This window comes from Pseudocercospora fijiensis (genome assembly GCF_000340215.1).
Source record: "Pseudocercospora fijiensis CIRAD86 unplaced genomic scaffold MYCFIscaffold_7, whole genome shotgun sequence".
Classification (NCBI taxonomy): domain Eukaryota; kingdom Fungi; phylum Ascomycota; class Dothideomycetes; order Mycosphaerellales; family Mycosphaerellaceae; genus Pseudocercospora; species Pseudocercospora fijiensis.
Window position 1 is genome coordinate 4,054,304 of NW_006921538.1, and position 71,868 is coordinate 4,126,171.

The 71,868-nt window shown below is 44.9% G+C and overlaps 7 protein-coding genes across 7 annotated transcripts; all 7 read right to left on the reverse strand.

The window, feature by feature from the left end:
* Positions 1-23,831: 23,831 nt before the first annotated feature.
* Positions 23,832-25,333, reverse strand: MYCFIDRAFT_141145 (glycoside hydrolase family 76 protein; the record flags this gene model as incomplete). The annotated part of the gene is made up of 4 exons (XM_007931290.1): positions 23,832-24,172; positions 24,238-24,314; positions 24,366-25,197; positions 25,246-25,333. The coding sequence occupies 4 exons, from the start codon at positions 25,331-25,333 to the stop codon at positions 23,832-23,834; spliced, it is 1,338 nt and encodes a 445-aa protein (XP_007929481.1).
* Positions 25,334-25,991: 658 nt separating this feature from the next.
* MYCFIDRAFT_198780 (uncharacterized protein) lies at positions 25,992-26,876 on the reverse strand (the record flags this gene model as incomplete). Its single annotated transcript, XM_007931291.1, has 1 exon — positions 25,992-26,876. The coding sequence occupies one exon, from the start codon at positions 26,874-26,876 to the stop codon at positions 25,992-25,994; it is 885 nt and encodes a 294-aa protein (XP_007929482.1).
* A 1,241-nt stretch (positions 26,877-28,117) lies between these two features.
* MYCFIDRAFT_212083 (uncharacterized protein) lies at positions 28,118-28,888 on the reverse strand (the record flags this gene model as incomplete). The annotated part of the gene is made up of 1 exon (XM_007931292.1): positions 28,118-28,888. A coding segment is annotated over exon 1 (381 nt), but the record flags the coding sequence as incomplete, so codon positions are not given.
* A 3,378-nt stretch (positions 28,889-32,266) lies between these two features.
* MYCFIDRAFT_15855 (uncharacterized protein) lies at positions 32,267-32,974 on the reverse strand (the record flags this gene model as incomplete). The annotated part of the gene is made up of 1 exon (XM_007930549.1): positions 32,267-32,974. A coding segment is annotated over one exon (708 nt), but the record flags the coding sequence as incomplete, so codon positions are not given.
* Positions 32,975-34,633: 1,659 nt separating this feature from the next.
* On the reverse strand, positions 34,634-36,283 carry MYCFIDRAFT_141573 (uncharacterized protein; the record flags this gene model as incomplete). The annotated part of the gene is made up of 1 exon (XM_007931293.1): positions 34,634-36,283. One exon carries the CDS (start codon positions 36,281-36,283, stop codon positions 34,634-34,636), a length of 1,650 nt encoding a protein of 549 aa, XP_007929484.1.
* Positions 36,284-37,610: 1,327 nt separating this feature from the next.
* Positions 37,611-38,778, reverse strand: MYCFIDRAFT_212084 (uncharacterized protein). Its single transcript, XM_007931294.1, has 2 exons — positions 38,474-38,778; positions 37,611-38,401 (listed from the first exon to the last, which is right to left on the reverse strand). Exons 1-2 carry the CDS (start codon positions 38,752-38,754, stop codon positions 38,251-38,253), a joined length of 432 nt encoding a protein of 143 aa, XP_007929485.1. The 5' UTR covers positions 38,755-38,778; the 3' UTR covers positions 37,611-38,250.
* A 137-nt stretch (positions 38,779-38,915) lies between these two features.
* On the reverse strand, positions 38,916-39,587 carry MYCFIDRAFT_89398 (uncharacterized protein; the record flags this gene model as incomplete). Its single annotated transcript, XM_007931295.1, has 3 exons — positions 38,916-39,253; positions 39,309-39,422; positions 39,477-39,587. 3 exons carry the CDS (start codon positions 39,585-39,587, stop codon positions 39,002-39,004), a joined length of 477 nt encoding a protein of 158 aa, XP_007929486.1. The 3' UTR covers positions 38,916-39,001.
* Positions 39,588-71,868: the final 32,281 nt, after the last annotated feature.

A 71,868-nucleotide genomic window follows, 5' to 3' on the forward strand; every position in this document is an offset into this window, starting at 1 on the left:
GCGACTCGGCGGAACTCGTCTAGGAATACGATCGCCTCTACCTATAGCAAGTACGATAGCAAGCGTTACGTTAGCAACCGGTACGTTAGCAAGCGCTATAATAGTAGGCACCGATAGCGCCGTCCCTAAGCGCGCCGCAGTTAATAGTAGGAGAACTGTAGGCTCGGCCTTCTCGGAGGCCTAGCTTACGCAACTCCTAAAGAACGGCTATATAGAAGGTTAACTAAGTAGCACTATACGCAATAATAGGAATCTCTATCGCGGCACATTACGTTATAGCACTATTATCTATAATTAAATCGCACCCTACTTTACTTTATTTTAAAACGTACCCTACTTTACCTTATTTTAATATAAAAATAGTTTACTTTATTGTCCTCCCCTATTGTCGCCCTAGAGCGCGCGCCGACGCGCCCTATTGTTATTATTAGCGTATAACGCGTCCTATTATCGGACGGGCCGCACCGTATATATAAACGGCGCGGCGTAAGCGAGGTAAAGTTTACGTTATAACAAGCGTAGAACGCCCTAGCAACGCCGTAAATTCTTAGTTGCTACGTATACGCAATATACTAAATTCTCTCCGCTTATTTATTAGTATTACTAACATCCTTACTAAGCATACGCCGCCTTAACGACTAGCCCCAACAATACTATCTATTCCTAAAATAGAGCGTACCGAGCGCTACCGTCCGCTAGCGGGCGAGCGCGGCCCTCTTATATAATAGCAATATACCTATAAGGAAGACGAGCTCTTAGAGCTAAGCTAGTAGTAGGTACTATAGCGTCGCAAGGTTAGCGGTCTGCTATTCGCCTTAGCACTACTACAAATCGAGCACTACGAAGACTATACTAGTACGCCTAAATACATCGCTTAGGTAAGCCTTAACAAAATCCCTTACGATAAGGTTCCGGCGGAGTTATACCGCGAGCTCGACCGACCGCTATTAGAAAACATTAGCAACTTCGTTAACGCTATAGTATAGGTACGAATCTATCGTACGCTACTACTACGCCTACTATTACGCGGAAGAACTTTACGGGTAAACCCTATTACCTTCGAGGACTTCTTCCTAAAGCACTACGGCTCCGATAGGGCATATATTATACGTATTCGTTTAATCGACCTCTCCGAACTTACCTACCTGCCCCTACCGCTACTCGACCCCGAAGCTAATCTATAGGACCGTAATACCTCGCGCTATATCGCTATCTTATTATAGTAGGGCGCTAGCGTTAACGGCTACGAAAGGGGTAACTACGCTAGCTAGGCTACGTTTTTCGATCTACTATAGTTCTATTAGTTTCTAGACGACAAGCTAGACGTCGTTTAGGACGGCTAGCGATACCGCGTTATTGTCCCCGATCCCTAGTACGCTAAATTGTTCTACGATCTAATAGAGATCCCGGACTAGGTCCGTAACTATAATATCTACTACGCGATCCGGACGCTCGCTAAACTCGACCTTACTCTAACGTCTTATAAGGAGAACAGTATGCCCTTCGTAGTACCCTATACTTAGACCGCGTTTCAACTTATAAGCGCCTTAGTTAGCTACGGCTTCGTAAAGAACGCCCTAGATAAGCTATACGAGATCCTTACCGGTATACTAGGCTAGGACGAGACCGAGCTAAACCTTATATCCGTATACGTATAGATTGTATAGATCGCAGTACGTACGGTAGATAGACTAGAAGACGAAACGCTAGAGTAGGCCGACGAGCGCCTTAATTAGACTACAAACTACTATAACTTACTAGACTAGTTCGAGGAGGAATAGAACGTTACTATAGAAGCGATAGTCTAGTAGTAGATAGCCGCGATATACGTAAAGGTATAAGAAAAGATTATTACACTCGAGCCCGTCGACCTAGTTACGTTCGATAGCACTAAATTACTAGACGCCTACCCTAAGCAACTTGCCGCCTCCGCGCGATTTTAGACGGAATACCGCTACTAGAAGGAGCGTACCCTAACTTTAGTATACGGCCCTACTAAGATCGTAGAGATAATCAAGCCTAATACCTAGTAGATAGATTACCGCAATAATTAAGGACAGGTATAGGGCGACAAGGACCTTCCTTAGCGTCTCGGAGAAGCCGCAAATTAGTACTAATATACCTCGGACGCCGTAGTAGCACGCGACGCTACCGCGCTTAACGCCGATACTAGCGCCGTAGAGTTAGCTACTAAGCGCCCTAAAGGAAAGGCGGCCCTACGCCCTAAGGGATTACCTATACTCTAGAGATATAAGAAGGAGCTTAAGGACCCTAACGACGCGACGTATTAGGATACTGTTATAGTAGAAGAGCAGGAACTAAGAAAAGTAATCGTAGGTAAAGAGTAGGACGTAGAAAAGATAGACGTCGATAGCGAGAACGTAGTAGAGAAAGAAGAGTAGGAACTAGGAAAAGTAATCGTAGGTAAAAAGCAGGACGTAGAGAAGACGGACGTCGATAGCGAGAACGTAACGGAGAAGGAGTAGTACGAAGTCTAGAAAGACAAGGCTATAGGAAAGGATATTACTATAGGTAACGCTAGAACTAAAGACGATAAGGGCCCCGCTCCTCTAGATAATAAAGGCAAGGACGAACTTTAGGATAAGGCTATAGACGCTATCCTTATCCGCGCTAACGCCCTAATAACCGTACGCTAGGTCGTAGACGCCGTTTAGTTAGCCTTCCCGAACCTCTACGCTACTAAGAGCGTAGAAGATACCGAAGAATTCTTTAACGCCGACAGTACCGACGTCGACTTAGATCCGGACTTAATCCGCTTTTCGACTCTAATCTATAAATAAGACGCTAACGGCGTATACGTCTATAAGCTTAGCGCCTCTAGCCGTAAGGCTATACTCTCGCGTAATATAGAGCCCGCCTTTAGTACTATATACGGATGCGATATTACTATATACCTAGTAGAGAGCTCTACTACTAGGGGCTCTTCTCGAGATAAGGTAGCACCTCCGTAGCAATACCCTACTAAGTAATAGAAAGACAAGGCGTAGCCGACTATACTAGGCAAGGTAAAGCAACGCGGATAGGGCGAGTAGAACGGCTCTAACGAGTAGAATAGCTTAGATAGAGACGATAACGATAATAACCTACCCGAGCCTCGTCGTAAGCGCCTCTCTTTAGTATCCCTAGACATTAGTAAGGAGGTACGCGATATAGTTACGGCTTTAGGCGCGCGTTAGCGCGCGGCAAGCTACGCCTTTACGGCGGCCGTAGTAGCAATTATTAACGCCGTACGTAAGGACGACTTAGCCGTAGACCGCCTTATTTAGGTTAACGATACGGTACGCTAGACCTATACCGTCTTAAACCCGGTACGAGAACTTAGCTTTACGAGACGTACGTATAAGGAGGACACTACGTAATAGCGATATAAGAACTTCCTAGTAGAGTATACCGATTCTCTAATAGGCTCCGACCTGCGTAGCGCGCTCGTAGCGATGTTTTATCGTATATAGACTATAAATAAGGGCAATATAGAGGAGGGCACTTCCCTACCTTTCCTCGGATAGAACGCTACGCCGTAGCTATTACGCGAGGCAACGCCCGACGTAGGACCTAGAGACGCTAGCCTATCTTACCGACAAGAGGACGACGAGATTCTAGAAGAGGTACCTATAGACGTCGACGCTTAGGAAGAGGCCCCTACGCGAGTTATAAATATCGAAATCCCGATCCTATTGTTAGCTACGACAGCTACGCTAACGAGCGTATAAATCGCTACCCCGATAAGCGTACGTACGCCGATAGATAAGAAGGTTCGTCGAGGCGCCGCTAATATAGACGAGGATACCTACCTATAGCGCTCCGGAATGCTATACGCCGACGTCGAGCAATAGCTTAAGTCTAGCTACTAGGCCGATACTACGGTACTAATCTATAACGTATTAGGCTTTATTACGATCGATTATATACCGCCTATAGGTACGCGACTCTTAGACGTTAAACTCGGCAATATATTTCAAATAATCGACGACGCTATAATTACCTTAAAGGAGCTCGGCACCTAGTATACCTACTTAGTAGAGGCGTACGGCTTCCCGCGTACTAAACGTAAGCTAATCGGCCCTCTATACCTATACTATACGGCAAGCACTAACGGTAAGCACAAGATCGCCTTAATCTATAGCCGATATATCCTTATAGGTAGTATAGTCTTCTAGCGTAAGGCAGCGCACTAAGTCTAGCTTACCTCTATCGACAATGCCCTAGATTAGGCGATAATCTCGTAGGTCCTAATAGACATCCCCGGCGAGACGGAGCCGCTAATAGCTACGCGCGACTAGTAGAAGCGATAGAAGAAATACCGCGAGGACCTAGTATACCTACTCTACGGCAAGTAGCTAAAGACTATTACGGCCGGTTAGCTAACCTTTAAGGAAGACTAGGTAGAGTAGCCGACGGAGATTAATATCGTCGCGGTGCCGGACTACGTCCTAGAGAATATAAAAGCAGCCCTTAATCGTAAGGCAGCCGCCGGCATTATAGACGTAGCCCTCGACTACTTCCTTCGTACTACGTACCTCTAACTATAAATAGGCCGTATACTACGAAAGGATCGAGACTAGACGCTAAGATCGGCCTATAAGAAGGATACGACGCTACGCCTAAACGATATCCTATACGACTACGATAAGGAAGACAACTACCTAATCTCCCTCTATCGAGGACTAGGACTAAAAGGCATCGCTAGTATTAGCTAGTAACCGGGCCTACACACCTAGGCTAAGTTTTGAGCCTATATAAGAGGCCTCCTTCTATATTGTAGATAGAGCACTAACCTCGTATAGCACATTGTTTATATTACACTTCTATAATGCCTATATTGCAGGGCTCTAGTTATTAGCCTAAGCAACCGTCTTGTTATCCTATTATGCTAAACATAGCTGCCTATATTGCTATAAGTTATATTACCCTCGGTAGCCTATACTATTACTGCTAGTAGTAGTAGTGTTAGTTTCCGTCCTTTATTAGAGCCGAAGGTAGGGCTATCTCTTTATATCTAACAGGTTTAGGTGTGTTAAAGGTAGTCTCTAGGCACGAATAGCTATAACCGAAGCGAGGGCACGATAAGAGCCTACGATATAGACGATATAGAAGTATCTCGAGGGGCTATTACGACAAGTAGAGAAACCTCTTAACGAGGGCATCGCTTTAACCCGAAAAGCTGCAAACTCTTAGGACTATTATAGCTTAGGGCCTAGTCTATAGCTATAGCTAGCTTCTAAGGACTCGGCTTCGGGTCGAAGACCTATTTAGCACCGCTTGCTCGAGATAAGCTACTACCCGCCTAAGGAGGAGATAGATTAATTACCTATCGGCCTTGCTTAGTTTGCTAAGACTATTAATTGATAGTAAATACGGATTGCAGGCCGGATAGCCGGGGAGTCCCCTATTAATCGGATAGGGCTTTCCTAGATCCGTAGCCTCGCTTAGACAGTGCTTAGTCTTCTACTAGGAAAAGAAGGCTACCGCCCCCCCCCCGCCTAGCTAAAGGAGATACGAGCTAGTTTCTAGGATCTAGGTATAAACAGAGATTGCAGTCTCTCTCTCCGAGCGGCTTTTGTCCGAAATTTACTAAACTAAGCTCCTAGAGGTAGTTAAGCGACCCCTAGGAGGCCAAATCCTAATGCTACCCCGGGAGTAATACTAGGAGAAACAGCCTAATATACTACTCTCTCGTATAGCAACATTACAACAAACTAAACAAACTAAAGACACTAAAAAAAAAACACATTTATATAGCATTCTATTTCAACTTTATATAGCATTCTATTTTAACTATTTTATAATAATCGGATAAGCTCTAGCTCTAGCAAAAACGAGCATTAAGAATTAGCGGAATCTTTTAAATCCGAAAACGCCCCTAATCCTATTAACGAAGAAATCAGGCGGCGACTAGTTAATATAAGCGAACCTCCTACGCCCTCTACGCTAGAGGCGCTCTATACTGTCCTTATAAAGATAATAGAGAAGCAAACTAAGCTTCTCCGTTAGAGCAAGCGTCGCCCGCTAGAACTAGGGAGTAGTACAAATCCCTTATTCGAAGGGTGGAACGCTATAGCATATATTAAGCGCTTTAAGGAAGGCTTAGTTAATTACGAGCTCGATAGAGAATCCGACTAGTACAAGATTCGGTCCTTTACGAGGACTACCTCCTCTAAGCTTTACCGAACCCTTAAAACCCTAGTTAGCTACCTAGAAAAGGACGACAAGTCTAATGCCAACTAGGAGACCTTTAAGATAGCCTTTATAAGGGAGTATCGGGAGCGCGATAGCCGTCGCATTAAAGGCAGTCGTACGTAGCTCGAGTCCCTCTACTTAGTAAGGCGCACTAAGGATAACGACCTAAAGGGGTATGTCCGCGAGTTTATCGAGTTAGCGGATAGCATCGAATAGAGTAACCTCGAAAACTCTTAGAGAACGAGGCTGCTCCTCTAAGGGTTGCCGTAGCCTATAGCTTAGCGTATCTTCCGTCGCTATAAGCTTAGCGAGGCCGATCCTAAGAGCTTTAGGAAGTACAAAGAGGTCCTAGTGTATATTAAGGCCGATATTAATAGCATAGCCGATATAAGGAAGTTTATCTACAGCGAAGACCGGAATAACCTAGCGTAGGTTAGGAAAGAGGCCTTAGTAAGCAAGGGACCTAAGTTCCTTCCTAAATCGCAAAGTAGTCCTAAGACCGTAACTCCTACGGTTACTAAGCACTCTTAGGATGTCGCGGACTTAGCTAAATCCCTAGCCTAGCTAAACCTAAATGCGAAAGTATTATAGCGAGTTAGGGAGGTTATTAATGCTACTATACTAGGCGATGTACTACTAGTCTACTAGGTTTTAGATCCCAACTACCCTAAGGCCCCTTTAGTAGATATCTACGCTATACGGAAGATCTATTCTAACTTAGATAGCAAGTGCTAGATGTGTAGCGGGTTCAAACATATCCAATCGTCCTACCCTATCTAGAAAGAGCTTCTTAAAAGGAAGCTTATTATGCAAGTAAATAGCCGATTCTACTATATAGACACCGGCGATAAGATTGATTTCGAATAGGATCGGAGAGCCCCGAAGCTGCCTTAGCTAAAGACCCTTCTAGAAAAGAAGTATAGCGGCAAGATCGAGTTTAAGGATACTAGGAATAGTACCCTCGCCGCTATTGCTAAACGAGAAACTTAGAAGGTTAGGGCAAAACAGGTTAAGGAGCGAAGTAGTAACGGTACTACCGAGCCCGTTAAAGTTAACTTTGTTTCTTAGGACCCGGACGTAGTTACTAATGTTTACGCGGTTACTAAGAATAGTGTAGACGTCTACGCTGCTATACGGTCTTAGACCTAGTCCTAAACTAAGGGCAAGAGCCCTTAGAACCCTACTCGCCCTAGTGCGGCAGCCCCTACTAGGGTACTAAAGAACAAGGCGGCCGATAAGGCTAAGCAACAGCGAGAGTTAACCGCTAAAACTAAGACTCTCTAGACAGCTATAGACCGTGCTACCCGATCTAGTACCGCACCTAGTACCGTACCTAGTACCCTACCTATAGAAAGCCTAGTCGTCCTAGAGACTCTAGAGGTCGACATAGAGGATATTGCTACCGACATTAGTAGTACCCTAGGTCTAGCTAACCTACCGGCCTATAAGCGAAAGTCATCCGATCTAAAGAGCTTTCGCTTTAATAGGTATATAAAAAAGTATAGTACTAGCCTAGCTAACTCCTTAGATACAAAGGCAAACGCTCTCTTCTAGGCTTTATAGTTCCTAGACCTTAAGTCTAATGTGTCTATAGGAGAGCTGCTAGCCTACGGCTTACCTACTAACCTGTTCTAGAGCCGAATCCCTAACGATACTACCTTTATAAAAGACCTCGCTACCCTCCGAAGAAAATAGGGACGAGAAGACTACATTAATGTCTCCTCCCTATAGTTCCTTCCTAAATTTTCTTTAGGTGCCTAAGAGTTAGTAGAAGGCGAATCGGTAACCTACGAGAACTAAGAGACTATCGATAATACTAACGAAGAGGGAGTTAAGGAGATAGGCCGAGGGGATAGTAATAATCCCGACCCTACTCTAGTTTTAGTTTCTATTAAGGCTGTCCGATTTACTAGCTAACAAATCGGTCGAGTAGGACCTCCTCGACCTAAAGAACTTTACTCTATCCCTAATAATATAGACCTTTCCGCAGTTACCCGTTCCTTCGCCGTCGTTCCCGCTATCTATATTTAGGTTACTATCGGGAGCTATAGTTAATAGATGCTAGCAATGCTTAATAATAGTTCGGAGTTACTTATTATAAGTAAGCGTTAGGCTAAACAACTTAGGCTACTAATAAACAGAGACATTTCCCTCGGTATATAGGGAGTAAATAGGGAGGTTGCGCTAGTAGGTGCTTACTACAATATTATAGTAGACGCCTTCGGTATATGCTTTTCCTTTACCTTCTAGATTGCCGCCGATCTAAACACGCCAATTATTCTAGGTCGACTATAGTCTCGTATAACCCGAGGTGTCTAGCGTAACTGCGACGATAGCTCCTAGGAGGGAACTATTGCTAACTAGAAGGGTAACCGAGTCGTATTTACTAGTTATATTAGCAACACTAGCTGCAAGTCCTACGAGGATATCCTTGCTACTTCTAAACGGTCTTCGGGAAACGCTACGGCGCGGTTGTAAGACCGGCAATCTGCGCTATAAGTTAGTGTAGCTTTAATAGGTTATATCTAGAAGTGCGCCGCTCCGTACGTTAAGGCAAGTTTCTAGGTTCTATACTAAGAAGACGAATGCTCGAAGCGACCGCGAGTATAATATAACGACTACCTAGCGCGCAAGTTAAGGTAATAATGCTATCGTAAGTATTATTACCGGAGGCGGGTCTACCCGAACTAACTAATTAGGACGCGAGTCTAATGCTACCCCGGGGGTGTTATTACGAATCTAACGTTTTCGCCGGCGTTATAAATTAGGACTACTAGCTATATACCTATCGACTTAAGGAGACTTCTAAAGAAGTTTACGCGCTGTTTTATTGCGCTAATCTCTAGGCCTAGCGACAAAGAGAGAGAGCTCGGGTTCGATAATCGATTAGTATATACACCCTATACAAAAGGGTAGCCGACAAGATTAAGCCTATAAAAGGCAGCGTATACATTACCGATAGGTCTAATCCTAGCGGGAATCCTAACTAGCGATAAAAGTATCTTAGTTAGGAAGCAACATTGCTACCTAGGGATAGTCCGTACGATTAAAGATATATTACTAAGAAGTTCTCTACTATTCCTAGGGGTTTAAGGCTAATACCGGAGAGGCTTGCGAAAATCAAACCTAGTATAGAGCTTTCGGATCTTGAACTTGACCTACTATATAAGCTTCTATATAATCGCGAAGCGGTGTTAGTATATAATTTTACTTACCTAGGCAGAATCAACCCGGAGGTTGCCCCTCCGTAGAAGATCCGAATAATCGAATATAAGCCTTAGGCCTATCTAGGTTTTAAGCTAAACCTAAGCCTACGAGGTATAGTTAAGGATATAATACGGCAGCGCGTAAAGGCCGGTATACTAGAGCCTTCCTATGCCTCGTATCGCAATCTATACTTCCTAGTTTAAAAGAAGATAGCTCCTAGGGAACTAAAGAAGTACCGTCTAATTAACGCTATATAAAAGTTTAACGCAGTTACGATTAGAGATGCTAACCTGCCTCCGGAGACTAATAGGTTCTCGGAAGCCTTTACTAACTATATTATAGCCTTACTAGTTAACGTTTTCTCGGGCTACGACTAGATTCCTCTTTACCCTAATAGCCGCGACCTTACTAGTTTCGAGATACCTCTTAGGCTATATAGACAAACTACCCTTCCCTAAGGGGTAACCAACTCCGTAGCCTAGTTCGTTCGCATTATAAACTAAGTCCTCGCGGCCTATATCTCCTATATAGCGATGCCTTTCCTAGACGACATCGGCATTAAGGGCCCTAAAACTAGGTACGATAATAAAGAAGTAGAGCCTAGTATCCGTAGGTTCTTTCTCGAGTATATCTAGAACCTCGATAGCGTCCTCTACGACCTAGAGCGAGCTAATCTAACGGTATATAGGGAAAAGCTTTAGCTCCTATACAAACGAATAAACATTGTCGGGTTTGTAACCGATAAAAACGGCCGCTATCCTAATAATGTACGGGTCCTAAAGATAGTGTCCTAGCCGGATCCTACCTATTAGAAGGATGTCCGAACCTAGCTTAGAGTAGTCTCCTACTTCCGTATCTAGGTCGAGAACTTTGCATTAGTATACAAGCCCTTATACGCCTTACTTAAGAAGGATGCTAAGTTCGAATAGACCCCCGTTTACTAAGCGGCTAAGGACAAGGTAACTAAGGCACTCGTTAGCGTACCTGTACTTACGTCTATTAACTACTTAGAGGGTACGGGTTTAATAATTATTGCTATCGACTCGAGCGGGGAAGGCTATAGCGAGATACTAATATAGTATAACCGTAAAGAACTATCTTTGCGACACCCTATCCGGTACGACTTAGGGCTATAAAAACCGATCGAGGCCTAGTACGATATAGGCAAGCGAGAGTGCCTTAGAGTCTATAAGGCTCTAAAGAAGTTCCGACTATAGCTCTTTAGTATATTCTTTCGCTTAGAAATCGATGCTTAGACGCTAGTCTATTAGCTTAACCGTATAGCCTCCGACCTACTAAACTCTACGATAGCTCGGTAGGTTGCCTAGATCTATTTGTTTAATTTCGACGTCTTCTATATTCCTAGTAAGAAGCACACTAGACCGGATAGCCTTTCTAGAAGGCCCGCTATAGAAGAGGACATCGCCGAGATAATAGAAGAAGAGGATGTCGATACGGTAATTAACCGCACTTTCTTCGCTGCCTTCTATATTAATGCTATGCTAGCGATTACTAGGCCTGCTGCCGACGACTAACCTAGCGACTAACTAGGTAACTAGCCCGACGGGAGCCCTACTACTAACGATAACGACTAGGCTAAAGCTAAGGCGGATAAACTAGAGAGGGATAATATCCTTAATAGGGTCTACTCCGACGACTCCTATTATATCGCCTACTTCCTAACCTATATAAAGAAAGCGCCTAGCCTATTAAAGAGTTAATACCGTCGGGTTATTCGCTATTCTCGACGATTCCTAGTTAAAGATCGAATCCTTTAGCGATAAGCGATAGTTAATGCACCTCTCTAGCGTGTTATTAACGACCTAGTAGCCCGATAAGAGATCCTTCGTTCCGTTTACGATAAGCTCGGCTACCGGGCGGCGGAGGGCACCTTCGATGTCCTTCGTTAGCGCTACTAGTAGGACGGCGTATAGGCTAATGTCTCCCGCTACTATAAGAGCTGTCCTAAGTGCAATTTTAGGAATAGCTACCGACGTCTAGGAGAACTGCGTATTCCTACTGCCTAATTAGTCGGAGAGCGATAGTATAGCGATAGGGTCTATCTTAGTCGCAATAATAGCTTGTATATTATTCGGGAGGGTCTTTCTCGATAGCTAGAGGCCTATTATTTCTACAAGGGCTGCGGCGCTATTAATGCTCGTAATATAGCTACCTTCCTGTTTAGAGATCTGTTTTGCCGCTAGGGAACACCTTACGAGATTATCTTAGACAACGCTACGAATAACATAGCTAAAGAAGTTTAAGTACTACTTGTTTCGTATAGGGCGAAAAACGTTCGTATCTCCCCGTACTATCCCTAGTCGAATGCTATTATTAAACGTAGCTATCGGTCTTTAATTAATGCCCTATCTAAGATAACTAATAGAGGGGACAGGTCGGTTCCTATCTCTACCCGGGTCCTAGCCCTTCTCTAGGCGGATCGAACTACTATTGTCGATACTACTAGACTTACGCCGGCAGAGCTTATAATTAGGAGGGACGCCGTTCTTCCTATTAAGTTGTCCTATCGTACGTATAGCGTTTACGATTAGGGGTCTATTCGTACTAGGGTAGATCTTCTTACCCTACGGGCTAAGGCTCTTAAGGATATAACTACGACTTCTTAGGAGGGTCTTACTCGACAACGGCGCCTTCGTAAAGAGGCTAAGTAGTATTTCGATAACTATAATGCTATTAATTGGGAGCCTCTAAAGGTTAGCGATATAGTCCTCCTATACCGGTCGGAGCTAGAATATAGTTACTCCTATAAGCTAGCCTTTAAATAGAAAGGGCCTTATAGAGTGTAGGAGGTCCTTTACGATAGTTCTACGTATCGGCTTAAGGAACTTAATAGTGCTACCTTAAAGCACTCGCATCCCCGGGCTAACCTAAAGAAGGTCGTCGAGTTAAGAGAACCTGCCCGCCCTCCCCCGACCGAGGAGGAAGTTAATACCTCTATAGACCCTCTACCGACCTTAGATGCCTATCGAGAGGAGGATCCTACCGCGATTATAGATCCTGTTCTACCTAACAACTATACGCATCCCTAGATACGTCTTAGTAAGCTATTAGGAATAACTTATAAACAAAGGGAGGGTTATATACGTATAAATTACGCGTAGAGCATTTCCGATATTAATTCCGATAGTGAACTAGACTTCTAGCTATCTAACTCTAACTCCGAGGAGGAGCTCCTCGACTAGTCTAGCGACGAAGACCGCCTAGAATCATAGCTAGATCCCGAGACTAAATAATTGCTTGCTCTTCCTTACCTCTACCTGCCTCTACTACGTTGCTTCCTTACTCTTGTCGATCGTTCTCCGCGCTATTAATACAGTGCCGCCCTATAACTTTAGTCCTTACCTATTGTCTGTTCCTACTAATATTTATACTCTCGTTTATTGCTTTTAGTTTATCCTATTATTGTCTTTTGCTTTTGCCTTTACCTTCGATTAATATTGCTATAACTTTATTCCTTCGCTCTTATTTCCTTAGATAGAACTATACGAGGCGTGTTTTTCCTAATAATACCCCGGGGGTAGCATTAGGAAGATAGCCGAACCTAACCCCTCTACCCTTCTAGGACTACTTCCCTCTAGATTCCTAGACTCTAGCAACCTTCCTTAAGTAATAACGATAATAAGATACTCTACTAGAGGATGTTCCTACCCTAATTAGCACTAGCTACGTAGGACACTAAGAAAGGGAGGATCCCTCTCCCTTCCTAGCTCTTAGATAGATATAGCAACCTAAGCCTATAGCCTCTAAGAATAGGGACCTTAGGCTGTTAAGCTTAGTGTTTAGAAGAAGGAAGAAGGTAAACGTATAGACTACCTTTACGTACTTGCTAATATAAAAGGTAATACTGTATCTATAACAGCAGTACTATAGGCTAATATACCGACGAATTAGCTACGCTAGGCCTAGGCGACTTGCTCCTCGTTACCGAGTATCTCTAGAGAAAAGCTAATACTACCCCGGGGGTGTTATTAGTCCCGCTAGCTTCGCTACTATAGATTTCTGCTAAGGACTCGAACTAACTAGTTACATTTCGAGTACGCGAGGATCTACGATAGCTAAAGGTTAACAAAGGCGTATAGTCGCTACTAGTAATTAGCTAGATCGATTGTTAAACTTTAGCCTGCCCTAATAATAAAGAGGTCTCGTATATAGCTTTACTTTTATATATAGCCGTTATCCGTTTGCTTTACTAGCGCGGAATATACGGACTACGTTACCTTTGCACTATATTTAAAGCGAGCTTCCTAAGCTCCTTCTTCTACTTAATTACTAACTAACTCGCTACCGCCTAACTACCCCCCCCCCTCTTCTATCTAAACCCTTCGATTATTATTGTTAAGCAGCGAACACACTTGCAGACTCGTTTCTAACCTACTTCCGCTTCGGTCGACTATATCTTCCGGCGCCCCGAATCCGCTAGGCGCTAGTAGTAGCAACGACCTACCTGCCCCTATTAACCTAAGCCTAGCCGCCCTAGTCCCGATCGAAGCCCTATCCGACAGCGCCTTAGCTGCTATAACTAGCCTCGAGCACTGCTTCTAGATCGTTACCGCCCTTAAAGATCCTTAAGAGAAAATCTAGAACGCTCGCACCCTACTACGCGTTATCGATAGGAATATTAAGAAGGCTACTATCTTAGTTACGTATAGTATAAACAACTTACGTTAGTCTATCGGTAAGCGTATCTTTAAGCGCGAGGTTCTTAACGATATAGATATTGAACAAGCCTTTCCTATCGTCTATAGCCTCGAGACTACCGGTATCTAGATTCGTTTACGCTTTAAGACCCTCGACTAGGCCTTCGAACATTAGGGAGGACTAAGTAGTCTTCCTAAGAGCCTTATTAACTTCGCCTACGGTAGACAAGAGCGTACAAAGCAGGTCTCTTTGTTCGTTAATAAGTACAAGGTCCGTCGTTAAGGCGCTAAGCACCTTTCCCGTACTATAATCTATCGTATATCTACCGCTAGTAAGAAGGTAGGTAAGTAGTTACTTAACTTGTCCTTTACGCTTAACGACTTTACGACATCCTACTAGAAGCGGTACTACGATGTAATTGTCTAGATCGATCTTAATATATAGACAACTAAGGATCTACTAAAAGAGAAGGGCTATCGCATTAATAGTGTAGGTTTTATTATTAAAGGTTAAGAGGCTCCTATCGTTAATGTCCTTAAACGTAAGGCTCTTCGCCTAGAAATAGAGGCCGATACGGCTGCTAGTCTCGCGCTCGCTACGGAGATATAGGCTTAAGACCGTCGCTCGACCCGCAACCGTAAGGTCCCTTAGGAAGTTAAGGACGAGCGCGCTAAGGCCGAAGCAGCGCGTAAGAAGGCATTGCATGCTCGCTAGGCCCTCCGTAAGGCTACTAAGAAGTATAGCGCCCCTTCTAGGACTAACTATAGTACTAACTATAGTAACTCGGATATTAATATACTAGATATACTACTAGAAGATGTCTCCTCCGAAGGCTCCTTTAGCGAGCGTAGAGATAGAGGGCTCTCGCCGATCCTGTTAACTAAGAATATCTATAGTTCTTGTAAGGGCGACTCTATTGCGCACCTTATTACTAAGATCGATATAGTTCCTAAAGCCGATATAGGCAAAGCTCCTACCGCCCTATCTATCTATTAATAGCTCGACGACCTTAGCAAGCTAGGTAAAGAGCGGTTTACTATATATACTAACTATATTAAGAAAGCCGCTAAGGTCTATAGTCTTTATACTAGTGCTAAGACGGTTGTCCTTATCGGCCGTCTAGTAAAGATTAGGCGTAAGGTTGCTAATTAGGATGCCTTTACTACCCTTAAGGACAACTACGCTAACTAGTTTCCTAGACGTCCTACTGCCGCCCCGACCTCCCTAGGACTCTACGCATTTAACCCTACTAGTACTATTACTCGCGATCTTACGCTAACTAAGCGTCGGTATAAGTTGATTACTAGCATTCTCGGCTAAGGCACCTCCTTCGACCGTTTTCGTTAGACTAGTAATGCTACCTTCCCTCGAGTCTTCGGTTAGATATAGTCGCCTCGTAGAGCGTACCTTCCTCTTATCGTCGACCTAATATAGAAGGAGTTTCGTATATTCTTTTAGTATATACGTAAACTGCCTAAGTCTAAGCAGGAAGGCCGCAATGCCCTTTAGACCTATAGAGTAAGCAACTAAATCGTCCGTTAGTATCCCGCCTTGTAGCTCTTAGCCGTTACCCTTCGACCTAATTATATATACGAGCTTATCTCCGTCCCTAAGCCTACTAAGTACTTCAAGGTAGGTAATAGCGGTTATAAGAACTGCCCTACTAAGGAGACTTCTCGTCTCGGACAAGATATAGTTAAGCTCGTAGCTAGTAAGGGTGCTAGCTATCTGCGCATTAAGGTTTCTCTTATATCTAAAGATAAGACCTCCTATTTAACAGTTGTCGAGGGTATATACGAACTAGAGGTCTTCGACAACTAGGTTAAGAAGCTTATAGGCCGTAACTTGGTTCTACTAAATAAGGTTAGCAAGCTTACTAATAAGCACCTTACTAACGACGACCTCGGCTATATATTCGATAGTTAGCCTAATAAAGGCGAGGTAGCTTAGTAGATCCTTAACCCTCTAAAGGAATGCGAAGTCTCTATTTAGATACTATACCTTCCGTATAGTAATCTAAAGCCCGAGAGCGACCGTATATTAATCGACCTAGGCTACTCTCGTATTATCGACGGTACTAAGATTAAAGGCTACGACAACTTGACCGTCTCTAAGGTTGCTAAGGCGTACCGCAATCTAACCGCCCTTCTAGGTTCTAATACCTTCGTACTATTCGCCTTCCCTGCCGCTATCTTAGTCGAAGGCCTTAGTTGCATTTCCGATGCCCTAGTCGGCAGAATTCCTTAGTTAAGTTACGTTGTTTAGAACGAAGTTAAACAAATCCTCTAGTTTAGTAAGGAGGAGCTTAAGGACTATCTACGCGAGTAGGAGAACGCTATATAGGAGAAGGCTGCTAACCTCCTCGTTACTTAAGCTTACTATAAGGCCGAGTACTTTAGTACTAACAGCTTTAACACCTACGGAGGAGTTTTAGAGAACCGCCTAGCTAATAAGGTTATTGCTAGTAAGGATTACGGTCTGTTAAAGCAGTAGTAAGTCGGCATAGTAGACTAATTGCTTAGGATTGTTTTTGTATATTAATGGATTCTAGGAACAATGCTATCCCGGGGGTGTTATTAGGAGTTTCTAAAACATAGCCTAGCTAAAGATGCCTAAGGCAACTGCATACCTGTTTGTTTTTAGCGCAATATAAAGCGTGTCTAGTTAGACACGAAGAAAGGGAGGGATATTGGCTAGTAACCGGGCCTACATACCTAGGCTGAGTTTTAAGCCTATATAAGAGGCCTCCTTCTATATTATAGATAGAGCACTAACCTCGTATAGCACATTGTTTATATTACACTTCTATAATGCCTATATTGCAGGGCTCTAGTTATCAGCCTAAGCAACCGTCTTATTATCCTATTATACTAAACATAGCTGCCTATATTGCTATAGGTTATGTTACCCTCGGTAGCCTATACTATTACTGCTAGTAGTAGTAGTAGTATTGGTTTCCGTCCTTTACTAGACGTTACGAAGCGCTTATACCCTAATAGCAGGCCGACCTATACTTATATATACTAGACGAGCTCGCTGCTATAGTAAAAGCTAAGATATACGTTAGTACCGCGGCGATAGACAAGCCCGGCTAGCCGCTATAGAAGACGCGCGCCCTACTAACTTAGGTACCGGCACTATAGGCACTAGTACCGCAACTACCGACACTAGGTTAGTTACGCCGTAAGTCTAAGTACGTAGCCGTACCCGAAGATAAGCTCGCCTTGCCGGTAAAGCTACCTACTCTATAGGTACTAAGCGAGCCTAAGGCCCTCTCGCCGCTAAAGATTGCTACCTAGCGCCTAGCTACGCGCGCGTCCGCGCGCGCTATTATAGTAGGCCCTTCCGACAGTCTAGCTATACGCGCGTCTACGCGTACGTCTACGCGTACCCTAAACTCTCTAGCTACGCGTACGCTAACTAAGCGCAAGGCAGCCGACGGCGATTCGTCTATAAAGAAAAAGATGCGGAAACTATAGAGCTTTATAGAGGGCAAGGCAACTAAGGCTAAGGCTACTAGCTCTAAGACGGAACCGGAATTAATTAACTCTAATAAGTAAGACTATAGCTAGTAGACGCGATATAATACGAATGCAAGTATATATAGTACGAATACGAGCGGTAAGGAAAACGAGCAGAAGCGGAAGGAGTATATAAGAAGGGGTTTAGCTAATGTAGTACGCTAGCCTTCGTTCTATCGGACGGGGATACTATTACGGCAGGGACAGTACGCTAGCTAAGCCCGGTACATACTTTCCGTAGAACCGTAGATACTTACCCTAATACTATACTATAGCTAACCTACTAATCGTCCCTCGTATAATAGTAGAGATAGGAACGGAAGTGCTAATACCGATAAATTTAGCTCTTCCTCTAGCTCCTCGTATATTTAGAATAAGGCCTTTTAAAAGAGCAAGGCTAGCTCGCTATAGGAACTTCGCGTTTAGTATATTCCCCTCGGAGCCTTTATTAATAAGAGCGCGGATCTTAAGGCACCTATTAATAGTAATAGTAATATACGGGCTAGGAATAAGGGCGAAGTTATCGTCGACTAATAAGAGGCGAATCTAGCTAGGGTCGATATAGAGCATCTCGTTAGGTAGAGCATCTACTCCGGATAAAATAACCTATACTACGTAGTAGTTAAGTCTATTTCTCCGGCTAATCGAATTAGGGTCCCGGACAACCTCTTCGTTAGCGGCCTCGTATTCCTCGTAGCTTTCTTCCTCGTTAAGGCTAGTAAAGAACTCCCGGGCGGAGGTAAGGACTAGAATAGGGCGGTCTTTAGGCCGCCTAGGTCTACCTTTCCTAGCAGCTAAGGTAGCTACTCTACCTGCCATTTCTATAATCTAGTAGGGGATCTTATCGGTTTTATCCTTTTCTAGCTCCCGGATTCTTATAGCAAGAGCGTTATCGTTCGGCTAGCGAGCTACGAGTTTTTAACATTCCGGAATATAGGCAAGGGCCTTAGTATTACTAAGCTACATACTATTCCTACTAAGGAATTTCTTTACCTAAAAATCGGGGTCCTTATAATGTTTCTAAAGATTCTTTATAATATTAGTTGTCTTAGGCTCTTTCCGCGTAGCTCTCTACCGGCTCGGAGGGTTTACCCCCTTCGATAGTTCTTTAGCGGTAGGCTTCGGGGTAGGCGGTAGTACGTTATTTATTTCCTAATTACTATCCTTAGGTAGGCTAGCGTTACTATTTAAGGATTTAGCCGTAGGTTGCCTATAGGTACTAGAAGGGCTAGTAGTAGGGGGGTTACGGCTAACCGTTTCCTTAGACTAGGTTCTTGCTCCTAGGGGTAGTAGGCTCGGGGACCTTTAAGTAGCTCTTCGAGGCTAGGTTTGTTTTCGAATTGCCTCCTCTACTTTACGAATACTAAGCCCTTAAACTACGTTGCGAATGCCCTTAGTCTTTATAGCACCCCTCTACTTAGTAGTAGCCTTCCGAATTCGATTCGTATCGGCGATAGCGGTAACGGGAAGACTATTCCTAAGCGGAGCGTCCTAGCTACGAGTATAGGCAAGGGTATCTACGACTATAGCCGCCTCGTAATCGCTAAAATCTAGTTCTTCTTCGGCCTCCTCGATAACTCCTAAATCGTAGGGCCTCTAGTATAGTATAACTCGCCTAGTAGTAGTAGGGGCAGTAGTAGGGGTAGGAAGGCCGTTTCGAGTATCGTTTAAAGCGATCCCTCTATAGGGATTTCCCGGAGACCTTAAAGGTAGAGAGGGAAGAGTAGAAGGAATTATCGGAGCTAGGGCTCGAGGAGTCGGAACTCGAGGGCCTAGTTAAGCTATAGCACTAGGGGCTATAGTTCGCCTTAGTTACTAAGAAGGATAGTTAAATTGTTTTCGAAGGGCTTCTATTCTAAATTTAGGTAGGAAAACAATCTCCTACTAGTAATAGGCCTCGAGGAGAGGAAGTATAATAGCGAGCTTTAGAAGGGTAGGACTATTACGGAAGCGGAATAGGGTAGTATATAGTATACCTAGGGGCCCGAAGTACTACGTACGGTCTCGAATATAGCAGAATCCTTAGTCTTATATATACCGATAGGGCCTATAGTTTAGACGAAGGTAGCTTTTAGCTCCGTAATAGTAATAGCGACCCTCTATACTAGGGATAGATTGAAAGGTAAAGGTATCGATAGTTAGCCCTTATATAAACTAGTTGTTATATATCTAAGTTATAAGGGTGTTGTCGCTCTAGAGGGGATAGAGGCGCTATAGGGTATACGAATCGGTATTAGTATTAACCGGACCTATAGTAGGGCCCTTCTAATTATCTCGGGAGAGGATATAAAGTTTCAGGTCTTAGAACTACTTAATAAGGTCGTCGATACCGGGGTCCGTAACTAGCTTAAGGGCTACCCCCTATCGCTAGATATCTAGGGTAGGGCGTATACTTAGCATTCTTTTCTTAACTGTCTCTCGTAGCTCTTTTAAATAGCTACTATCGTTACTAGTAAGGAGCGAGAAGCCCTATCGGCTACGAGCTAGGTCGTACCTAGTACGATAAATCTGTTCGAAGTCGGTATAGGATTCCTTATTATAAGGGTAGATGCTACATTTTTCGTAGATCCGAGGTATAATAGTAGGTATAGAACCTCCTAAGCCCTTTAGAAATAGACGGCTCCTTGTAATATTATTAAGAAGCCTTCTCGGTATCCCTTTAGCGATGCTATAGAAGTTCTAGCAAAAGCGAAGGGCATTACTCTTAGCCGTTTATCTAATATACAGCTATTTAAGGTATTCGCGGGAGTTTAATCGAACCGCGATATCCTAGTTAGCAAACTCGCGCTTAAACTTCTTTAAGAAGGCTTCCTACGTAAGAGGCTTACTACCTAGGAGCCGAGCAACTCGGGGTCGGATGCTAGTTTTACAATTAGCTATAAGGAGCTTTACCGTAGTAGCCGTTTTAGCCCTTAGATAGTATCGCTTAAGGATAGTAGAAAACCTTTTAACAAAGTTAGTAGCGTTTTCTCTAGTAAAGAGAGGGTTCTTAACGGTCCCTAGGAGGGGCATCTACGGCTTTAAGTCCGAGAAGGCCTAAAGAAGACCTTAGAGAAGTTAAGGGGATAGCCCTCCGGTTACCTAGACAAGCTACTAGGGAACTTCTCGAGTACCGCCTTCCTAGGTAGTACCTCCTTAAGCCGCTTCTCTATTTTCTATACTAGTATCCTTATCGCTTCCCGAGGCCGTAGTTCTCTCGGCATCCGAGTTAGTATCGAGGTAGTTTCGAATAAAGTTTAGAGGTAGGTCTCGGTAGGTACCGGCATTAGAGGGGGCCTATAAAGGCGGCTCCGCCGGGGTAGGGTTATTATTATTTTCTTAGGAGCTTATTTCGTCGATAGAACAAACAATTTATAGAAGACGATAAACGATTAGAATAAATAGGAAGGATATAGTATCGATAAAATTAGACAGGTTACTAGGTATACTTAAGGTAAGGAGGGAGCGTAGACGGGCTATAGCGTACTTTATAGTATATATCGCGTCTGTGTCCTCGAAGCAAGGGGAGGGAGGGCGGTAGTCCGTATATATATAGAATAAAAGGGGGCGGCGAATATTACCTAGCTAGCTAGCTAGTATACCTACTATACCCGTTCTAGGCCCCCTTTATTCCTCTCTATTAATTTCTATTAACTCGTAGTATACCGATTACGGTACTGCGGAAGGGTCGTAATAGCCCGGAAGGAAGTTTTAAGTTAGGCTCGCGCCGATTAGTAGAAGGGATAGGGGGCTATCGACTTTTCGGGGTTCTTCGTATCCCTACCTCTAGTTTCTTATAGCGGGCTCTTAGGTTTCTTTCTATATAGGTCGTTTCTTATAAGGTCCCGCCTACTATAGATAGGTAGGGAGTCGTAACATTCGTAAACAGTATTTCCTTTTACTTTAAGTCGGTAACGGTATTCCTTTTGCTTTAAGTCGGTAACGGTTTATTAGTAGTAGGACGTCTCGATACTATTAAGGTCTTTTTAGCGGTAGTATTACATTAGTAGTATAGTCCTCGCTCTAGGCGAAGGCTATAAACGTTTCTTCTTAACTATATATATACCTGCACCTTTAAATAAATAAAGATAGCCCTACCTTCGGCTCTAGAAAATATAGGCGGGACGAGTAGGTCGTAGGTAGAGGTACATATATAGGGAACTATATACTATAGGCCTAGTACTTAGTATCTCTTAGGTAACTGCGAGGGGTCGGCGTAGCATTATATACTTCGAAGGGGAGGCGTTGTAAATATTAAAGAGAAGAGAATAGTAGTAGGGAGGGCTATATTATAGCTAGATTAGGTACACTTCCTATATCCTTCTTGCTATATATTGTCGTAGCTATGTCTCCTTATATTGTGTATATATATGTGTTCTGATTATAAAGGTAGTTATGTGTCTTCGGGGATATAAAATAAGGGAGAGAGGGTACAAGTATGCATACCTATACTAAGCCGGGTTTCCCTACTATACTATATAGCATCTTCCCGTATCGGAGTGAAAGCAAGCCCTAAATTCCCTAATCCTAGATTCTATAGTTTACAACGAATTAGAAATCTTAAAAATCCCTACCTCCCTCCTTCTTAGGCTATATTCGCTTTATATAAGCTCTTAAGTAACTTCCTTTATCTTATTTCTACGTATATCGGATCGGATCTCGGGTCTTCTAATTCTTAATATAGTATACTATACGTCTCGGACTGCCTATATCTATATAAGCTAAGTTTAGGGAGGAAGTTTTCGTAGAGTTAATCGATTTAGAGTAACCGCTTGCTACTTATAAAGAGACGAAGTCGTCTAGTAAGGTATAGTAGGATCCTTCTTAGTTCTTAGCACTTACTTTGCGATTTAAGTAGATTTGAGAGTCCTTAGTATAGTTATAGTATTTAGTAGTACGTGCCTGTAGGTATTCTCTCGCTACGTATATAAAGAAGGCCTCTACCTTAGGTCTTGCCTATCTAGTTTCTCGCTACTAGCTACCTATACGATTAAGGTTAGGCTAAGAGCCGTTAATATAGTAGGAGTAGCTAGATAACGAACTGAATCTACGACCTAAAAGAAAAATAAGAGATATTTTAGCTATTCGACGTTAATTACGTAGTTCTAGGATTATTCTAAGCTTTCGGAGTGGATTCGTTATAAGACTCTACCGGCTCCTAAAACCTCGACGACATAAACAGAGAACTAACCGTTGTTATATACTCCTTTTCTACGGCATTGAAGCTACGAGTCTAAGCCTTCGCTCTATTCCTCGAAAGCCTTCTCCTACGTCTTAAAAAAACGTTTACTATACGCGTGCGATTCGAAGAGCTATCTACTAAGACAAGATTTCAAGATTATAGAGCGGAGCGATAGCTGTCGAGACGGGTCCAAATTTGATATATACACTAGCATCGAATTCGATATAGCTAACAATTCAACTCCGCTTTTCAATCTAAGCAGTGTAAGCTAGGTCTCTCGTCTTAAGGATCCGGACCGACGTAAGGTAAGACTCTTCTTACATATCAATCTCGAAGAGATACAGATTTGCTAAGCGAACGGTTGTGGTACTTTCCAAACCCCTAAGTTCTGAAACTCTTGCAAGTTTAAAGTGTCGGCGCGGTCTATCTAGCTTTCTTCGACAGATTTTCGATGGCGACCGCTTCTCAATGCCGAATATGTAACCTGCGGTGATTTTGATTCATAAAGACTGATCTCCTTAGAGCGGCGAAGATGTGCGATTTAGGTCAAGTATGAAGTAGTCTGTTTCTGATCTAGTAGACACTGACCATGCGTTGCAGGTCACTTTGAGCATGGCGAGCAAGGCTGACCGACCCTAAATTCACCAAGTTATTATATCAACCGCGAGCCGATAGTGACTGCGCGGCCCAGCTTCTAGCCGTCGGGGCTCCTCGTAGTTGTATAATCTGGCGTTAAAATCCCAACGGTAGGTAAGCGCTTGCAGGATTTCCAGTTATATACGACGAAAGAGTTTGAGTTGGTTGTGACCAAGGATCAAGGACCCTCTAGTTTTGGTGGGTGAGCGATCTATCTGCATCTCTTAAGAAGGATGGGTTTCAGCCAGTCATCGGCCATCATGCTCCTAAAAACGTTGGGTATCATACAAAAGATTTTCTCTCCGTCCTGTAGGCCAATAGATATATCGCCAGCGCCATAGAAATGCCCAGGAAAATGAACTACGTCGATACCATAAACCTATACGCAAAACGAAAACAGTAAGCGACCCATTCATTCATTCAAAAAAAAAACCGCATCGAGATAGAACTCACCAAGCCCCACTAACCGTCAACACAAGAACAAGCACCGTCAAAATCCCCGCCCCAGCTCTATCCGCCGTAGTGATAGGATCGAACGTCACAGGCGTAGTCTGATCCGTGCCGGTGCCAAAACTGGCATTACCCTTTGACGTGCCACCCGTTTTTTCCGATACGGGTGACGCAGCGTCTTGGATGAGATTGGCTTGAATGATTGAGAGCGCACACATTTGCTGGCCGACACCGTACGTGCCGTCCCAGACGCCGTTAGTGGTCCATTTCGTGCCACAGGTGGTTTTGTCGTCGCCGCCGGAGCATTGGGCTGCGGCGGCTTGGGCGGAGGTCGCGAGGTCTAGTGAGAGGGAGGTGGTGTTAGTATGGATTTGTCTGGGCGGAGTGATGGGGAGGTGAACGGACATGGTTGGACGAGGTCGTAGAGCTCTGGGAGACGTTTTGTGGACTCGGCCATCCATCGTGCGAAGTAGGCTTTGAAACTGCGTAGAGACATTAATGTTCAGTAGCACCAGAGATCGTGTCCGCCTTACCTTTGCTGATCGGTATCGCAATTGTTCGTCGGCTCGCAGATCTCAAACATGACTTTGTTCTTGAAGAAGTCCGCTGCGGATGTTTTCCAGATACCAAGCGCTCTCTCATGCCACGTCTCGTTCTGTGTCACGTTGTACATGGTCGCAGCAGCGTTCAGCATCATGCCTGCGCTGTACGTCCACTGGTTGTGGTCAAGAGTCGAACAGTTGTCGCTAATGCTGGTACCATCGAATACAGCGTACTGTGGGCTGAGGAGACCCACGCCGTCCATCCAGTTCCAGATCTTGTTGGTCCAGTCTGCATACGTCTCGTTCGCAGTGTACGCATAAAGACGAGAAGCTAAGTTGAGCAGACCAGCATTACTGGGAGAATTCTTATAGTCCCAGCCAGCATTCCATTGATAGATCTGCCACCGCAAACCGCCTCCACAGTTCTGCGAGTCCCAGCGATTTGCCTGGCTGTTGAATACAGCTTGTGCTTGGGAGGTCCAACTCGGCTGGTCGGAGGGAGGGTTTGGAAATTTGTATTCGGCTGCGGTCATCGCGGCGAAAGCCCAGAAGATTTGATCGTCGTTGCCCTCGTCCTTGGTCTGGTTCTGCGGCATGAAATCGTAGGTCGGACTGAGCTGGAAGAGGAGTGCTGTGCTGACCTCATCATTGTACTTCGTGTCGCCTGTGTAGTACCAGTAGTCGATTAATGTTCCCATCATGGCTCCGGCTTCCCACCAGTAGTATGGCTGTGGTAATATGCCAGGTGTGCCTCCAGGTTGGTTGCCGGTGTACCAGTCCATCATCCTGCCGGCGACTGTGCTGGCGGCGGCTTTGACGGAGTCTGGAGCGTGTCAGCGCGTGCTCCACTCCCTGGCTGGACAAGACATACCGGTACTGGTCACGTCCAGCGTGATCGCAGACACCGCCGACCGCGACAGCATTGCTGCGGCGGCGGTACTTCGCGCCAAGAAGCGCATTACGACTGTACAAAGGAGGTGTGGGTGCCGCAGTCAGGATAAGCTTTTCACGTGGGCTTTGGGTGGACGGTTGGTTTGCTTGGCTCTCTTGGCTCTCTTGGCTCCGGTAAGTGAATACTGTTCCTGCAGTACTCGTTTCCTTTGCACGCTAAGATGAAGGAGTAGTGAATGAAGGCGATGATGAGAGAAATAAGGGATGACTTCGTTTGGTGTCCCTAATCATGAACGCGTCAGCGTCTCTCGTAGGGGCGCCATACCTCGCGGCTGGCGAGCGATTGCCTTTTCGGCTTGGCGCCCATCCTGCGCCACCACATCTTGTTTCCTCGGAGATGCGGCACAGGGACTGGAGGATTCGCGCGTTCCTGAAGATCCGTGGCGACCCTGCAATTCTTCGCTCGGTAATATATCATATCATACACCATCAAGCTTGCTCGCTCATTCATTTTCCTATGCCCCTGCTCTGAAGTGAGATTTAATGCCATCCCACTCTTCAAACGCCTCTTCGCATAGACCGGCTCTCAGCCAACGCAACTACGCCTCGTCCGCAGGCAGACTACGTCCCCGGAGAGCTTCGATCCTGGTGTACTAGGCGGCAAAGCAGAACAATCGTACCGTCGTACCACCTCCGTCCAAATTCGACCGCCTCGTTTGGTCACACTCAATTTCGCTCATCCGGACTTCGAGATCGTAATCGCAGTGCGCTCCTGACTAAGATTGGCCCCGACAGAAGATCTGCCACTCTGGTATGCAGCCCACTATTTCCTCGCCATTCTGCTGGCCTATGGTCGAATTTGTGCCAGGCTGTGTACAATTCCTTCAAATCCTCAACGTGCATCGACAAACCGGGCACGCTGACATCGCTATACTCTGAGTGTAGCAGGATCAGAACGCGACATATGTCCAATGCTTGACGCATAGTCACCGCCCTTGTGGCAACTCTCATCCGCACCTTCCGGTCGACAGTGCAGCTCTTCGTAGGCCTCGAGCGTCCAAGAAGACGCTTCCATGACGGGTCCTTCGCCGAAGAGATGAATCTAATGCTAGGGCAGAGGAATGTCAAATCGATGTTCATCCGCTCTGCTGGATCGGTCAAGGAACAGCGGCCGAACGAGCTCATCGCGTCTTCTTCCAATTTGTGCATGTCCCAAATGTCGTCGAGCGAGATCATGAGGGTGGGCTTCCTACCCGTGGTCCAGTTGAAGGTGGCGCCAGCCTTGCTCCTCAGAAGGCTGAATTCGCAGGCAAATGTGCCGCTAAATAGGTCAGATCTGACCGTCCGTTGGTGCAGCAGGTGATCTTCTCCTCCTGCCAGAGTTCTTCTCGGCCGCTCAAAGAAGATTCCAAAAGGAGCCCAGGCGGACGGTCGATAGTCGATTTCCCAGAATAGCGTCTTTTTCAATTGCTTGGAGCCTTCGATGGTGGCATGGAATGTTTTGCTGACGGAGTGACAGCGCAGGAGGTCTCGGGGCGGGAGGATGACGAGAATGTTCTCCAACAACTCGGTTATTCCGAAGACAGCTGATGTCGCCTGAGATGCTGCCATGACTGCGGCTTGGGGAGGCGTGCTTGTTGTCGAGTGCGTTGTTGTTCGGAGGTGAGGCGCGGAGTCGCGCAGCCAAAGCTCGAGTATGGATCGCCAAGAGGTGAGAACGCTCGCGACGCTGCGTGGACGTGCAAACGCGCATGATGACTTGGCGCCGCTGGTTCATGCAAGTCGGCAAGTGCTTTTTGGCTCTCTCTCATCCTTGACTTGCCAATCTATCATTGCCGCCATCGTGTTCGAGTGTAGGTGTCTATCCAGTGTCAGCCAAGGCAGCAAACAAGCGAACACAAATCAACAGAAATTCCTAGGTCAACGATTGCAGCTACTGACAAAACATCATCGATCGCGCATACTGAAGAGACGTTTCTCTCGGAGCAACACTAGACCTGACAGTACAAGAGCCTCTTGGATATGACTTCCAGGACAGTTGACACGAAGCTACAATCTTCAATCAATCGAAAGACACCTACAGAGCTCTCTAGATCGCCCACAGATATGTCTCTATGCTAGAAGCAGACCCTTCGCCGCAGGAATCCGCGACGAAGCCACTGTCCGCGCAGCATCCAATTATGACTCCAGCATACCCAGCAGCCATCTCGTGCTCTTATCGCTGCAAGCCGACCCTCTGAGGATAGGGAGTATGGAGTTTTGTTGTGCACCGCACCTGGCGACGACACTGCCATGGAGAAGCTACTGTCCGCGCAGCATTCAAGTATGACTCCAGCACACCCAGCAGCCATCTCGTGCTCTCATGCTCTTCTCACTGAAAACCGACCTCTGAGGAGGGTATGTGCAAAACTTGACCTCATTGCACCTAGCTCAGCAATACCACGGAGAACTCTTCATTCGATCCTCCTACTCTTCCGTGTAATCCAAGCGATGGAGTGCGAAATCTTTGCTCGGTATTTCTAGCGTTCTCGTTTCAGCGTCGTACCCGCAGGCAGTCGTGCGTTCAGCGTCGTCTCTTGCGATGCCGATGCCGATGCCTTACTTTTCATGGCGTGTTTCGAATCATGCTCCGGCATCAAACCGCTGAAGTGGGTAAGGGCGGCGGTGTTGTGGTTTGAATCAAATGCCAGCGGACAGGGGACAGAATTCTCGCTGGCAAAAGTTCTGGCGCGGAAATTGAAGATTGCACCGCAGTGCCGAAGACGACTTGTTGGCACTTAGATAAAACAACATCGTTCAAGCGAAGGGCCGATCAAATCGGTTTCTTGAGACGGGAAGAATGTGAATTTGAATAAATAGACACAACAGTTCTTCATTCTAAGAGTAAGATTAAGGCCTTTTGCTAACCAATGCGATTTCATCGTAGAACCACCGGCCATTTCTCCTCGAGCGCAGCTGATATACTGGTCTGAAGGTCTCGAGTCTGCCCTCCATGCTCCCTTCGGCACGGGATAGGCTTTGCAAAAAATTGGAAAGCTTATATTCGGTGCAGTGAATGTGCGGGCCAGCAAAAGAAGTGCTGCATCGGTGGCCTTGAAATGACCCAAAAGCAGTATGCATTCTCTTCGGCCGGAATCTCCTGCATCTTGACTGTATCCGTGATCGCAGGGCTCATCTGCGCGCATCGAGGCCGAACTGGCGGGGAGGGTAAGGAGGAAGCTGAGCTTGAGCATTGGAGGCAATGAGTAAGTCTAGATGCACAAAGTCTTCAAGCCAAGAAGACATGACTGCATGGATTCCTCGCGGTAATAATGACCAGTTTCCAGAGATCATGTCTTTCGCAGGATCATTCCCAGCTTTCGCGCGACACATCTCCTTTTTCTTGAGTCGTGCGTGCTAGGGAATCTACGCTTGAAACATCCACACAGCCGACACATTTCTTTCATCCCTTCGCTGCACCAGAGACGGCAGACTAGAGCTCATTGAACTTGCATGCGCGAGTGCAAGTCCATCGATCCTATTTGGCTGGTCGATACTACATTCGTGTCCTCCCTTCATGCTCCGCGGGAGTCTGTTCACCATCTATCTCCTCGGCGGTGAAGTCATCAGTTGCGCGACGGGGAGCGAAAGTGGTCTGGTGGCAGTGAGAGGAAGCGAGTCGTGGTTGGATGTGGTTTGTACAATAGGCTGGTCAAAAGTGGTGGCCGGGGACGGAGCTCCATATATACCAGATTGTCAATGAAGGATTCACAACGCAATCTTTGCCCCTACAAGTTCTTTTTAATATATCTTTTTATCTAGAGGAGTTATAGCTTAGTAATATAAGACAAAGATACTCTAATTTTTGTATAGTTTTTGAAAATAATAAAATTTCTAGTTGTTGCCTCCTAAGTTAATAAGCTATATAGCTTAAAGCTCTAAGTTAGAGATTTTAGAATTTTAGCGTTTTTTTAAGTCTTAATATACTATTTTTAGTAATATAAAACCTAGGCCTTATAGTTTTACTTAATTTAAATGTATTTTGAGATTTTTCTCGTAATATAGCCACTATTAGTTATATAATCGAGAATTTAAAACTTAAATTCTTCTTAGATTCCCTTTCGTATATCTATTTCTTTAGACGAGTTATAGCTTAGTAATATAAGACAAAAATACTTTATTTTTTATCTAGTATTGGAAAATTACTAAAATTACTAAAGCTATCTACTAAGATTAGCCTAAAATTCTAGAATAAAGATTTTAAGACTTTTGCGTTTTTTAAGCCTTAGTATACTATTTTTAGTAATCTAAACCCTAAACCTAATATTTTTACCTAGTAGGAATCTATACTAGAGCTTTTACTTTAACTAAGCTATAAATAGTCTTATAACTTAGAAAAGAATATTCTTAAGAATTGTAAACTTTAAATTACTAAGCCTACAATTCTTAAGAATATTCGCTTTAGGATTTTAAGACTAATAGTAAGCGTATTAAGATAAGAATCTTAACCTATATTTATATTAGGTAAAACTCTTAGGTCTAGGTTTTAGATTACTAAAAATAGTATACTAAGACTTAATAAATACTAAAATCTTAAAATCTTTCTTAAAGAGGTTTAGGCTAATCTTAGTAGATAGGTATAATAGTTTTAGTTATTTTCTAAAAATACTTCAAAGTTAAAGTATATTTGTCTAATATTACTAAGCTATAATTCTGCTAAATAAAAAGATAAACTAAAGAGAATATAGTAAGAAAACAATATTCCTTTCTAGATTGTATTACTAATAGTTGCTATACTAATATACAAATTTAAATTTAGATTTTTATAAGGTAAAACTATAAGACTTAGATTTTAGATTACTAAAAATAGTATGCTAAGGCCTAAAAAATGCTAAAATTGTTAAACTTCTAAATTAGAATTTTAGGCTATATAGCTTATAAATTTAATAGGTAACGACTATAAATTTTATTATTTTCTAAAACTAGATACAAATTAGAGTATCTTTGCTCTATATTATTAAGCTATAACTCCTCTATATAAAAAGATATATCAAAAAGAACTTGAAGGGCCAAAGATTACGTTGTTGTCGCTGCGGTCAGAAGTGCTGTATTGACAATCTGGTACGTATGGGCCTCCCTAGCCGGGCAGATCGATCGTGCCAAGGATATCCTCTTTGCGGCTGCACACTACACATCGATGACCTCTCCACTCCTCTCCACACGCGTCTCCCTGATCGTGCAGATTGAGACGCCGTTCACCTTGTATCAGTCGAGCTGGAGAATGTTAGAGCTGCGAGATCACGGCAACCGTATGACATCGGGGCGACAAAGACTTGCGGAGACCAGAGACCAGAGAGCCGATGGTTCCATCCCCTCCAGTCGACTGTGCAGACGAGATGGAACAAGCGATCCGTAGGCAGCTCGCTCAGGTTCAAACAAGATGCTATGACACATTTGAGCGCCCTTCGGAGGCCAAGAGATGCTCAGCGCTAGGAGGAGGGACACAGTGAAAATAATGCCGCCAGCCAAGGCACGATGGCAAACGGTTGCTGCACGAGCACGTCGGTGAGAGTTCTCAGCAGGATATGAATGCTGCTGCACGCTTCTTCCATCGAAAGTGCGTGGCATTTGCACAAGGCAAATCCCTTGCTGTCGCTATTCGTCTTGACGGACCGAACTCATGTCCACGTGGAGAGAAGGGATGAGATGCATCGCAAGTGCCTTGGGAAGAGTCACTCGTATTAGGCAGCATGGCATGTTTGGGAGGTAGGCAAGTCCACATGCTGGCGCACTGATCACGCTCGCCGCGCTTGTGTCGACCCTTTTTAAGCCACCGCTTTTCGATCCAGCCCTTCGACTTGACATCTCCTCCACCATCTCTCCTTCAAGCTGTGGAACCTGCCAACTTCTTGGGAGGAGAACAAGGAAGTCGAGCTGGTTGGAGATCTAGCTACTATGGCCCGAGAGAAAGAACAGTTCCTTGGCGATTACCAGGAGGAGGACACAGAGTGAACTCAGTCCTGAGACCCGGCAATAGCGTTCGAGGTCTTTTGCGCGCCATCAGCTAACGATCCTTCTTATAGAGATGCGCCATGGTGAGCGGCCAAAAGCCCATCTTTCCACCCCTTTACCTACAGATGACGAGCATCTTGCTTTCGAGACCACGAGTCTTCGCAAGCAGCCCAATTCTCTTTTCGCTGCACCAGCTCCGCCTACCACAATGGAGAGGCAACAGATCTCTGGTCAGGCTGGCAGGCTTCCAATTACGACAGATGATGAGACAACTCGTCAATTTCTCCGCACATGAACAGCGAGCCGGCATGCTCCGGCATTTCGCTCGCAGTCAACGCGTTGCCTAGCGTTTGGTGTCATTGTCAGAAGCATGGTCGGAAGCATCATTGGAAGAAGCACGTAACACATTGTGTACCTATCGCTTCTCCGCGTTTCAAATTCCGATCGAAGTCTCTTCTACCGTATAGATTTCTCTGGCCCTTCAAAAGAACGTCAAGGGAACATATGCGGTCAATGCGAGGGAGCGGAAATCAAACGACACACGCCAAAACGATCTTGTCACTCTCTCCACTAATGCTGTCCTTGTGTACAGATTTTCTCGCAAACTTTTCGCAAAACGACGGAGGTCCCTCCCAACTGCTGAAACCCACAAACAACACTCCAACACCTCTCACTCAGACATCCAACCACGAGGGATCACCATCATCATTCGTCTCATAAAGACTCGCAAATTCCACCTTCCGCTCCTGCACCACCTCCTCCATCTCCATAAGCTCATAACTCCTCTCCACAAAATGCCCCTCATCCACAACCCCCCTCTCAACAAAATACCCCCCATCACTCGCCCTCCTCTCCCGAGCCGGACTCGACCGCGTAACATCCCTACTCTCATACCTCTCCCGAAATGGGCTCGAAACCATAAGATCCGTACTCACGTACCCCCCACTCCCACTCCTCCTCCTCCTCGCCCCGCCCCCCTCCTTCTCCTTCTCATCATCCTCCACAACACTCTGCACCGCCCTCCAATACCTCCACCCATCCTCCATCGTCAACGAACAATGCCCCGCTTTCAGAAACACCTCCTTCCTCACCTCATACCCCAGCGCCTCCGCATCCTCCGCATGCTTCCCGATCTGCTCATGACCAATCCACCCGTCGGCTTTCGAATACAAATACAACCGCTTCCCCTCCTTGGTCGGGAACAAATTCGGATCATTGAGATATCTCCCCGTCTTCGTGGCCGTGTCGGGCAGAGGCAACATGACTTTGACCAGAATGTTCACGCCGTAGAAGGCGTAGACGGCCCAGGAGCCGAGCATGCGCATGATGATGTTTTTGGGGAGGTTGGATTTCGCGGCGCGCACGGATTGGGAGGTCGAGTATCTTCCCGGGGAGCAGTCCAACACCATGGCCTCCAACGGCACGTGCATTTTCGCGCGAGCGATTTCCCGCACCAGGCGCGTGGCGGTGTAGGCTCCTCCGTTGGACGCGACGTGGATGACGATCCCTTTCGTCTTCAGCACCTTCTGCAATTCGATGTGCCGCTTCACGACTTCGACCGCGGTGGCCAGATGCAAATCCTGCATCGGCGAGGTGGGGGATTCGATGAGCAGGATTTCGGCTTCGGGGTAGAGGTATTTGTATTTTTCCGTGTACTTGGCGATGTTCTTGGGCGTGGCGCCGCGTCCCGAACAGAAGATTATGAGGGGTGGGGATTGGATGAGGCTGCGGCTGCGACGCTTGTGGATGGGTTTGGGTCGATAGGTGGAGATGTAGCGACTGAGGGTCTCGAAGCCGGGGACGCCGGATTGGTTGATGAGTTGGTTTGCTTGTGAGGGATCGTGGCCTTGAGCTGCGCTGATCCTCTTGACCAGGGTAACGAGGCGTGCTGTTGACTGCAAGGACTCCATCCCGTTCGTTCGTTCGTTGATGGAGCGAGGTTGTGAGGTTGTGTTGTGAGGGGAAATCAGTCGGTCTGCGATATATGGGTATTGTTCACTGCCATCCCTTTCCAACAATCATTGTCAAAAGGAGGCGGCTCTGACGATGCATTTTATTTGAAAGTCCACATATTTAGACGTCTGACGGACATACCGGGTGCGGAAGCTAGTCGATCCGGCATGTGAAGCTTGGGGCTTACGATACCCTCCCCTCCCCTCCCCAGCTGGCTTGTACATGTGACAGGAAGTTTCGTGCGGATGAAAATCGTCACCCACACCGCAAACGACCGGAGACGGAGTCACGCAAGATATCCGACTGGTTGAGAGGAGGTTTCGTGCTGGTTCTGCTTTTCTTGGCATATTGGTGATGGGTGATGACAACTCTGCGGGACGACCCGGAAATCCGATCGGCGAGGGTGTAAGCCTCCTTTCTGCTTCATTCATTCCGGGTTGCGGACACCTGTGCTGATATGCTGAGATTGACGCTCGTGTGATGCCTGTGTGAAGCACACCGGTGGTGTTTCGAATGTTTCTTGCAGCAATGCTGGACCTGGTGACCTACTATAAGTTACCCCCGTTGTTGGTGCGGTCAGCGTCGTACATCCGAAACTCCGTTCGCAGCTGTATGCATGGTATTAGTTCTGCCCCGGTTGTCATTGATGACATCATGAGTCCTTGATGAAGCGCGAGAGATGATGATTGTTGTATGTACAAAACGCAGATCATGAAGCTCACATTCCTCCCAAGGTTCGCTGGGTTGGGTCGGAGCTGGGTCCTATAGGGAGCTTGGTCGGGAGGCGCCAGATTCACGCGGCCGCGGGTCGGAGGTGATGCGTGTCCAAAATGAAATCTTCGTATAATAGTATGCCTTTTGATTAGCATCTTCATACTTCTGGCTAGCGATTTCTGTGTGCACATCCATCTGGCTCGCGATTATTGTGGAGCCCAACTTGTACCAGATTGATGAGATGACCGCTCTTGCTACGATGATTCGGCGGGTTATAGGTAGATGTGTCGAAGTATTGCAATGTGAAAAAGGAAAAAAGGACTTGAAAGTTGATTTGGACTTGGCGACAAGCTCTCTGATTACTTCGTTACAACTCCTGAAATTTTTTGTATGCTCGCTCGTTCAAGCAATACCGCCTGGCCCGGCTGGGTTCAGTAGATTATGTCTATGCTGTGATATGATCGGAGAAGCGAAGGTCACGGAGTAGGCGAGGTTCGCGACCTACGTCTCAAGTGGAGGGATTTGGGCTGCATGGGAAGGAATATGAAGACCTGGAGGATAGCGAGGTGCATGGTACTGTGAATTTGGTTGCGTGTCAGCAGGGCGTTTTCCATAACCGCCGGGACTAAATAAGGAAGAATTTCTACTTTCTTTCTTTCTTTCTTTCTGTTCATCAACAAACAGCTGTCGTTGTGATAGTCCCTCGACTTCTACATGTAGTGTCGAATATCCCTCAACCCCAGCGAACACAAGATGGTAACACCACCAAAAGCGATACTAATCCAATAAGGCCACTGATAAGCCTTGGCGAAGGCCATCTGCAGATTCGAAATCACGACATCGTACGCGACATCTTTCCGCATAACGAGGGGACTAGTGGCGATGAATTCGCGGAGGTGATTGTATTGAGCTTGACCGCCGAGGGTAAGGAGATGGAAAAGGGTAGGGTAATCACTCGTAATACCTGCGGCGGCGACTTCGAAACCGGCGGGGATGACGTACTCGGTCGAGAATTTGTGGTAGAAGACGTTGTAGTATGCGGTGAAACCTATAGCACCGCCGATGTAGCGGATGGAAAGGGTGATGGCGGTGACGGTGCCGATGAGTTCGGTTGGACAGACGATTTGGGCGATGATGGAGCAGGGGATTATGACTGCTCCGACGCCGATGGAAGCGAGGGTGACCATAGCGTAGACAGTTGGGTTGAGGTTATCGGTGCGGGCGATGGAGACGGCGCCGACGAAACCTGTCATGAAGAGGGACCAGAAGATCATGAGGGCCTTGGTGCGGCCTTTGGTGACGCCGAAAAGGACGAGACTTAGCACGGCGCCGAATATGATGCCGAAACCGATGGGGAGGGTGCGGATGCCGATTCCGAGGGGGTCGTTGCCGTACATGTTATAGACTTGCGTGGGCCAGAAGAGGAGCATGACGAAGAAGTTGCCGCCGCTAAAGAAGGTCATAAGAAGGACGAGGATCATGGTTCGTTTGTCCTTGGCGAACACTCCGGCGGGACACATGGGGAAAGGAGCGAACTTGAATTCCCACACGAAGAAGGCGATGATGATGATGATTCCGAGAATGAATGGGACTAGGACGTGCACACTGCCCCACGTGTACTGAGCAGCGCCCCATTGCATGCCCATCATGAAAAGCGTGATGCCGAAGGTGCTGAGAATACCTCCCACGTAGTCAATCTCCTTGGCGATCTCCCTGGCCGGACGAGCGTGTGGACTCTTGGCCGGATCGCGGTAGAAGAAGAGAACCAGGATAAGACCGACGAAATTCCAGATCCCAACCAGAAGTCCAACCCATCTCCAGTTCGACATGCGAGCGATAAGCTGCGCCCACAGCGGCGACGGACAAAACGGCAGAATCGTAAACACGATAAATCCCACATACGCACCCCTCTTCCTCACAGGCACAATCTCCGAAGTTCCCGCCAAGGCAATCAACTCATTCAGTCCCGCCCCAAGTCCCGAAATCACCTGTCCACCAATCGCAACATTGATGTCGTGGGCGGTCGAAACGACGATCGGGCCGATCAGTAGGCACACCTGTCCGAACGCGGCGACGTATTTGCGGCCGAAAATATCTGACAGCGCACCCACGAAGGGACATAATGCGGAATTCGGGATCAGATATCCGATGACCATCCACAGCCATCTTCCGCCCGCACCGCCGATTTCCGAGTATATGTCTGGGAGCACGGAGCCGTAGAGGTAGAGGGGGATTTGGGAACCGATCCAGAGGAAGGACATGGCGAGGAGGGATGTGAAAAGTGGCCAGCACATCTGGAACGAATCAGTATCGCGATTTGGCAGTGCCGCATCGATTCTCCGAAGGATTCTTCCGAGCATACCTCGTGGTAGACATTTGGATCGTTTCTGTCGTCGTACTCAGCAGCAGCCGCCTCTCCATGGTCGCCATACCCGATCTTGGCCTCCATGGTGTGTGCAGTTTCGATCAAATCGCGCGAACCTCCACTGCTATTGTCGGCATCTCGAAATCCAGCTTCGGCGTGCTTGCTGTGATCCGCCATGTCGATGCTGTGTATGTCAGAATATCGATCAGAACGACGACAAGCAGCCCATCAACCAAACAAAGAAATAGCTGAGGTGGACCGTGGGCCAGCACTATGTTATAGCGTGTGAAGCCATGTCTGTCGAAAACCGCGTGCCTCGGTGCAGAGGGTGTCGTGGCAAGTCACAGGATCGCGTATCCCCACGGAGAAGAAGCTTAACTCTTGTGGCGCCCCGAGTCCCGTGACGCTCGGCCAATCAGGGCGGGGATGTTGATGGGCTGCTTCCGCTTTGGGATGGTCGGCCGGCCGTTGAGACAAAGCGAGACTTTGGACGGCGCACATCCCCCTCACTCCACCACTTCCGGTTCTTTTTGCCCAGGTCGAACGCCATCTCGGCCTTCTCACGCAGCAGCGCACTTCCCATTGGAGGAATCGTTTCATTCACTTATTCTGAAATGTACGATGTGATGGTGCATGTATAGATAGATAGATCGATCGACAGTATGGCCACTCGCCACCACGTTGCAACAGCTGAGACAGGGGTCACGTCTCGGTCCGGTGGTTGGTGTACGACTCTCTCGCACTGACAATCGCAGGGCAGGGCAGGATGAGTTGCAGACAAAGAAAACTGCTGAGAAATGAAAGTGTTCCGGCCAATCTCTCCATATCGCGAAGTTTCTCCATTCGTGTGGCGGTCCAGACTGCTTGGTACGTTAAAGCTGGTCCGATCCGGTGGCGCCGGAATGTGCCTCGTAAGTACATCAGATCCACATGCCTCGGAAGCCCCAGAATTTCCCCGGAAAACGGTTGGGAGCTGTGGCATGCATGTGAAGAGACCCCGGAGTGCTGGCGTGCTGTACCGTATAGCCCGAAAAAGACGTTAGAGAGGAAGTGACAAAGAAAGCAGACTGAGGAGTCGACATGCTGAGGTCTGTGGTGGAGCCTCCCAAGCGCATCGGGATCGTAAACTTCGGGACGCTTAACTTACCGCAAAATGGCGCAGACAAAGACCAGCAGCTCGTGGCCACCATGCCTTCTTGCTGCGAATGCAAGGGAAGACATGATCAGTTGCTCACTATAACGGGCGCCATCCTGCCGTCTTTGTTCGCCATGCGGTCGTACCAATCTTCGAGGTCAGCCCTGCACTGTGTCTTGTCGGCCGGAGTCGCGCTGTGGCCATGGTAAAGACAAAGATTCGTTCGCCAGTCCGGCTGAGCTCGGGAGCTTTTCTTGGCCTTTCGCAGCATCGGTCGTACCAGTTCCGCATTGAACTCGCCCGGGAAGTGGTCCAAATTCTCGAGACCATCGAGGTCTTTGGTCCAGCACCAAGCGGCTTCATCGATGAGAAATCTGCAGAGCGGTGAGTCGGTGGGCAGAGAAGAGAAGGCAATGTCGTGTCGACGACATCTGGATCGGCGGATATGAACGAATAGCCCTCTTCGCGCAGTTCTGCTAGGTTGGTTATGACGGAGTGTTGAAGACCTGCTATGCCTCGACGATCGGCAAATATGTAGAGATCCACGAGCGAGCGATGCGTCCGCGCGACAATGCCAAGAGAAGCGATCACATCCTCTTCATCTTCAGGACCGCTACCACCGGCAGAGTCGTCCAGCGAGAGCGCCTGCACGCCAGAATCCAGTTGATTAGCAGTATTGTGATTCGTGTTTCGAAGTCTCGCCAACTTCCTGGCGATATGGGATTGATAGCCGGCGTAGTCGACAAGGTCGTCTAAGGAAGCTGACGGGATTCTGCCGGTATACAACCAAGCCAGGAACAGTGCGAAGTCTTTGACCGATTCCTCCCTCAGCTCGACTCGGTTTCGTTGACTTTCGATGAATCCCCCTCGAAGGCGCCTCGGAAATGGCTGGAGTGCCGACAGATCAGACCTTTGTGCACAGTGAACTGCAGCCCCTCTTCTCCGATATCTACGAAACCAGTATCGCTGTACAGATCACTGTTGCTGCGTCAGCTGAGGACATCGCAAAGTGCGTGTTGCGCCGCATTCAGCCTGCCAGTCAGAACGTACAAAACCGTGTCGTGGAAGAAGAACTTGGCGCACTCAGTCGCGATATCAGAGATGGAGGTATATGTAAGCTTTGGGACCTTCGCCTCGAGTGTCGAAGCAGGGCCGCTGGTAGTCGGACTCTGGCTTCGTGATGTGCTGTCTGCAGTTGGTGTAGGAGCCTTGGACTGGTTTTCACTGCCGAAAACGAATGGCGCGGAGCTCGTGGTCGTGGCTCCAAAATCGAACAGAACTACTGCCTTGCACTGGCCGGCGTCCCTGTTGCTGCCGCCACCAGACGACATGGCTCATTCCACCGCTGCTCTCGGCAGTCCTGCGCCGTCGCCGCCGTGAGCAATATATTGCAACTATGAGCATGTCTGAGGCGAGGGAACCAGCTCTATTTGTAGGGTGGCAGGGCGGGCGGCTACAATGCTTGCAGAAATGCCAAGAAACGACAAGGGTTGAGGACAAGGTCACCAGCAATTGATGTCTACTCATTCGCTAACTACAACGTGTCTGCATGATGTGCATGTATCCCTCTTGAAACATCTACTCTTTCTTATTCGCCTCAGCCTCAGCCTTGGTGTGCTGCTTCGCGAGCCTATTCGACTCTGCCTCCAACTTCTTCGTCTTGCCCGAGATTTCTGGAGCGTATGGGTTGGCAGGCGGGTATGGCTTCTCAAGAACCGCGTTGTTCGTGTGTATGACCTCCTTCACAATCTTGCCGAGGTCCTTCTTGGACATCCATACATCTCTCTTCTCCTCCAGTGCGGTCACGAGCTTGTTACCAGCAACCACAGGCTGAGTCTCACGCATTAGCCTGGGTCGTGAGGGAAGTTTTCGCGCTGGTGCTCACAATGTCCGCAGCATTCTTGAGCTCTAGTTGAGCTCCTTCGTCATCGAAGTCGGGGATGTCCGATGGTGCACCCTCAGCAGCCTTGACGACAATGTCTCGCTTCTCCTCGATCTCCTGGATGACTGTATTAGCATGGCGCTGCCTGGCGTGACTTATCGAAATCTGTACCTTGTAGGGCCCTTCCAGGTCATCACCTTCATTCGCAGCCTCAATCAGTTGCGTGATGGAATGCGTCGCCTCAGCGACCGTCTTGAAGAGTTCTTCCCACTTTTCGGCCATTTTGAAGGTTGATGAAGGTAACTGCCTTGCTGTGTTTGTGAATAAAGATTCGATTGACGAAGAGGACAAGAATTTAAATTGAGAGCTTTGTGCGTCTGGACTCATCCAAAGCAAGGCATCGCGTCAGGGAGGGGTATATGCAGGTTGATCTCACGAGGTGATGATCTTTGTGGACCTAGCCAAGATTGAGTTTGACTCTATGCAGGAGTGCAGGTTATACCATTGACGTGTGCGTAGTTGTGCAAGAAATGGTGCCTACCTTGGTGCCTGTGGTGCCAATTCAATGACACTCATGATCAGTGTGGAATGCGAGTGTTGCTGAAACATGCACACACTCAGTAGATTTTACACATCTCAGTACCAATATGACAGCTGGGGGAGACCTGAGTGCATGCTCAGACCGCGAAAGGTGCCCGCAAGACTTAGGCCGGGCGAGGCGCGAAGTACGATGAAGACGCAGGAGACGATGCCCAGCTTCGCGGGCTGCTCAATATTCTACGCTCTGCTTCAGCGCAGACGTATCCGGCCTCGCCTGGTCTTCTTGACCACCAAGGCCTGTGTATTCATCACGGCGGTTATCCCACAAGATGCCACCCGAACCGCAACAAGCCCAGATTGCAGCTGTCAGAGCCTGAAACGCTTGATCGTGAGCTGCTCAAATCCGTCCTCTCCATGCTCTTGTGTAGATACTCTTCAGACAGCTCCTCCCGCCACTCTGACATTGCATTGCCATTTGACTGTTGCGTGCAGTCGACGCTCAGTACATCGGTACGCGGGATCGAGCACGAGAGCTGTCTGTTCACGCCGAAGATTCGTATAAGCTGCGGTCTTTATTCGAAGAAATGTTGCGCTCGCTAGAACTATGCACGGAGTTGCAGGTTGTATGTCGTGATATCGAGGATTTCTCATGGGTACTATTGCAGGCCGCTATAATGCTGGGCGAGGAGAAGATGTCAGCCTCAGGACGGGGAGAGGGAGAGTGTTTGAGTGCATCTGCATCGATTTCGGACCGCCGCCAATTTGGGGACATCAACTAGCTGCCGCGCTGCCGTGGCCACTCGGCGGCAAGCTGCAAGTGATCCATGATGGTGGCGATTTCGTTCTGTTCCGGTAGGATCGAATGCATAGTATACAGCAGAAGACTCCTCATACTCGATTGAACTTCCATACGAACGCTTCCAGCTCTGTATGAGAAACTCCCCCTGACCGCTCAATCGCCCGCCCAAGATCGACAGCCTCAGAATCTTGACCTCCAAATTCTGCCTCGCTGGTGGACTGTGAGACTATGTTACAGAGATACTCCAATAGGCCGCAACCCGCGCGTGATACCATTTTCAAGACGATTTTCAACACTTGTTGGTACCCTCGCTGTCGCCAAGCGGCCAAGATGTCGACACCAACCCTAGCCCTACCTCCTCTCAGGCGCTCCGAGTGTTGTAGATTCTTCTACGTAATTCTGTATCCTTAGGCATCGACACTAACTATATTGGGTATGGAGAAAGCTATAGCGGAGCGCCTAAAGTCAAACCGGGCTACCTCTATATACCTAATTATTATTCAATTTACGAAGATTAAATACAGCGTCGCAACTACGTAAAATAGCGGTTTGTATCCGCGGGCGTAGTTGTGCGTTTTAATATAATCTGTCAGATTGCCTATACAAAGTAGTCGCGAAAATGTTAATAGAAGGATTAATTCTTAGTCTTCTAAGACGAGGCGATTATTATTCCCGTTTACTATCTACCCTACCTAGTGTTACTTACCTACAAACGGCATATACAGCGCTAAACAAAGCACGTGCGGTCCGTCGCATTAACTACCTCTCTAATCTCCGTACTTTAGAATGCCTAAAAAGTGTTACTATTGCCTCTATCTCGCTATCTAGGGCTACGCGCTATACTCTTTGCTATTTCTTTCTACTATTATAGCGACTATAACTGTCTAGCGCTCGTATATATATATATACACATACGCGCGCGCGCGCTAGCTACTTCGTATATGTTCTAAGTTCGACCTTGCTATCGCTACTTCCGCTACCGCTACCGCCCCGCCGTATCTATCGCCGATAACAATGCCTCTACTATAGTCTAATATAAGCGAGAAGTAGCGCCGCGCCTAGGTAAAGAAAGAGAAGAAAGTAGCTTCGAAGAAAGCAGCTTCGAAGAAAGACAACTAGCCTATCGGACCTAAGCTACTAGGTCGCGCTACCGTTAGTCGAGAATCGCTAGACTTTAGCTATTTGCTACTAGTCGAGTAGCTAGCTAGAAAGAGTGAATATAAAGCCTAGTTCTAGCAGCGCTACGATAAGATCTTCGATCCTACGATATTACTTAAGCAAGTATAGCAATTAGTCTACAATACGATACGTACCCTAGAAGCTGTTAATATACATCGCGATATCGTTACCTAAGGACTACGAAAGGTTCTCGATAAGATGTATCTAGGTAAGGGCTATATACTAAAGGAATCCTAGATCTATAGTGTCTAGGCTCTCGTATTTGCCTACTCTAATATAATAATAATAGCGAAGACTAGCGAAGGCAAGAGTTTGCCTTTTTAGGCCTTTAGCCTATTAACAGGTATAGTGGTTATTAAGATTACACTATTAAATCGTCTCGGTAAGGAGCATATAGAGGATGTACGCGAGACTGCTCGATAAGCTAACTACCTAATTAATATAGTTAATATTACCGCAGAGAATAAGAGCATAGATCGTAACCTGTTTTAGAAGATTATAGATAGCAAGGTCTACTATATTATCCTTAGTCTAGAAACTACAGCTAGCGAGGACTTCCGAGCTATTATTCGAGACCTAAAGGCCCGGGCTCGAATTAGTTTAGTTATAATCGACGAGATATACCTAGTAGCGAAGTAGAAGGAATTTCGTAAGGAATATGCCTAGATCTTCTCTCTACGGAAGCTGCTACGCACCGATACGGTATAGTTAGGCTGTTCTGCTACTAGTAAGTAGATCGAGCTAAGCTAAGCTGAACTGAACTAAACTAAGCTAAGCTAACTATCGCTAGTGTCTAAGGAAACAGAGGAATTTGTAGCTAAGAATAGTAGCTTCCGACCTCTTAGAAATGAACCGTACAAGACTAAGGTTCTCCGCAGTAGTATTAATCGACTAGACACTATATACATCCTACGCACTATTAATAAGGACGAGCTTAGCTGCTACGACTACTTATACTTCGTAGTTAACAATAGCGTCGGTCTAGAAAAGGAGGCGACACCTTAGGGCATTAAGAAGGCTCTACTATTTATCGATAGTCGGAAGTCGGTCTAAGAGCTCGCTAATACTATTCGTAGCTAGCTTATTGCCGCGACTACTAAATGTACCGATCCGAAGAAGCGATATACCTAGGATAACAAGGGCGTTAATGTATATACTACTGTCTTATTCTATACTAGTAGTATAGCTAAGCGCGACTAGACCCGTCGATATAAGCAATACAGCCGTACTATAGATAGCCCCGATAGTCTATCGAATATTCGCATTATAATCGCGACGACTGCGTTTAGCGTCGGTCTAAATATTCTAGATATCGAGATTGTCGCCTAGGTTAAGTATCCGATTACTCGAGACATTAAGGATCTAATGCAGCGGCTTAGTCGTGTTAGTCGTACCCTTCTATAGCAGGGCAAGCGAAGTGTAGCCTTAGTCTTCTTACTATACCTAGTTAATAATAGCAAGAAGCAGCCTCGCCCGGACTCTTATTACTCGGCGATTCGAGTTAATACTCGAAAATCCTAACAGCATCGCTATACGCTAGGCCGTTCCTTAGGTCTATTACAATTATAGATCCCCGGAGAAGATACTAAGGGAGACGGCGATGCGAGTGCTGCTAGCGATATAGATACAGATATAGATGCCGGCATAGATCCGTAGTATTAGACTAAAGTAGAGATAGCTGCCTGCGAGAAGATTCCAAAGATCTAGATACATTTCTAGAACGATCGATATCGAGACTATAGTATCTGCCCTCGCAAGGTAATCCTCTAGTACCTTAGCGAGGATAAGGTAATATATCTATAAGACCTACTATCGAGCGAGCACTGCTATAATGCCTGTAACCCTGACCTAGATCTCCTTTATAATAGTAGGCTACTAGTAGAAGCTATAGGTCCGATCTTCCGTAAGCTAGGAAATAGGACACGTCCGGCTATTGCCTTCTAGAAGCTATAGGCGTAGTTGTCTTCTAAGAATAACAAGTACCCGGAATAGACTTATCGTTATATATTTAACCTCCCGTTAAAGACTATTCTAGAAGACCGAAGACTCTAGAGTATATGCAATGTATTTACTGCTGCTAGCTAGTTCGAGTAATAGGAGAATATAGTCGTTAATTAGCGGCTACTTAAGCAGAAATCGGTAGAGTTTATCGACTAGTTTAAAGCTCTAAATATCGACTAGCGCCTATTTGCGTTATATAAGCTAATTAATGAGATTAAGCGGATTAGTACGAGTGTCTTTACTAAGTAGAAGGCTAGTCTTAACGCGAAAGCTAAGAAGCGCGCAGACAAACAATAAGCTATCGCTACTACTGCTTCTGCCGCTACTAGACTAATATCTAGTTCTTAATCCGCGGCCGGCCGATTATTGCTAAATCCTCCGACAGTATCTCTAGCGCAGCGCCTTGCTATATAGAACGCCGCGCGAAATGCCGTCTAGGCCGGTATTACAGAGTCCTTACGCAGCGAGGCAGCGAGAATAGGTCTTCGTACAAATTAGATCGAGAGAGCGACTGCTACTGCTTCCGGTCCTAGTGCCGGCCCTCGCCTACCTAGTCGCATAGTTAAGCTAAGGGTAGTACTTCTAGGCAATCTAGCCTCCGCATTTCTACCCGCTTCTACCGTTGCTACTAGCACTGCTCGTAGTCTAGACGATCCGCGTAATAAGCGTCCTGCCTCTATAAGCCTAGTAACAAGCTAGGTACCTCGATATAGAGCGCGCCGGATTAATTAAGTTAAATCGGAGCGAGCTAAGAGAGCCGAGCAGTTATTAAGTACAGTTACTCGCACTACTAAGGAGAGAGGTAGCCGTAAGCTACGTAGGAACCGTACGCTATTAGAAGCTAGTCTCCGTCTTATAGGCTAGTTACTAGGTGGCTCGCCGACAGGATTACTAAGCCGTCGCCGCTAACTCTGCCTAGTTGAGCTGCTTCTACGAGAGCTAGCGGTAAAATGGCGCTAGAATTGGCGGTAAAATAGTACTAGAATTGGCGGTAAAATAGCACTAGAATTAGCGCTAGAATTAGCGCTAGAAATAGCACTAGAAATGGCACTAGAATTGGCGCTAGAATTGGCACTAGAATTGGCGCTAGAAATGGCACTAGAATTGGCGCTAGAAATGGCACTGGAATTAGCGCTAGGATAGTAGTAGAGTTAGCATTTGATAAGGTCCTTCCTTACTACCCTTCTATTATGTCCTTATAAGCTCGCTAAGTCCTTGTCCTATCCCCGGAAAAGTGAGCCGTAATACTACGCTCGATCGCAGGTTGTATACTATACTATCTTCTAGATTAGATATCGGTAGCAGCATTGAGCTGCTTCTGCGAGAGCTAGCGTATAATGCCTAGTTTAGCTGCTTCTGCGAGAGCTAGCGTATAGTAGAGCTAGCGTGTAGTAGAGCTAGCGTGTAGTGCCTAGTTCAGCTACTTCTACGAGAACTAGCGTATAATGTAGGATGCCTAGTTAAGCTGCTCCTACGAGAGCCGGCGTGTAATATAGGATGCCTAGTTAAGCTACTCCTACGAGAGCTAGCGTATAATGCCTAGTTAAGTTGCTTCTGCGAGAGCTAGCGTATAATAAACCAGCTATAGCCTATACTAGAATTAGTACTAGCGCTAGAATTGGCGCTAGAATTGGCATTTAATAAGGTCCTTCCTTATGTCCTTATAAGCTCGCTAAGCAGGCTCTTCTATTATGTCCTTGTAAGCTCGCTAAGTAGGCTCTTCTATCGTGTCCTTATAAGCTCGCTAAGCAGGCTCTTCTATCGTGTCCTTGTAAGCTCGCTAAGCAGGCTTTTCTATTGTGTTCTTTACGACGAGGGTTTGTAGATAGTCGTAGGTATCGATAGTATATAAGAGCTAGAGGCGAGAAGCGTAAATTCGAGGAAGCGACAAGGATGCCGAGTCCCGCTAAGACCCCGGATTTAGTATAGCAGAGCGCTTAATTAGTGGGATTAAACGTTATAGCTGCTTCCTTCCGCGCATTTATAACACCGACTTTACGACTTTCACGACTTTTATAACAGTATATTACTAATGCAGCGAGATACGCCGATTGCGCGCATTTCTAGCAAATAGCGCTAACAAAAGTGTCTAACACGATAACGACGGCCGCCTTAGGCACTAAGAACCGCCTCCGAAACCCGAGAAGTTACTAGCGAGAAGTTACTAGCGAGAAGTTACTAGCCAGACTAGCGAGACTAGCACTATACTTATTGCACCGCATGCTCTTGCAGACACTACAATATATACGGCAAGGATAGATACGTAGGGCGATAACATATATCGAGCGCTCGTAAAAGCATCCTTCGAGAAGCTATAATAGCCCTCTTACGTTAACGCCCTCTATTGCTTAGACTCTCCCTAGAACGATTATTCCGATAACTAGTTACTATATAAGGCAGAGAAAACGAATAGTAGCGTCCGGGGATCTAATCAACTAGCGGCACTAAGCGGCTATAGAAGCATATACTCCGAAGCATACTAGAATTATATATAGCCTATATACTACGCGCAATACGCAACAATTAACGCATTCTATTACCAACTACAGTACGCGAGGTATATAGGAAGGGACTTATTAAGCGAAACAACAATAGCTTATTCGCTAAAGCGATACTTATTAGTACCTAGACAATAATAGAGTATAGCCGCGCCCTTAGTGTTAGAGATACCGCAGAAAAGGGTTGTCGAGCGCGTTGCAGTCGTATAGCAATATTGATGCGCTTACTAGAAGAGGCGCACTACAGTCGGATAACAGTCTTAATGCGCTTGCTAGAAGAGGAGGCGCACTGCAGTCGAATAGCAGTCTTAATGCGCAAAGGGCTGCAGTCGTATAGCAGCAGTAAAGACTAAGCGCCTTCGGGCTTAAGTACACTAGAGGCCCTTACGCAACGACTAAGGTTATTATAACTAATAGTCCTAACGAAGGCGTTACGCCGACTTAACTAGATGCGCGTATATTATCCTATAAAGAATCCGAACGTAGGAAGCCTATAGCCGCTACTTAAGGTATACCTTACTAAAGAGTTTTTACCGAGTTAGACCTGTAGCAATGCTACGAACCTATTAACCCACTCTATCTATTAACCCACTCAGTCTATTAACCCACTTAGTAGGAGAGTCGCTATCGAGCCGCTACTTAAGGTGTACCTTACTAAAGAGTTTTTACCGAGTTAGACCGTTAGCCGTATTATAGGTGTACCTTACTAAAGAGTTTTTACCTCCGCCAATCTACCCGAGACCCGCAGTTTGTTGCACTAAGACAAGACTACGATATTCTAATAAAAACTATACTCTTTCGGTTAAATACGTAGTCGACGCCCGCTAAAGCTATAGAAAACAACCCACTCGCTAGGAGAGTCGCCTTCGCAACGTCTTACTCGGCAAAGCCTATCGGAGACCTTAAAAAAAGGACTAAACAAACTACCTACCGAGGAACCTTAACTATTAGACAAGCGGCTCTATCGGTAGCAAGCCGTAGAACTAGCAAAGAATAGTGTTAATCGCTATAGAGCTACCTATATACGACAAGGAGGTATCGACACTATTACATACGCCGACAGCTAGTATATTGCTAGGGGTATTGGTATATTAGTATATTAGTATATATAGAAGAAGAAGAAGAAGAAGAAGAAGAAGAAGTTAAACTAGGAAGCGTAGGTCTATATTAGCGCATCGTAGGTAAGGTTTGCCTCTACTAATAGGATTGCGCTATTCAGCTACAATAGCAAGGTAACAATAACGGCTATACATTATCGCACTTTCAACGCAATAGCCGCCGACTGCTGCTAGTCGAATGCCTAAGGCTAGAATTGCTAGCAGTTATCGAAATTACCGGAGGCCTCCTTTAGTATTAGGCGCTCTAAATTTATATAGGAACTAAGTCTATAGCGAAGCTAATAGCAGAGACCTCTACTCTAACCAAGACTCCGACTGCCCCTAGTTAGAGTAACGCTGGTTGTTAAGCCATTATCGTACGCCTAGCCTGGCCTAGCTAGCTATCAAGCTATTATTATACGCCTAGCTAAACCCTTCGACTTTATAAGCACTACGACGAGGCACGCACTCTAGTTTACTAGGCACGCACTCTAGTTTACTAGGCACGCACTCTAGTTTACTAGGCACGCACTCTAGTTTACTAGGCACGCACTCTAGTTTACTAGGCACGCACTCTAGTTTACCGCTACTACTTCGCTACTAGGTACGTACTCTAGTTTACTAGACACGCACTCTGGTTTACCGCTACTACTTCGCTACTAGGCACGCACTCTAGTCTACGGAGCTATCAGCTATTAAGCTATCATCGTACGCCTGGCCTAGCTAGCTATTAAGCAATTATCGTACGCCTAGCCTAGCTAGCTATTAAGCTATTATCGTACGCCTAGCCTAGCTAGCTATCAAGCAATCATCGTACGCCTAGCCTAGCTAGCTATTAAGCAATCATCGTACGCCTAGCCTAGCTAGCTATTAAGCAATTATCGTACGCCTAGCACTAGAAGATAAAGCACTAGAAGATAAAGCACTAGAAGCTAATAGCCTATATTAATTGGTATAGTAAGGAACGGTAGCTAAGCGATAGATATAGCAGGTTGGATTTCTATATACCGAATGTATTATCCTCTTAGTCAAGCTCGTTAAGATAGGTAGTTGTTTGCGGCTCTTGTGCCTCTTATATCCCCTTATCTCCTTGCTCCTCTCCTAACTACCTAGTACGACGGTCGACGGCACTAGCCTACGTAGAGTTACTACTATCGACGGTAGAATCCTCGATAGCGCTAAGGTCGCTAGTAGCTACCCGCTTAGCAATAGCAGTAGCCTCTATCTCCTCGTCTATCGATATAGTACTACGACCCTAACAGTACTGCGCATTACCCTCGTTAAAGTCGGCTACCTTCTCTAAGATCTGTATACCTCCGAGCTGCTAGATATTATTAGAGACGTTGCCGCTAGGGTTTCCGTATAGCTTTGTATACCTATTAGAGTACAACTTCTCGGCTCTACTAAATACGTCGATAGATGTATCCTTATAGGTATAATAGCTGCTTAGCTTAATCCTAGTTAGATTGGTTATTATAGCACGCAAGACCCTAGACGGCTCCCGATTTAAGGCCACCTTCTTGAATGTAGCCTGTATATTATAGGTCGAATTGGCGTGTCGGTTAATGTCCTCGGAATACTCGTAATTATAGAGCTCGAGACACTTATTAGCTACGACGGCATGTCCCTTATTGCCGTTTATAGAGACTATACTCGACGTTAGGATTGCTTTTTAAGCTACTAGATCAGCACTAGGACTAAGCAACTAGCGTAGGTAGGTTATTAGACGGCTATAGTTGCCTTAACGAGCACTAAAGAATAAGGGGATTAGGAAGTCGACTAATCTACGAAGATAGCCGATATCTATATTCCGAATAGACTTACGTAACGTAAGGAATTGCTCGATCTCCTTTAGCATTCGAGCTATAGTCGTAAACTGCGGATCTATACCCGGTTAGCCGCGCTAGGCAGCTAGAGATAACGTATCGTTGTATATCTTGTTAACAAGATAGATATACTAATTACGAGTAAGTCGAGAGATAGCGGCCTCTACTATTTCTATACGACTATCCTCGCTAGCGATAATTACTCGGCCTTCATCGATGAGCTACTAAATAACAAGACCGATAATACGAGATCGGAAGCTCGTCTTTAATAGCTACTAAACCTCGAAGAACTTAGCCTTGTCCTTGCTAATCTTATTGTCTCTATACTAAAAGGCAGCATTAGCCTTCAACGTCTGGGATACTAGTAATAGCTCCCTATCTCTATTATTGTCCTAATAGGTCCGTAACAATATAAGGCCGCAGTTCATTATAGTATAGAACTAGGCAGGAGAGAACAAGAGATTGTCTCGCTTGTCGTACGCATCCTTACTCTCGACACTCTTATTGCGGACAGATAGGCCGCGTAGAACAGTTATCTGGTCGCTATTGCAGATAATCAGCGGTCTATTAGGTCTATTCTTAAAGTCCTTATCTTGATCTAGGTCTATAAAGTTAAGAAGGATATTATCCTAGACTGCGTATATACCTACAATCGTAGCCTCGTCGTTGAAGGATAGTGGTATAGAAAGCACCTTAGTCTAGGTAGCCGGCATCTTATCGATAACTAGCTACTTCGGACGACTAATAGTATTACTATTATCGTTATCGTCGTTACTAGCCTCTGCCGCCTCCTTCTTAAATATAGCTTTAACGGCCTTTAGGAAAGTGTATGCGATAGCCTCGTTAATATAGAATAGGGCGGTCTTCTTACTAATCTTAGTAATCTTAACTGTCTCGGTACTAGCAGTTGGATTAGCTACATCCTTTAGAACCTGTGCCTAGGCCTTGTCTTCGTATATATTCTTAAAGATATTATCTAGATCGAGAGGCTTATCGTAATAGATTATACCCTTCTTTAAACCGCCCTCCGGGATGCTCTTATTCTCTATAAGGTACGATGTAGTAATACTTAACATTTCGTTAGTCTCGCTACCGCGCTAGACAGTATAGGTCTTTATACGATTGAAGTTGTCGATAGTCTTGCTATACTGCTTATTAGGATCGTTCGCTAGCTCGCTAATCTTCTGTATCTAGACCTCTGTATTCTTGCCTATAAGAATCTATACGGTGCGATACGAAGGAACAAGCCCTAGGTTGCTAAGACACTCGAGTATTCGCCGGCTAGCACTATTGCTAACTAGAAAGATGCTAAGCGCCTTCGGGAAATACGAGGCGTTTACGTATACTATCGAAAACAGGACCTACGAGGTAATTATTATAATCCGCTTCTAGATCTAGTTATACTTGTCGATAAAGGTCTCCTAGTATTGCTTTTAATCTCGCCGTAGGTTAGGCAACAGTTCCTCGCTAAGAAGTCGATGCTAGGTTAGTGCGATCTCTTTAATAGTAGTGCTTATACTACTAAGGTCAAACTTAGTATAACTGAAGTCTGGATCATATGTACTAAAGTGGTCTCGGCTAATAAGGCTCTTCAGTTCTTTGCGGATAATACGACCGCTAAATAGACGCTCTTCTAGAAAGACGTCTAGAAGCGACTAGAGATTTCTCTCGTACTGCTTTAAGCGCTTAGTCGACCGATAAGGCTATAACTAGCCGTCTTCTGCCGTGGATTTTGCTATACCTAGCTTGCCGACTAGATACTTAATAAGATATAGCATAGAGACACGGCTCTTCTTTATTAAGGCTTTAATCTCCTCGTACCGCTTATTAAGGGTTGTCCTAGTCTATTCGTTAGTCGCTGCTCGGCGCTGTTCTATAGCGGCCTCTTCGTCTAATTCCTCTTTACTACTATCGCGAGCCTCGAGGTCCTCTTCATCGTTAGACATCTCCTCGTCGTCCTCGCTAAGGTCTTTATCTGCGGATACCTTATCCTGAAAGTTACTAATCTTATCTATCCCGGCTAGTCTAACCAATTTATCTAGAGGGTTAGAGAGAATGCCGCCGCTGCTTAGATAGATTAGTAGATCGGTCTGTGCGCCTATAAGAACAGTCTGTTCCTTAGGTCCTCTAGGCAAAGCAGCATCGTCGTCGTCTAGGCTAGTTATATTCTTATTATAGTTATAGGCGATAGCACTACCGACTAGGTTATTATTAGATAGTAGAACCGAGGTTAAGGAGGATAGATCGTCGCTCGACATATTAGCAGCGGTAGCAGCTGTAGTAGCAGCTATAGTAGCAGCGGTAGTAGTAGCGGTAGTAGCAGCGGTAGTAGCAGCGGTGCTAGCAGCGACTTTTAGGTATTTTAAGCTTAGCTTTAGAGTCGCGTCTGCTATATAGCAGCAACTCAACAACTACACCTCGGGTAGACTTATACTATATACAAAAGGTGTTTAGAAATAGTCTACGAAGGACCTCGAAGTGTCGAGTCGGCTATAGGAAGGTTATCGATTGCCCTCGAAGGCTATAGAGCGGTTAGTAGGCGTCGGACGGAATTTTCGCCTACCTAAACAATAATAGCCGGGATTAGAAGAAGGACCTCTAAGTGTTAGCTAGGCGATGCGGTGTGTTTTATATTGAGGTGTTTCTAGCAGTGTAGCTAGCCGCCTAGCAATCCGGACAGCTACAGTCGAGTCGGCTTAGCAGAATAGCGAAAACTTAACGCGCTAACGTCGCACAGACTTTTTTAGTAGGTAGAATAAAGCGCAATTAGCAGGGCTACAATCTCCGCTATTTAGATTGTTGTATTTGTATAGTCGCGAAAAAGTAGTATATCGCAGGCTGGTTTAGCACGGCTTGTTCTTAGGCTTATAGGCGAAGAATTATTAGGTGTGTTTGTAATTGGCTGGTCGGAAAGTTCGGAAGCTAGCCCTAATTACTAATCTATTACGTGCACTCGGTCGCAGTTTGATTCTTTATGCCTACAAGCCTAATAGGAGGTAGCCCTAGCCCGGAGCTAAAAGCTGGCATATCCGATTAGGCTAGCGTTGTACGAGGTGGACACATGTCTCGTACGTTCCCTATAATACGTGTTGGATGTCTAAGAGGTTTAGTTTGCAGTAGCTAGACAGGGTTGTAGTCGATTACTTAGATTTCCGGACATACTCGGTAGTAGTAGAGTCGATTATAGGATCGAGATATAGCCGGTTTTGCTAGCTAAATCGGGTATGCCGTAGATACGTTAGTCGCTAACTTTATATCGTAGTATGTCGATAAAAATTCAGCTATATAGGTATATATAAGGTATTGTTAAAGGTATATAGGTAGGCTAATTTCTACGCTCTTTCTTACTATTACAATAGCCTATCTTATCCCTAGTTTCTTCGTTATTTCTACGCGCTCTTAGCTCTTTAATCTACCTAAAGAAGGGGTGTTCTTTAATACTAACGAGTAGTAGAAGATCTACCTATTTGCGTCTAACTTTTAGGAAGAATACAAGCAGCCTCGGTATAAGGATAGACTCGCTTAGCGGACGATTTGCTATTGTCGTTGTCGGCGTAATAAGGCGAGGCAACGTAAGGTACCGGATAGTATTCGGAAGGTCGAATACTATAAGGAAGCGTATAACGCTTCTTATATAGTAATTGCTATATATCGCTATAGAAAGGACGCTAAACCGTACAGATATAAGATTGCCGGTTCTTTAGCTAATCTAAGTGCTAATAGTAATAAACTGTACTACTATTCGATAGATTATATAGTAAGAAGAGCCGTTGTTATTGCTGTTATAATCTAACGGTTAGTAGGACGTAAGAAGCGCTAGTAATAGCTACAAGGTCGTTCTTAAGCACTTAATAGAGCAGTATAACTATAATACTGCCTATATATAGCATTAGGTAAAGGAGGGACCTAATGCTAACCGCTTTGCTATTATTAGAGCCTATCGTATAAAGCAGGGTATTATAAAGTAGTCGAAGGCAGGCAAGAAGAATGCGAAGAAGGTAACCCTCGCTAAGAAGGGGAACGTTAACCTCTAACTCGATAACCTAAATAAGCACCTCGCGCCTCTTACTAATCTAGCATACGGCGCTTATATACATTACGAGGCCGTCTTAGTAGCTATTAAAGGGCGTATCTATAAGGGGATTATATAGCAGGCGGATTAGCAACGAGAGTTGTTAAATAGTAGACTTAGTAGTAATATAAGTTCTCTATACCGCTTACGTAACTAGGCTTTAGATAAAGCCTTAGGAACTGTAAAGCAATAGCTAATCTAGGATTAGTTATTTCTCTTCGACGTAACGCATAAGACAACCGATACCGACTAGCATCTCTTTATAGTATACGTACGTAATAGATTTAAGTCCTAGTTACTAGCAGGATATATGTTACTATAGTTATAACGAGCGAGGTTATAGCAAGCTGCTTTCCGAGTCCTAAAGTAGTAGTGTCTAAATTAGAAGCCTAAATTGGCTATAACTAACGACTCGGCTTAAGAACAGTCCGCTATTCGCCTATCCTTCGACGTAGAGGAAATACGATTATATCTTTACTAAAGATACGCTAAAGAGACCTTCCTACGACACTTCCCCGAGTTTCGATATCCTCTAGTTTAGAGACGCTTTAAATATGCTATTTACTACGCTAGAAGCGAGTTAGAAGTTAAGGAAGATATTACTACGATAGAGGCCGAATTGCGGCTTCTTAATAAGCTAAACGAGGCTTAGTATCTACGGAAGAATTAGGGTTTAGATAAGTTATAGAAATGGGCTACTTAGGCTCGTTTAAACAACCTAGTTCTTATACAAATACGTACGACGTCGCCGCTAGAAGGATACTATAATGCTATTAAGTACAATAATAAGAAGAAGCTCGTCTAGTATTCGATATATAGCACTATTACTAAGTTGTTAACAATCGACGCTCGACAACTATATAAGGCCGACCTTTAAAGCTATAGGCTTAGTAAACGCATACAATATTAGACAGTTAAAGAACTAGCCTTCTTCGAGTATTTAACACCTCCTACTATATAAGACTTCGTTAGGAGACAACTCGCTATTATAGAAGAATGCGAGGCGAAGGCATTACTACTATACGAAGGCCTTATATTATATCGTAACGGACAACAACCTCCTTACTATAATTGCCTGCTATAGTTTTAGCAGCACCTACCTTGCTACTACATCCTTCGACACTACCTATTTATAACGCTACTTAACCTACAATAATAGCAAATTTATATTAGCTTCTATAGCGGCCGTTACGGAAACTTTTTTACCGATCGCGACGATCCTATCGATAGGATCGCTTAGGATCCTTAGGATCCTTAGGATTCTTAGGATCCTTAGGATCGTACGTTAAAGATCTTGTCTAACAGGATCGTCGCGATCTAGAAATTCTAGCAAATCTGTTCGTGTTAAGAATTTTGTTCTTTACCGTCCGACTCGTATATCGAGTCGGGCTCGAGTCGTCGTATATACTAGTACTAGCATTTGAATTACATTTTCTATCGGATCTGTATATTATACGATAGTTGCTTCTGCTAATATCTAACGTTTATACGCATACTCGGATAACTACTAGCATTTGTATACGTCTACTACGTACACTAAGTTAGTACCGACTTAGCGACCGACTCGTATAGTATTAATAGATTTCGTTATATTATATAGGGCATCCATTTATTACGGTTGACAAGAATGTATTCTATTCGTCCTCTACGGCTATATTAAAGCGATATACCTCTACCTTCTTTCGTTTGTTTCTTTTCGACTTCTTCTTCTCTTTTACTATATATCTCCTAATTCTTCGATCCTACGTCTCCTCGTTAAATGCTATCTTCTTAACTTTGCCGCCGTCCGCCTCTATATCCGCCTACTATATCTACTCCCCCTCTTCTAGCCCTAATACATCCCTAACGCGATTACTTACCGCCGCGAATGAAGTCTTATCTATTATATAAGACTAGTCGGAATACCTACTGTTCTTGCAGTAATTAGCGCGCAATCCTTCCCTATTGCTATTACCGCGGTATATCTATACCTTTAGTATTAATTGTCTTCGGTTCTATTGTATTCTATTGTCTCGGTTGCACTTGTGCCGTTACCTCCCTATACCGAAGCAAACGGATTAGCAGCCCCCGTCGGCTCCTAATCTATCGCTTAGAAACTGCTCTATAGTGTAGGTAGTCTAATATCGTTTTTCTTAGGTAGGGCCTCCGCCTCCGCTAACCTATCTATCGCATTGTCGCCGGCTTTGAGTTGTTTACTTAATTGTTGCCCGGTAGACGCTTTAGGACCTATCGATTATATTAGCAAGTAAGAGAAATACAGCGCTCGTAGACTACTCTTACTATAGCGCTCGATCGATCCGCCTTTATCGTCGGAATCTAAAACGACGTCGATTGCTATAAGTGCATCGATATCGTTACGTACGCTCTCGAAGTTATTTATTAATAATTTAGGGGTATCCTATACTCTGCCTATATACCGTACGTATATCTTCTACGCTTTCGATAACCGAAGGTTACGAGCAGCTTAATCCGTCGCATTCTACGTAGTTATCCGATCTAGGAACGGCTAGTACATCAACTTATAATCTAGGGCTAGCTAGATCGCTTTACCTCTAACTTTAGTTAAATACGACTCTATCGACTATCCGGTTAGTATTCTACCGAGTACCGTAGCGGTAGACAATATTATAAAAGGGGTAACTTTGTAGTAGTACTGTTTGATATATATCTTCTAGCCTCGCCGATCCTGCCGGAGTAGCACACCCGCTAGACATTTGTATATAAGCTTACTAAGGTAGCGCGTAGCATATATCGACCGTTAGCTATTATCTAGTAACTATACTATTTCAGAGAGGGTCTTACTAGTTTCTCGTCGTAGTACTCGAAGATTTAGTTGTCGAGCATCCTCTTAGCGTATACTATCCTTTTTAGAGTATCGGTTATTGCGATCGGTGCTTAGTTTGTTAAGGTTAATCGGATATAGGTATTAATATAGCCTCGCTCCTTTCGTATAGCTTCTCGCAACTATTCTAACATTAGTCTCGATGCTATTATATCGGGATCTCTACCGACTGCTTAGACTACGTCTCTCGACGGTATATAGCTACCTAGCTATAGCACTATTGTACGTAAAGCTAGTAATCGATCGTAGTTTTTACTATATACCTCCTTAATTGTTTCGTCTACCTATACTAGGGTTTAGGTAGCAGGAAACATCGTCTTACATCCTCGGGCCCTAGTTAACGTAATAGCGAATAGTTTACGACGCGTCTCGTTATACAAGATTTGCTCCCTTGCTTCGAGTAAGCCCTTCTTTCGATTTAAACGTTCTTTACTAGAAGTCGTTAAGCCTTTGTCTCGCTTCTTACGTCGTTTTGATAGCTTTATATCGTCGCTCTAATCCGCCCTATCGTCGCCGTGCTTCCGTTTTAGCCTTGCCGGATCTTTGCTATTCTTGCCCTTGTACTAGTTACGTTAGTCCTCTATTACCGTGCTCTAGCGTACGTTACCTTTATGAATTTCGATCTAATGCTAGTCGCTATATATAAACGAGTATCCTCCCCGTTTTCTTCTTCGAATCTAGTATCCCTATCCGACTCTATCGAGTTAGATAACGACTTAGTTCTGTATTTATCTTCTTTGTAGTTGCGACCTATCCTAAGTATACTACAACGAGTAGTAGTATTGTTGCGAATCTAACGTAGTATGTATTAGACTATACGCGTCTTCGTGCTTGTTTACCCTACGAAAAGGGGGGCATTAAATTACGGTTTTATCTTCTGCTCCTATATAGACTGCCCGAGTCGCCGTCTATAATCGCTTATTAGTCCTGTCGGATATGCCCCGCTAACGCTAAAGCATAATCGTAGCCTATAGACTGTTCGCTATTTTCGTACCTTGTCGACGCTAGCCCGATTCGGTCGCGAGTCGGATTCGGGAACTATCAATCTAGCGCTATTATTAGTCTAGCGGTAATTATTGCAGTCTATACCGACGGCATATAGCAATACTATCGACATTGCACTAAAGCAATCGGCGCATTTAGACTATTCATTCCTCGCTTAGTCGCTACTACGGTATATATAGATGTATATTCTTTATCGGTAAATCAATCGGCGTTAGCTAATCCGCTAGGTCGAATACATACCTTCGAAGCCGCCTCGTAGTATTACGGGTTAGTTAGAACTATCTCTATTAGCGTGTTTAGCTAATTCGAGGTTGATAATACCGTAGAGGCCCTATACTCGACAGATGCAATTCTAACTAGATTAGCTAGATGTATACAATCTACCCTAGTACGACGACTGCTAGTCGCAGCCGATTTAGCCTTTCCTTAACTATCGGGCTACCCCGAGTCCGCTATCGCTATAGCGCGATTAGGGTGCTCAAATATAGGCCGAGATTAAATAGATAAAGGAAGAGATCGCGGCGCTTAAGACTGCTGTATATAATATGCTTACTATATATTAGCATATGTCTAAGATTAAAGCGTAGTACTTATCGTAGTCGGGGCATCTTGCCTTCCGTTTGATAAATAGATTAGTGCCTATTACTATTAGAGTAGGACTTCTATATCGGACTTAGTAAAATTAATTATTTATCTCGCTTTTCTGCGTTTATATTTACGCTCGTTCTGCCTCCTTGATTTGCCTATAGATTGCAAATCGCAGCTGCAGGCCTCTACCTAATATGTCGGATAGACTAGCCCTCTACTGTCGCTCGTTGTTAATTCGAACGTGTCTATATTAGTCGCTTATCTAATGCAAGGCGTCGACGCCGGCTTTGAAACTACAATCTACCCGTAGTATCTCAACTAATCGTTCGAGGTCTATATTATCGACTCCTACTAACGCGCGGCCTCTAACTATAGGCTAGCGATAATCGAGTTTATATAGTCGATATATAGGTTTTACCTTCCCGTTCTGCTCTTATACTATAACTATACTCTGCTATACATTATTTAGCACGCGGTACGGCGGCACCGCTCTAGATCCTTCTAGTGTCGCTAGTCTAGTATCCGTAGATATAGCAATTTCCGCGCAATCGCTAGTATCGCCGACTCTACGCGTTGTTACGCGCACCGTTTTTCGTCTCGTCCGTCGGCGATAATTAGAACAAATCTTATATACTAGGCACCTAAACGCAGTCTGTCCCTCTACCGTACGGATCTACTTTACTGCCTTAGGGAACTCTTCTTCGTATTTCTCGTCTATTAATACTAGGTCGTATAGGTGACCTTGCGTCCTTCGGCGTTCCGGCAATAATAGTAATCGGAACGTGCTACTAATCTAACTAGACTCCTAAATTGACCTCTCGACGCTAGCGTAAAATGCGTAGTATATCGACGGCGATAGGCTAAGGCCGCGGGTAATACCGCCTATTAAATATTAATCGCGAGGTAGTTAAGTACGTAGCATTCTCGAAGGCGGTAGTTGTGTATATAGCGTAGTAGAAAGTCGACGTTAGTTAGCAGTAGAAACTAGAACTACTCTAGTCGCGGGGTTTGCTAATACCGACTCGGGCCCTAATTCGGTATCGAATCGGGTGCTAAGCCTACTAGGCAACTTCTATATCCTCTATTACCAACTTCGGTAGCGGGTTCGGCAAATTACGTTATCTATTATCTCGCTTCTTAACCTTACGCCTAGTGTATTGTGTTGCCGCGGATTTATATACGGTCGTTTATTCGGCCTCCTACGTAGACTACTACTCTAGTATACGATCTATAGAATATTTCGATCGTTTCATGCCTTTGTTTGCTACTCGTTATAGCTAAACATATGCCTTTTCGCCGCCGATAGAGTTAGTAGCATCTATAGAAAACATGCTATCTTAATCGTTAGCTCGAACTATCTATATGCCCTGCTCTCGGGTCCTAAGACTAACCGCCTTACTAGCCTGTACCCTCGTACTATAGCGGGTCTAGTCTACCCGCTATCGTATAATAATTGTTAGTTACTATAAGGATATAGATCGGTCAATTTGGCTATATTGCGTAGCTTATAAGCACTCGCGTCTCGCGCCGGCGATCGTAGTCGCAACTCTGCTATAGATAGGCTTATATTTACTTTACTAACTTTCGATTACTTGTTACGTAGTACTATGTTTACTGCGACTTGTTAGTCCTGCATCTAGAACCGTCTATCGTATAGGGGTTCACACTATAACGATTATCTATAGCCTTATTACTTCGGTTACTAGTTGCGTAACTAAACTATTATATGCTTAAGCGCTAGATGCCTCACTTCGTCGATTTATTAGTTAGTTAGGCCCGACTCGCTAACCGACCCGGTTACGAGGCAGGCATTTAAGGTCGTTACCTTTCCTTATTACTGCCTTCTTTAATATTTACTATTAACTCGCACTAATATACCTGTTCTATATATATGTACCCCCTTACCCTCCCTATCGCACGTATAGTATGTTATTTCCTTCGCTAATGCCCTATTCTAACTCGCATATAGGCCGCACTATGTAACTTAGCCGTCGTACTCGACTAGCGTTAAGCTAGTGCATGTAGACACTCGTTATATAACGTAACTCTAACGGCTCGCGTTAGGGTCGGCGGGTATAAGCAGCTCTCCGCTCCTATTCTTACCTCCGCCGACTCTAACGTATAGCGAATTTTACTAACTCTGTTAGTTTATCTGCTACTCTCGGATAGTGTACGTCGTTGTCGATTTATAGTCCCTAACCTCTATTATATAAGTATCACTAATCAGTATAACCTATTATATGCTAATGCTATATACTAGTTACAAACTCGTCGCCTACTGCCTTTGCCGAGATAGTAGTCTCTACGAATGTCGAGGACTAGCTAAAGGACAACGAGCTACTAATTAAAGCCTTAAATAGCGGCAAAGACGTCCCTAAACATGTTATACTAAACCTGTATAGTATCGACAAGCCTCTTCTTACGTTAGCAATAAAAAGGCTCCTTCCGCATCTAGAGAAACATTTTTTATTTAACTAGTTAAAGGGGAAGTAGAGTCGCTAGCCTATTAAGGGGCATTATAAGGAGGAGAAAGCTATAGTATACGCTATTACTAGCAACCTCAACTATCCTACTAAACCTAGACGTACGCTATTAATGCCCGAATAGTACTTTAAAGATCCTAAACAGGCTCCGAAGTAGTACGTTAGGGGAATGCTTCCGTAGGATAATGCAAATGGTCCGAATAATAAAATTCAGAGGTCTACAGTCTACTTAGTATACCGCCTTGTATAGAAGGTTATAAGGGACAAGTTTACCCCGCCGGCCGGTAATAATACTAAAGAGGAAGACGTGTCCGAGAGCGAGACTAATAGATCCCAACAAACTACGCCCTCTATACCTAAGCGTAGAGCAAGTTCTGCCTCTGCTAGTAAGACTAGCAGAGCCGGTCGGGTATTTAAGAGAATAACGCTAGGAGATTCGTACGGTAGTAAGGATACTAATCTAGTAATATCCGACGCGCTACGCCCTATTAAGCCGGACCGGGCTAAGATTACGTTATAGTTTAGTATTGTCGACTGGCGGTTACCTTTAACGGCAGACTACGACGTGTTTAGCCTAAATTAGTCTGTCCTACAATCGAAGACTTCTAATAATATTAGTGCAAAGGATTTGTTATAGCTCTAGCTCGTACGAGAGTTATTGCTGTCGCCCGAATAGTAGAAGTACGAATTCTTCGTAGTAATCGATCTAGCTCGCGGCCCTAAAGGTCTTTCTAAATGCAAGACTAATCCGATATTCTACTCCCTAGCTATAGAGATATATAATAGCTTAGATACTAGGATTTCTACTAGACTCGATTTCCTCGTCGGCAAAAATATAACGGACTATGCTAGGATACCTTCTATATATCGTCGACCGTCCCTACTTAAGGCTTCTAGAACTATCGACCTAGCTTAGTACGGTGCTTCTATAGCCGGTAATCCTACCGAAATCAATGTTAGTTAGGGTCCGTAGTCGCCTACGAAATCGGCTATTAAGCAAGCTAAGGACGACCGACTCGCTCGTAAGGATCGCGCCGATCGCGAGCGCTATAAATAGCTTATTGCGGATGGATTCCGGAAGATATATAAAGAGCAGGAGGTAGCTCGGTAGGCAGCCGCGCGAAAAGCTATAGCCGACGTCGCCGCGGATATAATAGCGATTTAGTAGGCTATCGACAAGGCAGTTAAGGAGGTGCTCCGCGACAACGGTTATAATAGGAACACTGCTTTACTTCTAGTCGCCCTCGACGATTCAGTTCGAACGGCCGTCCGTTCCGTATAGCCCGATACGATAGAGTATACGGTAAAGACCTATATTACTTCTGCTCTGCCTAAGATATAGCACGCTTTAAATAGACTAGCACTATCCCTAGTACAACCTCCGGCGCAGACAAATGCTAGTAACAATACTAAGGATAATAGAAAAATTAATCCGAGTAAAGCCGATAATGCTAATAGTAAGAAGGCCGGAGATATAATCGACTCGAAGCGAGATCGAATTCGCTAGAAATAGATCGAGTCGTTACCGAGTTAGATCGTATCGCTGCTAGATCCGAATAAGCCTAAACTCGCCGTGCGACTACCAAGCACGTAAGTAGAAGTCTAAGCCGACCCTCTACCGATCTAGACGTTAGTAAATTTTGTCGATTAGATCTCGTCGGCGATACCTAGCTAGTCGATAGATTTAGATATAGAAACCGACGTCGAGAAGTAGTTGTCTAGTAATGTATACTCCTATCTCGACGCTAAGAACTTTAAGTTAATATGCGATTTTAGACTGCTTGATCCCTCTTAGACTTCGCCGCGTATAGGCGTTATTCCGCCTAATTAGAGATCGACTCGTCCGTTAAAGTCTTACTAATTCTATACAATTACCTAGACGCTTCTAGCTTCCGTTGCTAGTGCGGACTTCTATATCGGCGGTATAGACGTAGGTATAGGCAAGACGGTATATACGTTAGGGTACGTCGCTATAACCTCGATATAGTAGAGGATATAGAGTAATAACGGGCTATTAACTGCTAACGCCTATCCCTTTCGGCTATCCAATTCGTCGGTTAACCTAGGACTTCGGCTAAATAAGAAAATTACGTTCGATCCGTAGGTATTAGCTAGCGGTATAAAGCCGGTTATCCGCCCTAGCGTTTACGTTGTCTGTATTCCGAAGCAGCTAGCCGAAAACTAGATATATAAGATCGACAACTTTATGCCCCCCGGAGCTATATTCGTATGTCTTATAAAAGACTCTAGTAAGCTAACGAAAGATAAGAGACGCAATAGAACTAGTCCGTAGAACTACAACTAGGTCGTGCATATCGAGGACGTTCTTTATCTCGATTATATAGCGCTCCCGACTCGGCTAGAACTAGAACAGGTGTTCGGTACAAAGGTTATAAATAAGTAGTAGTTCAAAAAAGGCGTCCCGGTGCGCTTATTGCTTAAACACGAGAATATAGAAGTACCCCCTTGTTTATAGTACTATAAATGGATCGTCCTTACTACCTCGACTATAATATCTAACGTACTGGATTTTATAACGTACGAACGAGCTAAGAAATAGAAGTCCTAGACACGGTCGGAGAAATCTAATTCGAAACCGCCGCTACTTCGTATACTAGCTACGACTGTTATCGTCGACGAGTTTTATATTACTAAGACATATAGCGCTAAAGAGTAGACTGCCGTCGCTAGTCTTATAGGCTATCCTTTCGTTCTCGGCCTAAGTAGTACCCCCTTTAGCAAACTATCTGATTTAGCTGTTATCGTAACTGCCTCGGTATAGAGATACGTTAATGCCTACGATATAAAGGGGTACCTCTGCCCTGTTTAGTCGCCTTCTATAGTACGGTTTGATTTCGTCGACTAATCGCTATCGACTAAAGAGACGCGCGATATAGAACGTAACTTCTAGTTTAGCGACAATAGTAATATCTCCGACTCGGCTAGGCATATTAGTAATTAGGTTTCTAAGTACTTACAATCCGAATACTCTAACGCGATAGTAGGTCGAACAGAACTAAGTATTACGAATAAAGATACTCGGGCGCTAGACAAGTTTCGCCCTTAGTTGCTAACGAAAATGGTTCGCCTTAAGAAGACGCTAATATAGCAACCTATACCTAATGCTCCGCGCGTACCGGCTGTCGATTGTCTACTACATTCCTATTTTAACATCGGCTTGCAATTTAAATCTATAGAAGATCTAGCACTAAGCGAGTAGGTCGAAGAATAGAAGGTAGCGGAAGATGCTAAATTTATATACGTATCTAAGATAATGCGGGTCTTTACTATATTTCTATCGCTACTTCTCGTACTGCGGGGGGGCGATACGGACTTAATTAAGGAACTTAGTACTTTCACACTGTAGGATATTAAAAACATGCTTCCTAGGATACGCGACTACGGTTTATCGGATCCCTACCTCTAGGACTATATACTAATACTGTATAACGAGCCGGTTATAGTGTCGCTACGGTACATAATCCGAATTAAGCGTAGCAAGCAGCGCTAGCACGGGTATAGAAGTAAGATTGTGCTAGCTAGCTTTAAGCCGTAGAATGTCTTCGTTTTAGACTTAGTACGTATCTATCTACCCCCCCTATCTACCAAGTATATAAGACTAACATTTCTATAGTATCTTTAGTAGCTAGCTATACAGAAAAAAGACTCCGAGTATTACGATAACATCCTAAGCACTAGCAACATAGTATATAGAATCCTTATCGATACTTAGAGTAGCTAGACCGATACTACTAGGGCCGACCTTATTAAAGAGTTCGTGTCTACGAAGAACAAGGTAGATAGATATAGCGACGAGAAGTAGCTTATAGTAGCATATACAAGCTAGATTACAACTAGCATAAACCTCCCCCCTACGGACACCGTTATTATTATCGATAACTACTAGACTCCGGAGGCTAATATTTAAATAGGTAGAAGAGTATCTCGCGCGGCCGGCGTTTAGAGGGCAGATTTTACGGAGTCGTACCGATTTGTAATAGTATCGGTTATAATTATGTAGGCAGTATAGGTTATAAGCAGACAGGTACGAGCTTAGGATATACAACAATCGCTCGGCTTCGAGAAGGAAAAAAAGAGGAAAAAGGGTAAAGTATAATAGGATATAGCTATAGCGTACGTCGGCGCTAGTATTGCGAGCGGGGGAAGTAGTATATAGAGTCGACGTCGATATAGTAGATACGCTATAAAATGTTAATACAAGCAAAGCAAGCCTAACGTTGTGTTTATCCGCGCCTAATATTAATAACTACTGCTATAGGTACAAATTGGCGATGCGACTCGATAACCGACTTAGGGTACGAGTCGGCAAGCCTATACATTAGGAAGCGACTTAGACTACCGCTCTACCCTTTAAATTAGCGATGCGACTCGATAACCGACTAGCTGTCCGACTTAGTCCGGCTTAGGTTGCTAATCGGCAAACCGACGTATTAGGAAGCTACCTAACCTACCGCCCTACCCTTCCTATCCCCTCTTACTATATATCCGTATAGCATGTTTCCCTATGTTCCGTTACTACCTTCTTTACGCATCGAGTATAATATTATTATATGCCTATTGTTTTCGTAATAGAAACGCAACCTTTTTACGCAATTGCTCTAACTCTAGTACTAACCGCTCTACCTCGTCTTGCAGTTCTTTATTCGTCTTCTGTCGTATAAATAGCGGCGGTCTATTCTTGCGGATATATAGCGCTGCCCTACCCGAGATTCGAATGCTTCGTTTAATCTGTCTAACTAGGTCCTCTACGTTAGGAAAGGCTAACTAGCTACTACGTTTGTCGACTCGATTAAGTACTAACGACTCAACCGCGTACTGCGATTCTTAACTATCCTTTACCTTATCTATATTATCGAAGTTCCCTATCGTTCTAGTATTAAGTAGAACATGCACAGTATAGACCCTAGGCTAGGAAATCGAATACAGTCGACTAGGTTACGTAGTATAGGCGATCGGTTAAATAACCCCGCAACCGTAGCTAGAGCGATTAGTAACTAGCGCGCTAGCTAGAACTATACTCGGCGCTACGACACTATTTACTACATAGCGCTACTATTATACGTGCGGAGCTAGACTACAGTTAGGGCAAAGGCGTAGACAAGGTTAACTTCGAGATAAGAACTACGCCGGCGATAAGGAGCATCGCGAGGAGGACGCTACGGCTACGGCTATCGCGGGCCTCTAGCAGAACAAGAAGCTAAACCCCATCTACTACTCGGCGCCGCTATTATACTACGGAGCAAGATTATAGCTAGGGCAAAGGCGTAGGTAAAGTTAAGCTCGAGACACGAACTACGGCTACGGCTATCGCGGGCCTCTAGTAGAATAAGAAGCTAAACCCTATCTACTACGCGGCGCCGCTATTATACTACGGAGCTAGATTATAGCTAGGTTAAAGGCGGTAAGAGCATCGCGGGAGGATAACCGAGTCGCCTAACTTACTCTCGGAGTATCCTATAACTATACCTTTGTTATTCTCGCTATGCATTGCTCCGACGTATACAACCTAGCGTAATACCGTTAGGTTGCATACGTCGGAGCAAAAGCCGTTTAGAGTTAAGGTTAGGCCTATTATCGGCTTCGCGAAGGCTACCGACAAGATCTAGGCTTAGCGTTTTAGCAATGCTAACTAGGTTAGATTCCGCCTTGCCGACTGTAGTATCCCGAATGCTACAACGCGACAGATTACTATAAATGATTACTTCCGTTAACACTACGGAATTACCCTTAGATACCTAGATCGTCCGGTACTTAACGTTAGTATGCGCGCTAATCCCTAGTACCTACCTGCCGAGCTATATACAATCCGTACTAATAAGCCTTATCGACGCCTGCTTAGAGGCGACTAGACTTCTAAGATGCTTAAATTCGCAGCTATATTTCTAAACCTCGATGCTATGTCTATTACCGGAACTCCTAGTACTAGGCTTAGGAATAGTCCGCGGCTCTTCCGTCTTGCCGATCCTACCGGTAATTATTAGTTAACTCCCGTGAAGCCATTTAGCTTCTCGGTAGGTACTAGCATAATCACAGTGCCCGGCCGTATCCTAGATACTCCTCGCGTAGGCTATAATTCGAATTCGAAACCTAGTATACTGCAGAAGGACTGCTAGAACTTGTAGAGCGTTAAGTTTACTAGACCTAGAAAATTTGATAAGTAGTCGGTCCTAGTTACTAACCGCAAGAGCAATCGAGGCAGTGCACTATATAGTGACCTAGGTAGTCCTAAAAAGGCCTTTATAAAGCTCTACGGTAGCAAAGAGAAGTATCCGAAGATAACCGTAATTATCGTTAGTAAGCGTTACTATACTCGTTTCTACCCGACTCGTAGGCAGGATGTATATAATAACTATTAGAACCTACTCGCAGGTACAGTCGTCGACTATAGTGTCGCCGACAAGATCTATATAGGGTCGGGCTATAGGCACATTTAGGACTTTAAGGCATAGTACGACCCGCTTACTACGTAGTTACTAAGGACGAAATCAAGTTTAAGGCGGATAAACTTTAGCAATTTATACACTACCTCTGCTACCTCTTTAGCCGTACGACAAAGGCTATGTCTATCTGCCTACTAGTATACTACGCAGACCTTCTTTGCGAGCGTAGCCGTGCCTATTTGTTTAGCGTCCTAGCTAAGAGTTATAGCAGTAATTCTTTAGTCTTTAACGCCGGACAAGAGTAGTCTCGTCTAGAGGATAAAGAAGAAGAAGAAGAAGAATTCAATATTAGGAGAATGAACTTTAGCAATTCATATACTACTACTACTATATCTTTAGCTATACGACTAAGGCCGTGTTTACCTATACTAGATATACACCTTAGCAATCTAGCGCCCGGACTCGATATAAACCTAATAACGCCGCAGGCTCGGATCTAGTACTAGTATATTAAAAGGGCGTACAAGGCTGCAATTATTATTAAGCAGCTAATCCCTTCGTTATAGGCGAAGGCAAATAGCTCTACCTATAACGAAGAGGTTAGCTGCTTAATGATAATTGTAGCCTTGTATGCCCTTTTAATATGCCGGTGCTAGATCCGAGCCTACGGCGTTGTTAGCCTCGACCTTCGTTAACTACGGCATAACTACGACGGCGACGAAAATCCTATAGTACTTCTACCGAGAATTATAACGAGATGCTATAAAAGACAAGAAACTATATAGCGGGACCTAAAGCAGTGCGGAACTCGTACGAGTCGAGACTGATTAGGCTATCCGCCGCGAGTCGGTAGTAGTAACAGTAGCAATAGGATATAGATCTAGTAGCCGGGAGGCTAGATAAGACAAGGAAACTAGATAGCGGGAAGTAAAGCAGTGCGGAACTTATACGACTCTAGGCCGAGTAGGGTATCCGCCGCGAGTCGGTAGCAGTAATAGTAGCAATAGGATATAGATCTAGTAGCCGGGAGGCTAGATAAGACAAGGAAACTAGATAGCGGGAAGTAAAGCAGTGCGGAACTTATACGACTCTAGGCCGAGTAGGGCATCCGTAGTAAGTCGGTAGCAGTAATAGTAGCAATAGGATATAGATCTAGTAGCCGGGAGGCTAGATCGGACAAGGAAACTAGATGTCGGAAAGTTAAGCAGTACGGAACTTATACGAATCGAGGCTAAGTAGGCTATCTATAGCGAGTCAGTAGCAGTAGTAGTAGCAGTAGAATGCTAGGATAGTAGCTAGGACAATAATTTCAACTAGTAGTAGCTAAACTCTTCGGTACTGTATTAATCTATATTAAGGCCTATCGCGATAAAATGCATAGGCATACGTATCTGTACTTAAATTGGTCGCTATACATGCCGGAATGTTTCAAGTTACTTCTAGGTAATTCGACAATTCGCGAAGGCGTAGTTGCCGCTAGCATATAGGATATAGGTCAGTCTAGCGCTAACCGAGCGTCTAATACGAAGACGGTAATACTAGAAAATAGCATCGTAATATAGCAGGATATAAGTTTGATATATTGATAGTATTACCGAAAAGTGTAGGCTAACTCTAAGATGCCGAATCGTAGTATTAATCCGCCCCTAAATCATTAATCGACCCCGAACTTAGCAACCCTATATATAAATAATGCATATGTCTATACTAGACTAGTAGTGCTCGTACGCTATCCTACGATAGTATACAATACTGCCTTAAGCCGACCGTAGCAAACGTTTATCGTGCTACTTAGAGTTAGCGGTAGCTAAACATTCGAGTTACAGTAAAACGTACTTCTCTAGATACTATCGATATACTACTCATCTACGCCGCGGACTAAAGCAATAGCACGATCCTTACTAGCGTCCTAGTCTAATACACTACTGTCCGGAAACATAATATAGTCGGCGAGCTTAGTATTAGCTAGAACTAGATCGTATAGGAGGTATGCAAACTAGTCTTCTAGGTACGAGCGATCGAGTAGCAAATCCTTGTTAGCGAACTAGCCTATAAAATAGAAAGAGGCACTAGTAGTAGTGTAATTGCTACCGACTAGAAAACAGTAGACGCGAGCATTATTACCCTCCCCGGCCTACTAGTATAGAAAGCCGATCAACTCTAGGTTATAACCTACAATATCCTATTAAGTGTAGGCGAGCGAGTAGGTAATACCCGGCTAAAGCACCTATATCGACACGATTAGCTCTAGATCTCGCTACGTCGAAGATATAGTCTAGTATAAGGGCAATTCGACCCCGACCGGAAACACACCTAGCCGACCTTAATACCTAGAACCCTAAAGCGGGTTGGAGCCGCGGGCTCTAGCTAATAGAATAGTGCTATTAGCTAGGGAGCGGATAACTAGCGCACTATCCCTAGAGCGACGCGAGACCCGATACTTAGCTACGCTAGAGGTTGAGACATAGGTTAATATTAATAAGTCGGCGTATAGGTCTATATAATAGCGTGTGTGTAATAGCGTGTGTGTAATAGCGTGTGTGTGAAAATCAAATAGAGTCGACAGGATAAGGCTTTATACTTCTATCTAATAGGCGCACCGACAGGGTAGTCGTAACTGCTACGAGTCTTAGAGGCCTTAGATTTGATATAAACCGCTTATTAGATGCCGCCTTAAACGACGTCGTTACTAAGTCGGCTAAGCAATACTTACTAGCAGTTACTCGAGCGCTATTCGTTCACTTTGCTTAGGAATACAACCTAGCTATAACATAACTAGAGCAAGCCTTAGTAGTACCGGGCGAATTTAACGTAATTAATAATACTACGGCGTAGTATCAAACCGGAGTAATGCTACTCCTATACGTATATAGAATTAAACATATACAACGTATTTTACGGTATAATATATAGGCCTTAGGGCGTTAGAAGTAACGTAGAAGTCTAGTCGAAGTGTAGTACGGTCGTTTATATTTAGTATTGATTTTCCGATTAGTCCTAACTAGTAGCCGAGTCGGACGGCGAGTCGGTACACAAATTAGTATTCAAATATTATCGCAAGAGGCGCTAGTGGAGTAACATTAAGTTAGTATAATCGAACGGGATAAATCCGAGATTTTGCCGAATCCGCGGGCTACGAATCGACATCGAGTCGGACCCCGACTTATACCTAACTTCGTAGTAGTAGAGCCTTAGTAACTTCGTATACGTCGATATACGGCAACCCTATAGTAGCTATAGCACTAGCGCCTATTATCGAAAGCTAACTATATGCATAGTAATGTCTTACTACATCGAATGCGGGTTATATAACCGGCTGCTTAAAAGCTCCTACGGCTATAAGCAATATAGAAACAAGTGCGAGAAACGCGTCGTACTAAAAGAATTTGCCGAGTACGATTCTACTACAAACAATGCCGCGAAGCGAGCCCGACTTAACTTATATACGATCTAAGGTAGTAACTAGAGCGCCGAATAAGCCGACGATAGATCGACACTAGAAGGTATATAGTAAGACGTAAATAAAGAAGGCACAATAGAAGCTGTTCTAGCAACGACATTGACGCTAACAGTACTAGCGCTATAGGAAGATAAGGGAAGTGTAGATAGCATTAAATAGGATAGATATCTTGAATTACCAGAATTCGATATATAGGATAGCCTAGCGGACGAAGACGAAATAGAAAGCGTATAGGCAACTGCCGCCGGAACGACAATAACGCTAGGAAGCTAGAAGTTAATAAGATTACGGCTAACACTAAAAGGCTACCGTACCGCGGATAATATCGATGTATTCACCGAATATACTAGCCGTACCGCTAGCAAGCCTATAGCTAGGTATAGCATAATTACAGTTTAGTATAGTAGAGTAAATATAAGCGCCTAATCTATAAGCAGCGTTGAAATACGAATATAAGATACTTCGGGCGAGTACGGAACATTCAAGTTACTGTTCGATATAAGCTTTACGCAATTCTTAAAGAGAGAGAGAATATCCGGATATACAATTACGAGGCTTTTCGAAGACGAGAGGCTAGTACTACTACACGATCTACTAAGCTAGAAAAGCACAAAGGCTATAACGTCGAAACTGCGAGCCGGCGGTATACTACTATCGAGGGCATTAGGTTAAATAAAGGTTCGAAAGCTATACCTTCCGACAAGTCGAACGGGTTACGGCAGTACAGAGCTAGTACTGCGATACCGATCCGTTAAGAAAGCAGTAATGTTCTTAATAGGTTATAGTAGCTTTAGGAATAATCTAGTATATAAGCTATATCGAGCGTAGACGACTAACGACCTACTACGGCGAATCTACTCTAATATAGCGTTAGCAGACTAGTAGTAGGATACCTAGAGCAAGATAAACATAGACGGCGCAACGATCGTACCTCTAATCGTATTAACCGATAAAACGCAGATAACTAACTACTAAGGTAACTTAATAGTATACCCTATATACCTTACTATCGGAAACCTATACGCACGAGTACGCAACGCGAACAATAGACCCGGCACGATCTTACTAGGACTACTGCCGGTCGTTAAGGATAGCGATAGTTTCACTAAAAACAGTGTATATTATATGTCGATAGTATATATATTTCGCTCCGCTATAAAAGCGGCCGACGGCGAGGGCTAGGACATTATATACATAGATAGCGCGACGCGCAGGTGCTTTCTAATCTTAGCAGTAATGTTAGTAGACTATAAAGAGCAAGTTGCAATTACCGGAGTTAAGATAAACATGCATTGCCTAAGCTACCTAGTATACCCGATAGAACGAGAGCACCTCGATATTATAGTAGAATAGCGGTTATACGAATCTACGAAGCAGCGACATCTAAGGCAACGTAAAGGCGAATATATAGCGAAGGATCCGTAGAACGTCTACGACATCGATTGCTTTATATAGCGCTAGAAACACGTCGATATATACCGGTCTTTAGTAGTAGACACACTGCACTAGCTACTAAAAGGAGTGCTAATACACGCAATCTAATAGACTACGGACCTACTAGTAGACAAGATGAGCTATATAAAAACGAGGAGATACCGACTAGTTACCGACTCGACCCTAAATAGGGGCCTATCTACTAAAACAAGAAAGCTAGGGAAAACAGTAGTACAAGGGATTATCGACACGATACTAGATAGACGGTTCGCGTATATACCCGTATATACTAATCTTCGCAAGTTCTACTACTACTTAGCAGTTACTTAGTAGACAGG

Excerpts from the sequence above, each read along its gene's own strand:
- MYCFIDRAFT_212084 (XM_007931294.1), bottom strand. The coding sequence starts at position 38,754 with ATGTCGTCTGGTGGCGGCAGCAACAGGGACGCCGGCCAGTGCAAGGCA. Across the intron at positions 38,402-38,473 it reads TTCTTCCACGACACGGTTTT|TGATCTGTACAGCGATACTG; the intron begins GTACGTTCTGAC and ends ACGCAGCAACAG.